This window comes from Durio zibethinus, chromosome 15 (assembly GCF_047325235.1).
Source record: "Durio zibethinus cultivar Kanyao isolate XHJ-2024 chromosome 15, ASM4732523v1, whole genome shotgun sequence".
Lineage (NCBI taxonomy): Eukaryota > Viridiplantae > Streptophyta > Magnoliopsida > Malvales > Malvaceae > Durio > Durio zibethinus.
This window is the reverse complement of record NC_143176.1, coordinates 11,986,414-12,058,502: the sequence shown is the minus strand read 5'-3', so window position 1 is coordinate 12,058,502 and position 72,089 is coordinate 11,986,414. Positions and strand designations below refer to the sequence as shown.

At 31.2% G+C, this 72,089-nt stretch overlaps 2 protein-coding genes and 1 non-coding gene across 3 annotated transcripts; 1 reads left to right on the top strand and 2 right to left on the bottom strand.

Moving 5' to 3' along the window:
• Positions 1 to 29,059: 29,059 nt before the first annotated feature.
• On the bottom strand, positions 29,060 to 29,163 carry LOC149514672 (small nucleolar RNA R71). Its single transcript, XR_016328373.1, has one exon. It is a non-coding gene; the product is annotated as a small nucleolar RNA R71 (small nucleolar RNA).
• Positions 29,164 to 38,455: 9,292 nt separating this feature from the next.
• On the bottom strand, positions 38,456 to 42,045 carry LOC111301787 (putative serine/threonine-protein kinase PBL16). Its single transcript, XM_022897743.2, has 6 exons — positions 41,584 to 42,045; positions 41,154 to 41,479; positions 40,900 to 41,035; positions 40,015 to 40,151; positions 39,291 to 39,414; positions 38,456 to 39,021 (listed from the first exon to the last, which is right to left on the bottom strand). The coding sequence occupies exons 1-6, from the start codon at positions 41,645 to 41,647 to the stop codon at positions 38,639 to 38,641; spliced, it is 1,170 nt and encodes a 389-aa protein (XP_022753478.2). The 5' UTR covers positions 41,648 to 42,045; the 3' UTR covers positions 38,456 to 38,638.
• Positions 42,046 to 64,173: 22,128 nt separating this feature from the next.
• On the top strand, positions 64,174 to 67,354 carry LOC111301786 (beta-amyrin 28-monooxygenase-like). The gene is made up of 3 exons (XM_022897742.2): positions 64,174 to 65,348; positions 66,609 to 66,796; positions 66,905 to 67,354. Exons 1-3 carry the CDS (start codon positions 64,394 to 64,396, stop codon positions 67,202 to 67,204), a joined length of 1,443 nt encoding a protein of 480 aa, XP_022753477.2. The 5' UTR covers positions 64,174 to 64,393; the 3' UTR covers positions 67,205 to 67,354.
• The last annotated feature ends 4,735 nt before the right edge of the window (positions 67,355 to 72,089 follow it).

Below are 72,089 nucleotides of genomic sequence, written 5' to 3'. Positions count from 1 at the left end.
CTAATATAGGCCAAGATCTCAATATCCAACTATCACTAGAAACCTTGGGTTAAGGTTGAATAGACTACATCCAAAGAATAAAAGATTGAAGCTTGAAAGAAAGAAAGATTTGTGATTGCTGAAACTTGTGAAAACATAAAAGCAGTTGATTGCAAAAATAATAAATCAAGAACATAGAAAGAATACTAATATAGGCCAAGATCTCAATATCCAACTATCACTAAGAATCTTGGGTTAAGGTTGAATAGACTAGATCTAAAGAATCAAAGATTGAAACTTGAAAAAAAAAAAGATTTGTGATTGCTGAAACTTGTAGAAACATAAAAGTAACAATGATTGAGTGAATCTTGCATAAACTAAAAGCTTGTATAAAAAAATGGAGATTGTGAAACACTATACTAAAAGAAAGACTGCTTTTAACTTGAAAAATCGAAACTTATAACAAGATTGTGAAAAATGAAATTGAGAATGCTTTAAAGAACTTGTAAACCAAAAATAGGAAAGCTTTAAAATAAAGAATGCTTGTATTGAAATAAAGAAAGAATTTAGAAAATAAAAACTTTTTAATGGCTAATCTGTCACTTTAGCCTAATATAAAGAAAACTAAGAAACTAAAGAAAAGAAAGAAGAAGAATGGTCTGGTGTGGGATGTAGAATATAAGAGATAGCCTCCCTATTTATAATAAAGGGTTTAGCTATGGGGTAAAGATAAAGAATACAAGTTGCATTTTATCTAAACTCTAAACGATAAAAGTTAGGTAAAGCTAAAGAATATAAGTAGCATTTTATCAAAGTTAGTTAAAGATTAAGAATATAAGTAGCATTTTATCTAAACTCTAAAAGATAGAAGTTATTTTGATCCAATAGTGTTTGGCCAAACATGGTTTTTTGCTTCTTGGAATGCCTTGGCCAAATATGCTTCTTGCATTCAATCTTGGACATTCATTTGTGTAGCATGATTGATTTTGCATTCTTTCAAAGAGTTTTGGCTAAACATGGTTTATCAAGACCATGTGTTTGCTTCACATTTATATTCTAAAGAACAATAGATAAAATAAGTGCTTCTTTTAATATAACTCTTCAATGGTGATCAAAGAGTCATTGTGCAATCAAAACTTTCTTGGTTAAATACATCTAAGAGTCTTTCCTTAAATAAAAGTTTTCAAATATCACATGCATGCAGAAGTCTTCTTGGATGTGGGAAAACCGAACATATCTATGAGGTAAGTGCCATTTAAATTCTTATTTCGAGTAGAATTTCAGAAACCATATAGCAAATGGATTCGGCTAAATAGGTTCTTATATGGTCGAATATCATCTTGCTTGGACTTTTGCATGGTTTTGCATGTAAATCATGTTCTAAGTAAAAAAAAACCTAAAGATCAAGAAAACACACATAAAAGGTACCAATTCAAGCAAATTTCAAAATTTTCAACCAAATTGAACTTGTAAATCTCTATATATTTTAGTGCTATCACACCTCCACACTTAAATCTTTGCTTGTCCTTAAGCAAAAGCTCTCAAATCAACAATACTCATAATCAATATTCATGCTTACAAAGTCAAAGTTACATAAAGCCTTATTCAAAAAGTAAGCTTTCCATATCATAAAATATCTATGCATATGAAGTTAATCCATCTCTAATCCATACATATAATTTAAGTACCAAGAATGCAACATATGCCATCATATATCGATTGAAAGATCGAACATACTTAGTATGTTTACTTGCCTCTTCCTTCTCCATTAATGTTAGACTTACATACTTGACTCAAGATCAAAAGGTCCTTTAGGCTTGTAATGTAAAACTTGGGTTAAGATAAGAAAAAGAAAAATTTAGGCTCCTAAACCCTTTTGCTTAATTTCTTGATATCTTGACTAAAGATTGAAAATTTGAGAACTTTTAAGACTTTCCGCTTTGAGGTATTTTTATTTCGACATTTTTTTCATTTTACCATTTTTAGCTTTTATTTTCCTTTTTGTTGAGCTTTTTCTTTTTCTTTTTCATTTTCTTGCACCTTTTTTCCTCCTAAATATGAAGATTTGTTCTCTTGATTTATCCAAAACAATTGCTTGAGCAACATAATGTTCAGTACCAACAATAAGAAGGATAATTTCAAAGAAAATGCTTAGGCTTATTCATGTGGCTAAAGAATAACAAAGAGAAAGATATGTATAAAGGCTTGAAATATAAGGTACGAGGGATGCATTATTAAAGGTGGGCTTGAAAAGGCTCAAACTATCCAAAGAATGCCTAGATCATCTCTTGAACAAATACAGTCTAGAATTTTTCCTCGAGGGTTGAGTAGATAGATTCTAAAGTCATATTCATTCTCTAAATCTCTATGTAACTTAATACATTACATATCTCTTCACATAAATCAATGCATATCATAGATCAAGACTAAGAAAATAAAACATGAAAATCATACTCAACCAAAATTCTTACTTAGGAACTCATCTTATGCTTCACTAAATTTATACTTCTCCTTATATCATACTTAAGTTAATCTTGAACAATTCATGGAAAATTAACTAAGCTTGCATAATAAAGACTATAGCATGCCAATTCGGTTTGAAAACAAAGTGATTGGGGTAAAAATTTTGAAAACAAGTTTAGTTCAAAAGCATTCTTTTGCACTACAATTACACTAAGCAATACTTCAGACAAAACTATTAGGGAAAAGAAATACTCCCCTAAACTTTGCTTTAAGATCAAATCTTGAATTCTTCATGAGGCATCACCTTGTATCACTTTTATCTCTACAAAACACTTTAAACAAAAAAAAAAAATCGAAGCATACTTGTCCTAAACAAAAACAAAGAAAACAATTGTATATAAATAAACAATTAATGTAAAACTTGGGGTAGCCTTCTAAGTAGCATTAGTTTTTGTCAAGCTTGACCATAGCTAAATTCTAAAATTTCTTCAGTTTTTCAAAAGAAAATTTTCCTTGTTGCATTTTTGTTTGAGGTATGACATAGGCTGAACTAGTTCTAAGAGGTACACTAATTCTCCTTGTATGTACAACATATGTTGGACTTGGATAAATGTGAGAACATTATGCTTAGGGCTAGTGGTTTTAGTTTTCAGCTTGCAAGGATGGGTGCATTGTAGGTTGGTTGAATGGAATTGAAAGATTAAACTCGATTCCCTAACATTTGGTTTTTCCTTTTACTTAACTTTAGTTATTACTTGCACATCCTCATTGTCTCTAAGGACACCATATCTTCTAGTTATAAATTATATTATTTTGTCTTTAAATCTCAAAGTAAGATTATAGTTATACACATCAATTAAGGCCTTGGAGGTCAAAAAGAAAGGTTTACCTAAAAGTAAAAGGGCTTCATTATATTCCATATCCAAAACAACAAAATCCATAAGAAATGCATACGTACTAACTTTTACCAAAACATAATCCAACATTCCTTATGGTTTTTTAGTATATCTGTCAGCAAATTTAATGCTAAATGTCAGAGGTGTCAATACGCCACATCTTAATTGCATAAAAACATTCATACGCATAAGATTAATATAGGACCCAAGATCACAAAAAGCTTCATCAATTTTTAAATGACCAATTTTATAAGAAATAGAGAAACTCCTTGGATTTTTTTGCTTGTTTAGAATAAGCTATCAAAGTGTAGGACTAATGTCATCAACAAATATTGCTTTTTTTAACTCCTTAAGTAGCTCTTTTAGTATTACTTTGGCATTGGTTGTGTTACTTCGAAGGTTTACCTTTGGGTAGATATCCTTAAAGTCTTTTTCATCCTTTTTGCTTCTTGAGTTTTTTCTTCTTGTACATCTTCTTCCACCTTGGGTTGTATGCTATCAAAGAATGCTCTTCCAGCTCGTTTTAACATCTTATCTTCTTTTAGCAAATTCTTAATGTATTCTTCAAAGTCCTCATTTTGAATATACTCTTTATGATCTTTTTCAATCTTAAAAATTTCACCCATTCTCCTCATATGTCTTAATGCTTCAAGAGCTTCTAAAGCCATTTGACGAAAGCTATCCAAGATTTCCTTATCGTACTTTAATAACTTCTCATCCTTCAATACCTTATCCTTCCCAATAAAACTACCTTAGGCTGCTTTACAAAATTAGGTTATTTTACCATCACTGGCTTATCCATAATATCATTATCATCATTAAAACAATAGATATCATCTTTACCATAATAATACACCACATTACATGTTTCCTTATTATGCTTTTTAGGGTTTGACATGGTATTACTAGGTAAGGTTCTAAAAGGTTGATTGGCTTGGCTTAGCTAGTTATCCTATTTAGTTTTCAAGGTTTTTAATTGATGCAACTTAACTTTGAATGGTTGCATTATTGGCTTGCATCAACTGGGTCAACATTTCTTCAAAACTAGGTTTCTTTTCTTAAGGTGGGTTATATGGTTGTGAGTGAAAGTTTCTATTTTGGTTGGTAGCTTGATGATTAGGTTGGTTCCAAAAAAAGTTATGGTAGTTTCTCTATCCTGAATTATAGGTATTGCTATAGGGGTTGTAAAGAGGCATGGACTATTAAGCATACTGTACCATTTCTATCCTAAATTGACACTTTTCAGTAGCATAAGGTCCATCACAAATTTTACAAGAGACAAAATGATTTTCTATAGCATGAACAAGGGTAGTTTAGGATGGGGTTCCTAGTGCTTTAATCTTTTTGGTTAAATGGGCTAGTTGTGAATTAATGGAAGTAAAAGCATTAAGTTCATATATACTAGTAGTTTTCTTGTGTACCTTATGTTCCATGCCCCAATGGTAGTTGTTGGCTACCATCTTTTCAATTAGTTCATGTGCTTTCTTAATAGTCTTACTCATAATGGCTCTTTTAGCAGTTGAATCTATTGTAGTCCTCATGGATGGTGTGAAACTATTTTAAAAGATTTGAATTTGCAACCATTAAAGGAGACTATAATGTAGACGTTTGTGTAATAGCTCCTTGAATTGCTCTTAACATTTTGTGTAATAGCTCCTTGAATCTCTCTTATGAGTTATAAAGGTTGTCACCATTAAATTGCATAATAGTTGTTTTGCTCCTTAGCATGATAATCTTGGTAGGTAGAAAAAACTTATTAAGGAACTTTTGTACCGAATCATCCCAAGTTGTGATTGATCTAGACGACAAAGAAGATAACGAACTTTTTGCCTTATCCTTGAAAAAAAAAGAAAAAAGTTTTAGTCTAATAGCATCATCTAAAACACCTATTTAAAAGTATCACATGATTCAAGAAAATTAGATAAATGGAGATTCGGATCATTGCTTGGTAACGCTCCAAACTATATAGAAGTTTGGACCATTTGAATAATATAAGGCTTTATTTTGAAATTGGTTGCCTATATGGCTGACTTTCTTATGAATGGTTGAAAACCATCAGCATTAGGGATAGCATAATCCCTTAACATTCTATGATCTTTATTGTTTGCATTTGCCATTTGGATGTTGTTTGCTTTCTTTTCAAATGTCTAAAAGTTCTTTCGATTTCATTATCAAGTGGAGCTAGGTTAGCATTTCTCAATCTATGCATACAAACAAAGAAAAGATCAAAATAGTTTAAAGCTAATAAAAGTAAATGTTTAGATTACAAGGGAGTAGAAATTTTTTATTGATATTGAATTGAACACTGCTATAATCCCCAACAATGATGCAAAAAACTTGATTGCTTCTTTTTATAATGCTTGCAATGCACAGATCATAATCAAGTATTAAAATGATGAAATAGAATATCGTTCCATAAGGATTATAGAATTGAATTATTGAGTGGATTCAAGTACCAAAGGTGACAATTATTATAAGCCTTATATCTAAACTAATAAAAGATTAAGTTGATTGCAAAAATAATAAATCAAGAACATATAAAGAACACTAATATAGGCCAAGATTTCAATATCCAATTGTCACTAGGAATCTTGGATTAAGGAAAGAAATATTTGTTATTGTGGAATAAACTAGATCTAAAGAATCAAAGATTGAAACTTGAAGGAAAAAAAGATTTGTTATTGTTGAAACTTGTAAAAACATAAAAGAAACAATGATTGAATGAATCTTGCATAAATCGAAAGCTTGTATAAAAGAATAGAGATTGTCGAACACCATACTAAAAGAAAGATTGCTTGAAACTTGAATAATCAAAACTTAGAACAAGATTGTGAAAACCAAAAGTAAGAAAGTTTTAAAGAACTTGTAAACTAAAAACAAGAAAGCTTTAAAATAAAGAATGCTTATATTGAAATAAAGAAAGAATTTAGAAAAAAAAAACTTTATTATTGGCTAATCTATCACCTTAGCCTAATACAAAGAAAACTAAAAAACTAAAAAAAAGAGAAAAGAAGAATGGTGTGGAGTGGGATGTGGAATAGAAAATAGTGCCTCCTTATTTATAATAAAGGGTTCGACTATGGGATAAGGCTAAAGAATATAAGTTGCATTTTATCTAAACTTTACAAGATATAAGTTATCTTGATCCAATAGTGTTTTGTCACTGAACATGGTTTCTTGCTTCTTGGAATGCCTTAGCTGAATGCACTTCTTGCATTCAATCTTGGACATTCATTTGTGTAGCATGATTGATCTTGCATTCTTTCAAAGAGTTTCAGTTAAACATGGTTTATCAAGACCATGTGTTTGCATCACATTTATATTCTTAAGAACAAAAGATCAAAAGAGTCATTCTTTTAATATAACTCTTCAATGGTGATAAAAAAGTCATTGTGTAATCAAAACTCTCTTGGCTGAATGCAACTAGGACTCTTTCGTTGAATAAAAGTCTTTAAATATCACATGTATGTAGAAGTCTTCTTAGATGTGGGAAAATTGAACATATGTAGGAGTTAAGTGCCATTAAATTCCTATTTCAAGTAGAATTTAGGAAACCATGTACCAAATGGATTCGACTAAATAGGTTTTTGCAAGGCTAAATATCATCTTGCATGGACTCTTGCATGGTTTTGCATGTAAACCATGTTCCAAGTAGAATAACCTAAAGATCAAGAAAACACACATAAAAGGTACCAAATTCTAACAAATTTTAAAAGGTTTCAAGCAAATTGAGCTTGTAAATCTCTATATATTTTGGTGCCATCATTTCCCCCATTGCTTGGCTGAGGCTTCCATCTTGATTTCATGGCTAGATGGTTGAAATTTTATGCACCCTAGCTCTTGTTTCTAGTTAGAATTTCATGTTTTTTTATTTGATAAAATTTTCAAAGGATAAAGGTGTCGAATGAGTTAATTTTTAGAAGATTTAGCTTTGTTTTTCATGTGATTGTGTAGAATAGTTTTTGCTTGATGTCCAGTATCATGTGAGGGATAAGCCTTACTTGTTTATGCAATGTAAATATCAGTTTTGAGGCTGTGTCTCGGTGGAGGAAGTAGACGATATACTAAGACATTGTCATTCTTTTGACTATGGTGGACATTTTGGAGGTCAGAGGATAACTACAAAAATGCTTGGGTCAGGATTTTATTGGCCCACTTTGTTTTGAGACACACTTGTTTGTTTAGAGGTGTGATTGATGTCAAAAGTTTAGGAATTTATCTAGGAGACATAAGTTGCCTTTAAACTTGATTTTTACGGTTGAGATTTTTTCTGTATGGGGTTTAGATTTTGTGGGACCTTTTATCTTGTGGTAACCACTATACCTTGATGGTTGTTGATTATGTGTCTAAATGGGTTAAGGTGGCAACTTTACCTATTAAGGATGCTAGGGTAGTACTTAAATTTTTTAGAAGAACATATTTGCTAGATTTGGAAGCCTTAAAGTATCATTAGTTATGAGGGTTCTCATTTTTGCAATAAGGTTTTTAATGCATTGGTAGCTAAGTATGGGGTCACTTATAAGGTTGCAATCGCATACCACTGATAACTTTATATTTTATAGCTATTTACATATCATTTGAGAATTAAAATTTTAAAAATTTTCATGATTTTTGCTCAATAATGAAGTAAATTAGTGATTTTTAGGTTTACATGAAGAAATAGAGTACTTTGAATGACAACAACAAATCTTATGCAACCTATGCAAAAGTGGCAAAATGTGGTCATAAATGCAAGGATATGATCGATGCAAAAGTGGCAAACAATTCCAACCCACCAAGAACCTGAATCAAGAATCCATGGGGATCCAAAAGATATTCTATGATTTGTTGGAATGAATGCAAGAATAAACTGTATGATCTCCTAATGAATTCCAGATTCATGCAAAATCAAGGAGATATGACATTTTAATGATCATTTGCTTATTCACACAAATCACACAAATAATGGATTTTAATAATTGACAAATTGCTTTCTTGGATAGCAAATTATGGGAAATAATGGTTTAAATGCAAAGAATGAATTATTAAAGAATGCTATGAATTATACAAATCAAGAAAATTGGGTTTTAAATGCTGATTTGCTGATGATTGACTGAAATCCCTTATTGGATAGCACATTATGAGTGGGAATGGTATTGAAGGCAATAGCAAGATTAGGATTAATCATATTCATGGATAATCCCTCAATTAGTGGAAATGTAATTAATTACCTACCAAAGTAAAAAATGTCTAAATTCATCCCCCCTTGGCCAAAACATACATTATAAATAGGCCATGAATTTTTCTTGTAATGGATGCCCATCCCATTCTCCCATCCCTTTTTGCATTTTTCTTTCTTTAGTTTATTTTTAGTTTTCTTTAGTTATTTTCTTCTTTTTCCCTTTCGGCTAAAGTGACAACTTAGCCTTTACTTTTGTTAACTTTATTTTAATATTAAGTTTCTTTTACATTCACATAATCTCTCTTTAATTTAGTTTAATGTAAGCAAACTATTTTCTTTTAATTTCTTTTAGGCATTCTATTTCCACTTTTTAAACTTGCAATAATATGTATTTCTTTGAAGCACATTCGGCCATTCCCCTTTTGCATCTTAAAGCATTCGTTTTATAGTTTATTTTTGCAAATCTATTTTCTTTTACTTTTTTCATTTTTGTTTTACTTAAAGCATTTTGTTTTACTTTTTAATATTGCAAACACTATGTTCTTTGCCCAACTTTTATTTTCTTATTAAACCATTTAGTTCTCTTAAGATTCTAGTTATTTTAAATCTATTTTCCTTTGCTTTGATCCAATCAACTTACACCATTGCTAGCAAGATTTTTATTTTATTTAGCTTGGTTTTTTCAGCCTTTACATTGTTAAATCTCAATTGTTCTTTTCCTTATTCCAAACATTCGACCATCTAGATATAGATTTAAAATGCATACTTTCAGTACTTGATCTAGCACCATCACATAGTCCTCATGAGATCGACAACCCTACTCACACTTTATTACTTGATAGTGACCTGTACACTTGCAACCTTATAAAAAAGAGCAATCAACCATCCACAGTGCAATGGTCAATTGGAAGTGTCAAATAAGGAAATCAAGTCCATGCTTGAGAAAACCATTAATCCAAGTTGTAAAGTCTGGTCTAAGAGATTGAATGATGCTTTATGGGCTTATAGGACCACCTTCAAGACTCCAATTGGAATGTCAGCCTATCAGTTAGCATAAGGCATATTGGGCTATAAAGAATTTGAATTTTGATTTAGATGCTACAGGTGAGAAACGCCTTTTATAGCTTTATGAGCTTGACAAGTTTCACTTGCATTCCTATGACAATGCTCGATTGTATAAGAAGAAAATGAAAAAGTGGCATGACAAGTGAATTTTGGATAGAACATTTGAGCATGGTCAACATGTTTTGGTTTTTAATTCTCACTTAAAGCTTTTTCCAGGTAAGCTTAAGTCAAGGTGGTTAGGCTCATTTGTGGTGACAAAAGTTTTTCCCTATGGCACTATAGAGATTATGGATGAAATTAAAAAGGTACCCTTCAAAGTAAATAGGCATCGATTGGAGCAATATTTTGAATGAGAGGTTAGGTGTCATGAGCCAACCTTGTATAGGGCTAAGATCAAGCTTAGGTTGTCATGAGCCACCCATGTATAGGGCCATGACTAGGTAGAGGTGCCAAATGGGGAGGGTAGATCTTTTTTGTTAGGAAAAATGTCCCTATTTCAAACATTGTAACGGTTAGTGGTAGCATAGCTCTAAAATCTCATTAGCTCTTTAGAGGGAATGAGCAATCGACGTATTGTTGGGCTGCCTCACTAGTTAGGGTATGTGCTAGGCCATCATCAAGGGCTACCTTTTTGGCCTTGACGATGGTGGGAAGTCTCGATGTACTATTCTTGATATTAATAAAATATTTCTTTTATTCAAAAGTCCTGAGTGTTGCCTTGATATGCTTTCCTTTATCTCGATATGAATGTGTCTACTTGTGTAGGCTTGAGATTAACTTGTGGCTTATTGTTGCCTGTTTGGATATCGAGCTATCCTTGGCTGACTTAGGTGAAAGCATCCATTCAAGTGCCATATGGTCTATCACTTTATCGAGAGAAAGCTTAGCCCATAACACATGGTATCAGAGCATGGTTGAGAAGTGCTAGAGAATTGATGAAATGGCCACGAGTGATGGATCCAATTATCAACAAAGACTTGAAGAGATTGAGGCCACGGTGGGTGCGCTAAAAGCTCATGTAGTGACCAATGATTGACTGAGAGAGATCGAGCAACCTAGTGGGAGTTGTCTGATACTCTACATAGTTTGAGCGAGGAGGCTAGAGATGCCTTAAATATTCTTCAAAAGGAGTTTGAGGAGCTCAAAGCGCAAGTGAGCATCTTACAGATGGCTGTGGCTAGATCGAGTTCTAGCTCGACAGAAAGGGGGAAAAGGGCCAAAATGCCGGAGCCTCGATGCTATGAGGGGGCTAGAGATGCCAAAGAGCTTGAAAACTTTCTGTTTGACATAGAGCAATACTTTTGAGCTATACACACAGATTCAGAAAAAGATAAGGTAATAATGGCGTCGATGTACCTTACAGGGGATGCTAAGCTATGGTGGTGTTAAAAGTTTATCAATGATGAGTGCCCAATTAAAACTTGGACGGATCTGAAATAAGAATTGAAAAACTAGCTCTTCCCTAAAAATGTAGAGTAAATGGCTCGAAGAAAACTTTGAGAATTAGTGTAAATAAGAATAGTGCAAGAGTTTGTGAAGAGTTTTTGTACCCTAATGTTGGATGTTAGAGATATGTCCAAAAAGGACAAGAGGTTCTATTTCCTTGAGGGCCTTAAGCCTTGGGCCAAGATAAAACTACAAAGATAAAAAGTACAAAATGTGGCCACGACCATGGCTACAGTCGAACGTCTCCATGATTATAATGATGGCTCCTTAAAATAAAAAAATCCTCTATCAGGTGACAGTAACTTCAACTTTGGGAGTGGGGGAAAGATGACCAGAGTGGATCGACCCTTCAATGGGAGATTAGATAGGAGGCCTTTTGGTCGGGACAACACCCAACCTAAGGTAAACAATGTAGTGACTTTCAAGCCTAAGCAAACACTAGCTTGCTTCTTATGCAAAGGGCTACATCGGATGGCTGAATGCCCACACAGAGGAGCCCTTAACGCCTTAAGAGCTTGATCTCAAAAGTCCACTAAAGCACCGGAGACAGTTAAAAAAGCTAAAGATGAGCTAGCTATGATGGGTTCAATAAGGTTCCTCAATGCCTTTTATACCCAACTAAACATGATAAAGAAAGAGAAGGGTAGAGGCTTGATATATGTGGACCTAATACTCAATGAGAAGGCCACAAGGGCCATCATAGACACAGGTGCAACCGACACCTTCATCACACCAAGAAAAGCAAAAAGGTATGGTCTCAAGGTCAGTAAGAACTATAGGCAAATGAAGGCGGTTAATTCACCAGCCTTTATGATCAGTGAAAGCTCAAAGAGTGTGATGACCAAGTTAAGGTCATGGGAAGGAAAGGTAGACTTTACAATTTCCCCCATAGATGACTTTGATGTTGTCTTCGGATTAGACTTCATGATGTTGGCTTAAACGATCCCAATCCCCATCGCTAGTTGTCTGTTGTTCTTAGGGGAACATTCATATGTGGTGCCGGCCATTATCTTGTCAAAGAATGAGAAGAAAATGATTTTTGCTTTATAGTTTAAGAAATGGGTAAAAAGAAGGTAACCCTCATTTGTGGCCATGTCGATTTACAAATAAGGGATGGAGTTAGAACTGATGCCCGATGAGGTGAAAAATGTGTTGGAAGAGTTTAAAGATGTGATGCAAAGGAAATTGCCTAAGGTTTTAACCTTTCGAAGATCAGTGGACCATGAAATTAAGCTCTTGCTAGAAGTCAAACCCCTTGTTAGGGCCTCTTACCATGTGGCCCCATCAGAGTTGGTCGAACTAAGGAAACAGTTAGATGAGCTTTTACAGGTCGGGTTCATTAGAGGCACCTTTTGGAGCACCCGTTCTATTTTAGAGGAAGCATGATGAAAGTTTACGGTTATGTGTAGACTACAAGGCCCTGAACAAAGTCTCCATGAGAAACAAATATCTCATCCCTCGTATTACAGATTTGTATGATAACTAAGTCAGGCCAAGTACATTTTCAAATTGAACTTGAGATGTGGCTATCATCAGGCTAGAATTGCAGAGGGAGATGAGCCAAAAATCACTTGTGTAACACGGTATGATGCATTTGAATTTCTTGTTATGCCTTTTGGACTGACTAATGCTCTTACCACATTTTATAAATTAATGAATCAGGTGTTCCATGACTATCTTGACAAATTTATAGTCATCTATTTAGATGACATAGTGGTATATAGCTTTACTTTGGAAGAACAATAAGAACACTTACGTCTTGAGCTTCGAAGATTACAAGACCACCAGTTGTATGTAAAAAGAGAAAAATGTGCATTTGCCCAAACCTAAATCCACTTTTTAGGTCACATTGTCAAACATGGACACATTCGAATGGACATGGTAAAGGTTAGGGCCATCAAGGAGTGGACAACACCGAAGAATGTTAGTGAACTCTGCTTATTTTTAGGATTAGCAAATTATTACAGAAGATTTGTAGAAGGGTACTCTCGTAAGACTATAGCCTTCATGGAGCTATTGAAAAAGAAGCATAAATGGTGTTAGACAAACGAGTGTTAAGAGGCCTTTGAGGGATTGAAAGAAGTCATTATGAAGAACCTTGTCTTAGCTCTCCCTAACATCAAAAAGCTTTTCAAAGTTCAAACGGATGCATTTGATTTCACTATTTGGGGAGTGCTTTTACAAGAATGTCACCTAATAGCATTTGAAAGTAAAAAGTTAAGCAAAGCTGAGAGAAAATATACGACCCAGGAAAAAGAACTCTTGGTGATAATTCACTGTCAGAAGACTTGGTGACATTATTTGTTGGGTTCACACTTTGTCGTGAAGATGGACAATGCGATAGCTAGCCATTTCCTCACCCAACCAAGGCTCGTAGTGAAGTAAGCTAGATGGCAAGAATTTTTAGCTGAGTTTGACTTTTATTTTAAGCACATCGCTAGAAAGACCAATCAAGTGGCCAATGCATTGAGCAGACAAGTAAAGTTAGTGGCCCTTAAGAGAATTGCCCTAATGGCGGCTAGTAAAGTTACGATAGATGTCTGCAAGTTAATTGAAGATAATTCAAAAAAGGACCCACAGGCTAGTGCCATCCTGAAGTTAGTTGAAGAAGGAAAGTCCAAGTACTTCTGGTAAGAGAGTGGGGTCTTGTGGATAAAGGGCCTTTGATTGTTTGTACCAAAAGAAAGAGATTTGAGACAAATGCTAATGAGGGAATATCATGACACACTGTGGGTGGGACACTTGAGTTGGCAACGCACTTTGGCTCTATTAAAATAAGGATACTATTGGCCTCACATGCGACAAGACATGATAGACTATACAAAAACTTGCCTCATTTGCCAACAAGATAAAGTTGAAAAGAAAAAACTTGCAGGCATGCTTGAAGCACTACTGGAGCTTGCTAGACCATGGGAAAGTATCTATCTTGACTTCACTTTGGGTCTTCCCAAAGTTAGCAATCTTGGGGCTATTTTGGTGGTGATCGACCATTTCTCAAAGTATGCCACATTTATCCCCACCTAAAAGTATTGTACTGTGAAAGACACAACTCGGTAACTGTTTAAACATGTAATCAAATATTGGGGCCTTCCTCAGAACATTATAAGCGACAAGATCCAAGATTCATGCTATCCTTTTAAAAAGAACTTTTCAAGATATTGGAGTCCCAACTCAACATCTCTTCAAGCTATGAGCCTCAAACCGATAGCTAAATTGAATGGTTCAATGGGTTGCTAGAGGAATACTTAAGGCACCTTGTTTAAGCCAATCATAATGACTGGCCTTCGTTATTGGACATCGTTTAGCTTTATTTTAATTCCAACAAGAGCTCTTCCACTAGCAAGAGTCCATTTGAGGTGGCCACTAAACAACTACCAAGGCTACCTCATATGTCCCTGGAGTAATATAGAGGGAAGAATCAATTAGCTTTTAACCTCGGCAAAGAATGGAAACAAAACACAAAGATTGCATAAGTGTACCTGAAGAAGGCATTGGAGCGAATGAACAAATAGGCAGATAAGGGTCGTAAGGTACAATAATTCCAAGTTAGTGATTTTGTTCTTGTACGACTAGTCTTTGAACAAACCAGGTTCTTGAAGAAACGAGATCATAGATTGGTGCAAAAATATGAGGGTCCAACAAAGATCCTTTCCAAGATGGGAAACGCTTCTTACAAAATTAATCTACTAAAGTGGATGAAAATACACATAGTATTTCATGTGAGCAACCTAAAACCTTTCCATACAGATCCTATAGATGCTAGCTGTAAAGAGTCAACCAGGGCTGCCATCACCATGAAGCCACCCTCGAACATCGACTTGAAGAGATCCTAACTAACAGGGAAATTGGTGTATCTCGAAGACTAGTTCATGAATACTTAGTGAAGTGGGAGGGATTAAGACTAAAAGAAACTAGCTGAAAAAGAGACCATGACCTCCAGGCATTCAAGACAAAGATTTAAGAATTTCAAGCCAACAAGTCATTGAAGACATTGATAGAATAGGTAGGGGAGGATGTCATGAGCCAACCTTGTATAGGGTCATGACCAGGTAGAGGTGCCAATGAGGGAGGGTAGATCTTTTGTGCTAAGAAAAATATCTCCATTTCAAACTTTATAATGGTTAATGGTAGCATAACTCTAAAATCTCATTTGCTCCTTAGATGGGGTGAGCAGTCGGCATATTATTGGGCTACCTCATTGGTTAAGGTATGTGCTAAGCTATCCGTCAAGGGCTGCCCCTCTGGCCTCGAAGATGTTGAGAAGTCTCGATGTACTATTCTCGATATTAATAAAATATTTCTTTTATTCGAAAGTCTCGAGTGTTGCCTCGATGTGCTTTTTTTTTTCGATATGAATGTGTCTACTTATGTATGCTTGAGATTAACTTGTGGCTTGTTGTTGTTTTTTTTTGTTCATGCTTGTATATATATGTTGCTTTTTTTTATGATGTTGTCATTTCTTCATTCGGTTATTTTACTTACATTTTTTTTTGTACATATTGATGTTGTTTATTGGTGTAATGGTTTTTGCTATTTTTTAAGTTGAATAAGAGCTTGAAAAAAAGATGCACAAGTTTCAGCCTAAGCATAAATAAGAGATTAGGCCACCATACTTCTAAAGATGATAGGGGAGTTTCCTTATTCCTCTATTTTGTGCTTTATTTCTTTTTGCATACACATTAAAGACAATGTGTTCTTTCAATTTGGGGGTATGGGAAAATTGCTCAAAAAAATTTGTAAAATTTGTAGAATTTTCCTTGAGTTTTGCCTTGAAATTAAGCTTGACTTGTTCTAGCTTGAATAATTAGTATGCTTTCTTTGATTTGTTCTTCATGAAGCCAATGAAAGGTAGAGATTGAATGAATATATAGCTTTAGGAAAAGATTGAATATTGTGTAAAATATGAGATGATGCTTAGGTTTAGTGATTTCTTGAGTATGAGTTTTCATTTGTGAGTTAATACTTTGATCATTGAATTGCATTTTTTTTTATCTAGTGATCAATTTTGTGAGTATGAATATTTTTTCCATTGGTCTTTGAAGTTGTGTTTCATGTTCTAGAATTTGTTTTGGTCATCTCTTAAGGCAAAATCATAAAGGACACATGATTAAAAAAATTATATAAGCTATCTTTGGATTGTTTGAGCCTTTTCAAGCCAACCTTGATATAATTCCTCCATAGTCACCCCATTTGAGCCTAATGAAACCTTTTCTTTGTTCTAAACCCATATTACATGCCCAAGCTTTTGATTTGATATTTCCAATCTTTATGGTCTTTTACCTTATGTGCATTAGGACATTCATGTATCATTTATGAGCTATGCATTATTATGGAGGAATGGTGAAGCTTTGAAAAAGAATAAAAAATAGAAAGATAAAGAAAAATCAAAAAGAGAAAAGAGAAAAAAAATAAAGCTAGCTTGCAAAAAAGAAAAAATAAAAAAGAAAAAGAATGAAAAAAAGCAATAAAGTGGTAAAAAGCAAAGAAAGGAAGAAAAGAAGAGTGGGCAAAAACTAAGTTTGGGGGTATTTTTTACGAAAACCTTTAAACTTCTTTCCATTTAGAGCTCAACAATGAATGATCCTAGACAAAGTAATGCATTGTTAGGGTACTTAAGTTTAAAATGCATTTTATCATACCTTGATCCTTTATAAAGTCCTAAATGATCTTTAGTCATATGTTTATCTATATTAGTGGAGAAAGATGTGATAAGCAAACATATGAAAATGGATCACACTTTATTGATTTTGTTTTAGAAGTTTCATGTTATACATAACATCATTAGATTTTATGCAAAGATTTGAGAGATGTATTGTTTGATTTGGAACCATAGTTAGGAAGGAACTTGACTTAGGTTGATTTCAGTAGATTAGCACATGTTAACGATTTTACTTTAGTTATGTTCATTGTTTAATCCATGATGCATTCATGTTGAATGAAGCATTGAAAGTTAGTGATGATTCTTGCTCAATTTTGTTTTGATTGAGGACATACAAAAGCTTATGTTTGGGGGTTTGATTGCGCTAAAATTTAGCATTTTTTTATGTCATTTTAGTGTAATTTCTCTTGAATATTAGCTTATTCGTTGAGATATTGGGCAAAAATACTCTTAAATGCATAAATATTTAATGTGTAAGTCAAAATATGAAAAATGAGAAAATTTGAAGCTTTTCGAATCAATTTGGAGGAAGTTTGGTGTAAAAAGCTGTGAAAGGCCAAAACTAGTGTGTTTGTGCTATAATGCCACTTATAGGACTTTTTCTCACCCTTCTTTTCTATAAATCCCCTAGCTTATTTAAGCTTAATTAAACTTCATTTCAAGCATTAATTCTCATATTTTTTTTTTGAAGATGTCCCTTTTAGTTCTTTAATGCATTGTTACCTTTATAGTATTTTTGCAAGTGAAAAAAAAGTGACTAATGCAGTAGTCTAGTTTGAAGCCATCTTTGGATCTATGAATTTTTCAAAATTTTTCATGCATAAATTATCCACTAATTGATCTGTATTTCACAACAAATTGAAGGAGGAATTGGTTAAAATTGGCACCAATTATTGGAAGCAAAATAAAACCCAGGCGTTGGATGTACTTGCTAGGTGATTAAAGGATTATGGCACCATTTTGGAGATTTAAAGAAGGATCAAGTGGAGTTGTTTAGTTGGCAATTTGAAGGCTTCTCATTGGACATAATTTTGATCTTTTGGAACTCACTAGATCAGGAGAAGAAAGCTTGAAGCGAAGTGAAGTAAGAAGAAGCAAACAAGGAAGAAAAGGATTCAAGTTAGTTGAGATGGAAGGATTTATAAGGGGTGCCAGTTGAGCTGGATTTTTTCTGCATTTCCATTGGTTGAACCACCTCATATTTGCCTATAAATAAAGGAGAGTGGCTAGCCATTAGGAGACTTTTAGCTAGTTTTTATTTTTTTTCTTTTCCTTGCATTTTACTTTCTTTTCACTCTAAATAGTTTCGTCCTTGTTCATTTAGAGGGCTATTTCGAAAAAAAATTGCCTTTATTTTCCAACAAAATTTACTTTCATTGCCTTTATTTTCAATTTACTTTAAGATTTTTTCAATAAAAGTTCAAAATCTTTAAATTTTCAAGTTCAATTTGATACAATTTCAAGTGTTTCTCAAAATTGCTATATTAATGTCAATTTTGACCTAGTTGCGATTTTTGTATTGGATTTGGATCCAATCTTATTTGTTTCAATTCAAAAATTTTTTTTTGTGGATTTTTTATTCATTGTTGTACAAATATAGAAAGATCACATGCAAATTCAATCAAATAATTCTAGAAAATGCTTCAAAGTTTCAGTTAAATCTAAAAGGTTAGTTGAAGCTAGAGTGAGTGATAGCACTTCAAGTGGCTCCTCTCCTAACTGGGTGTTTGGTTTGCTATTTCTTTACTTCTCACTCTTTAATTGATCAATTTACTTGTTAATTTTCATTTGATTGCATTTAAATTATGTTTGGTTAATTTTTCTTGCAACTCATCTGTTTTTGCTGTTCTTGAACTTAGTTTAAATTTGAGTTCATTGAGCTTGGATTTTGATTGATTAATGCAATTTCTTTGTTGATCTAGGCAGTAAACTTAAAGATCTATGTGTCTTAGTTCAGTTTGAGTTGACTTTATCCAGAGAGTTGTAGATCTAATTTTTCTTTTCAAGAAATGTTAATTTCCAAATTTACTTGCAACTTTTAGTTTTTAAAATTTTTGTTTGGATCTTACAATTTCTTTTCATTACTTGTTCTTTAGTTTGGTTTTTGTCTTAATCCATTCATTGAATTTGCAATTTAAAGTTCAATTTCATTCAAAATGCAGTAGTTTAGATCTACATTCCTTATTATACATTCCGTTTCCAATTTGCATTTAATTTTTAGTTTTACATGCTTTTTCTTAGATTTACAGTTTTTGCTCCTTTAATTCCACATTAATTCTATTTGGATTTTCAATTTACATTCTTTTTTTTTTTAAATTTCGTTTTGTTAAGATCAAGTTCTAAAAATTCTCTAAATGTTTCTCTTGTTGAAAGTTAGAAGTTAGTTGAGGTAGTAAGTTTTCAATTATAATTAGTTATTTTTGTTTGAGTATTTTGTCGATTATTTTACTTGTTAGTTAAACTTTGTATTTTTAGTTCTTAGATTAGATTTACATTTCAATTCATGTTGAGTTCATTACTATTCAATTTAGCTATTGTTTTTGTATATTTGTCTAGTTTACTTCTTTTACATGTTTCAAGTTTACTCTTTACTAGAATGATGTTTTGTTTATGTTTTCTTCACTTGTTCTCATTAGCTTAGTTGTGTATCAACTTTTCGATTGAGCCAACTTTAGAAAGAGTTTGGGGTGATAGGTATTTAGGCTAAGAAGCTATTTAGGTAATCATTGTGGGATCAACATCTAGACTTTAAGTCTTTTTTACTTACTTGAACGACTTGTGCGCTTATAGAAATAGTCCAATTAAGCTCCATCCGAAATGGCACATAGGATGCCAATTGGAGGAGATATTTCCAAATCTTCTAAATTCTTCTAAAAGCTCACTTATGCAACTTTTCTCTACATCTTCTCTACAAATCATGTGGAAAATGTGAATCTTAGATCAAATGCATCTTGAAACTAGCCAATTCTGAGCTTTAAAATGTCTAATTCAACATATGTTTTCCTCTTGAGTTCACACTTGCACACCAAAGTCTCCATTTCCCTCTACATGTTTGGCCACCTACACTTTCTTGCATTTTAAACTATTCAAGCTTCACTTTGCTACTTTAAGTGATGGAATTTTCAGCCAATGAAATGTCTCTAAATTGTAAAGCTACTAAAATTCCCTTTAAAATTCAGCTCAAATTTAGCTCCTATAATGCCTTGAACCCATCACTAGTTGCTACCTCTTCCTTGAACTTCCATGAAACTTCTTTACAAGATTTAAACAAGTTTAATTAGCACAAGGAAAAAAATAGGCAACCAATGTAAAAAATTAAAGCATAACTTAAAGGAAATTTAATTACCTCAAATGCACATAAAATCAATTCAACTTAAGCTAGAAATTTACGAGATTCGCAAAGGCATCCATTAAACTTCATAATTGACCTTTAATGAGAAATTCTTCCAATTTGCACCAAATTGCTTCCAAAATCAACTAAATTCATCCTTTTCCTTAAGAATGATAAAAACACCTACACAAGAGTCATTTACTAATTAAGAGTATTTTTTTTTTCATATTTTCTTAAAAAAAGTAAGAATTCATCATAAAAAACCATGAAAAGCTATGATAATCCTATAAAATTATAGAATTACCAAGCAATTATATGCGGACCAACAATAAATGCCTCATATTCTACTTCATTGTTCGAAACTTTAAACTTAAACTTCAAGGCATATTGAAGTTGTACATTTTCAAAGTTGATAAAGATCAAGTCAGCTCCACTTCTCTCATTTGTGATCAACCTCTCTACGTAAAGTTTCCATGCTTCCCTTTCTTTTAATCTTTGTTCCGAGCTAAGCTAGTCGTTGGGTTCAGCCGATGTACATTCAACAACAAAGTCTACCAAAATTTGTGACTTAAGAGTTGAACTGGGTAATATGTGCAAGTGGAATTCACTAAGTTCTATTTTCCATTTGATTAGCCTTCCTATGAGTTCAATTTTTTGTAGAATTTGCCTTAATGGCTGGTTGGTTAATATATTTATAATGTGGAACTAAAAATATGGCTTCAACTCCCCGGCTGTTGTTACGATGGTGTATGATAATTTTTCTATTTTCTAATAATTAAGCTCAATTCTTATCAAAACTTGGCTAACAAAATATATTACTCTCTACTTACCTTCTTCCTCACTTACTAGTACTCAGCTAATGGCCTTGTCAATTATTGCTATGTAAAGGTATAATGGTTCATTGGGCCTGGGCTTTTTAATTGCCAATTCAACCATGAAAAATTTCTAAAACTTCTAGCTCTAATGGTTGTTCCAAAACCTCTCCTTATGTTGGTAATATGCCTTAATACTAATCAGATTGGTTGTGGGATATATGTAATATTATGCATTTCAATTTTGTCAAGGCATTCTTTATGTATGAGATATTATACACATAATTAATATTACTTCTTATAGATAATGTCCTTTGGAATAAACATGCTTTGCAAGGGAATTACAATAAGACTATAATTATGAGATCATCATTGTGTTAAAGCATTATTCCTAAATTGTTCCTAGTCAATGCTTTATCAAGAAAGGACATTGATAAAAGCTGTTGAGACTAGTACGTGGTTATGCTTTTGCTTATGAAACAAGCAATTAATCTCATTGATTGAAGTTTGGATAAATTTGAGCTAACATTTGGGTGCTTGTTGCAAGAACAAAGTTCATTGAACATGACTCGAGATGAGAATGTTATATGGTAGTTCACATGGTGTCTATATCTACATTCTCATATGATAGTTGTATAAGTGATCCTTTGACCTAAGATTACTTATGATCTTATATGATGAGTGTTATACTTTGACTTTATTTATGGTTCTAACCAAGAATGCTCCAATTGAGTATTGTTAAGTATGACATGATGCATATAAATGTGCACAAAATAATCAAGATAGAATTTATTACCTTGTATGATCAAAAGAGTATCTTAATTAGTCTTTTGATTGAATTATTCAATAAATCTTTGGCCAATATGAAACAAGAGTTTAGAATTGTTCTCAAGCTTATTTGTGAGTTATTATCAAGGACAAGACTTAACATAATTGAATAAAAATTGTGTAGACAATAAACCATACTCAATATTCAAACTGAGATGAAATAATAGTAATTATACATTAAGACCATGCATGGATAGGTTGCCAAGCCATATTGACTTTCTTTATTAATTGGGGGTCATGACAATGTAGTAACATTGATCATGATCTATAAACATGAGATTGGCTAATTAAAGAATTAGTGATGAAGTTAAAAGGTTTGGTTCATTTAAGTTTGAATATAAGGATTACAATGCTTATGTTTATTGCCAACATGCTAAGGAACCGAAGGGTCACACACAATAAGACATATTGTGAAAGATTAAAATTGAGATAAATTATATTGGACTTAATTTATTGGGTTAAATCCAATATAGAGAAACATACAAAAGTCCAATACTAAATGGAACATTTTAGGGCCAGCCAAGTAAGTAATTCTATTAAGAATATGACTTAGTCAAGGGGTTTATTAAGAATAGAATTAAGCATAAAAAACCCTAAAACCCTAGGGTTTTGCCTTACCCCTTGTCTCTATGTAAAGAACATAAGCTGCCCCCTTTCTTGTAATGTTCTAATAGAATAAATGTCTCATGTGTTGAGAACAATTGAGAAAAAACACAAAGAGAGCAATCTCACTAGCTAAAGATTTCAGTTTTGTGTTCTTACCAACCCTTGGAGAAGGTTCTTTTGCCTTATTCGTGTGGATCACCATTAGAGGCTGCATATTTGGACAATCTAGTCTTATTAAAACAAATTTGATGATCTTTTGCTTGGTGCAAAATGAAGTCGGCATGAGGTAATATACTACTAGCCAAAAGTAATTGTTGTGTTTGTGTGATCTTGTTGATTGATCTTGGCCTTAAGGAGTTGAAAAATTTTACAATTTCATTGCTAATACTTTGAATATTGATAGAAAATTCCCTTTAAGTGGTATTAGAGCCTTGTCAATATAGATTATACAACTTGGAATCTTGTTTGGTTGTTCTTGATATCAAAACTATTTTGATTACAATCTGTCTATTATGATGAAAAGGCTAGAAAATTTGAGTAATTTTGGATGACATATACCTATCCAAATTGGAGTCAATTTGAAATCTCTCCACTACTTCATGCAAAACCAGCAACGTTGGAAAAGAAAAATTAATTCTCTTTCTATAGTTATTGTTTGCCACGAAATTTTGACACAAAACAATAGACATCTCGAGGGTCATTATGTTAAATTTTCAGGATTTTTGGAGTTGATTTAGTTATTCATACTTTGATGACAAAATCTACCTAGAAAGCTATTTTAACGACTGCATGTGTCTAAATTGTTTAGATGCATAAAAATCCTAATTTGATTATAGAACTTTGTTTTCTTGATGCAACTGATATTCTTAAAATATTAAGAGCCTTTAAAACTTATTCACTAAAGTTTTAATGAAAACTAACTTCTAATCAAGTTTGGGAATCTAAGGAAACTTGTTCAATAAGATTTCAAGATTTACTTTTTTGATCATAAAGTAAAATGGATTGTTTTAATTAAAACCTAAGTAATTATTACTTGTAGTTTATCATTCATAACCAGAGCTTGCCAAGGAGTTGCAAACTCTAGATTGGATGCTCAAAAGGTACGGCATTGAATGCCTAACTGAAGACCACAAATTCCTCAAGGAGGAAGTCCTAGTGGTGAGCAAACTTTTCTATTTGGAATACGATTTGGGGAAACCCTGATTAGTGCTACTCCATGTATGATTTGGATTCCTAAAAGATTTAGGATTTAAGAAATTAAATTTCATTAAGACTCCAAATCAAATTAGAATTCCTATATGGTTTAGGATTCCTAATTGACCTAGAACTAGAATCTTAGTTGGACTAGGACTTCACAAGATTTGTAGTTTGAGTTGCTTCTTAATTAACTTGTTAATCTTAATTAGATTAGGACTTGTATGAATAGAATAAATTAAGAATCCTAGTTTAATTAATAGTCCTAAATAGTTTAGGATATTAATTGCATAAGGAACTAAAATCCTATTTTTGTTAGAACTAACTATTAATCCTAGTATGACTAGGATTTCCCAATATAAGTAGTTTGATTTGGATTTTAAGTAATTGATAATGCTAAATGGTTTAGGACATGAATTGTCAATTTAAATTAAGTATCCAAATTGAGTTATAAATCCTAAATGGTTTAGGACGAATAATTACAAATTATTTATCCTAAAACATGTAGTAGACATATTTGACCATGTTGTCCTAATTTGTCTAGGTTCTAAATAATAAGTTATTTTAACCAAGTAAAGCCTTGCATCATAATAGTTGAGTTAATATTTGGATACATAATATGATATTAGTTCAAAGGATAGATTTGTAAGATCATAAACTTGAATCAAACATGTTATGTATCACATTTTGGATATTATTGTGTGACTGGAAGATTATGGACTTAAGACCCTTTTACATATACATGCAGGAGGTTAAATTATGCTTTATGGTATTTCTTTTGAAATAAGGCTTGCATGCCTTACCTTATCTCTTGAATTCTAGAGTTTTAATAATCGTTTCTCATCTTACTCCTTTTTAATGTAACTCAAGGTTTCTCTAAATGATGTAATAGTTACATATGTTAGAATTAAGATAGAAATTAAGTTGCAAGTCCAAGAATGGAGATTTATGGCACCATGGAGGCACTAAGGAGATTCGGCAAAGTAGCTTTGGAAGTCTTATCATTGCAATCCCTAGGTTTTTGACCATTTAGCTCTTTATTGGTTCAAAAGAAAATAGTTTAGTGAAAGTCCATAGTCATCCAAAGTAGTATGCATGCTATATTTATATATATGTTTGATGTACAATAAATGTCATGTGTATTTAAATAAACATGATAAGATTACATATATGTGATATATGAAGAATACTTATGCATGCTATATGAGATAAATACCATGTGTGCTATGTTATTTTGTTATTATACATGCTAGAATTTATATATGATAAATGCAATGGATAATTGTGAGATGCATGATCATATTACATATATTGGATTTATGATGAATTCTTATGCATGTTATATGAGACCTATGATGAATTAAAAATCCCTTATGAAAATATTAAGTCTTGATGCCTTCCATTAACTTAAACAACAAATAAACAACAAATCTTTGAACTAGTGGGACATGTTGGGACAATACTTAAGGCACTTATTATTCAGAATAAGATTGTATTATCGTTAATAAGTCTTACTAAACTGACATTATATTATCCAGATGTGAAAAACTTGATCATATAATGTTAGAGGCAATATTGGACAAATCACCTAAGATGTGATTAGACAAGGTGTTATCACGCAATTGATCTAAAAGTCACATGGGATGTGATTGATAAGCAAGTTATCTACCTAATTTACTTATCATGGCTTATTGGGGTAATACTCAAGGTTATGGTAAACTAAATGGGATCCTAGCCCACTAGAAAAATATGATTTTTCCAATTTGACAGTTGAGGGTTATTGATTTGATTAAAATAGTGGGAGCAACCAATTAAAAGATACAAGTCCATATCTAAATTGATTTAATGCAATATGACTTTTACTTGTTTATACTTGATACTTGTATGGTTTTTAGAATATAGAATAATAACTTGTCTCTTTAAGGCATAGATGATGCTAACTTGGCCAAAATTTGTTGGATTGGTACTAAGAAATGAGAATAGTTCTCAAGCAAGAAAGGAACTTGTTTGTTTGAATCTACCTATCCTTGTTAAGGATATTAAAAAACCAAAAATCTATCAAAATCATATTGATGACATTGATAAAGCCACATATATGATTTGGCTATCATTAGTTCTAAGTTTCTAAATCAACACCAAAAACGTACTTTTATTCTTGTTTCATCTTGTAAGATTAAGAATGGCTCTTTAAGAAGAAAGCAATGTATCATAAGTTGCTAAGTTGAAAGGTAGAATAAATGACAAAGACAAGGGCACTTGTCATATGATGACAAGATAGGCTATTGGAAGATAAAATTGAAAGTTTTACTTGGTAAAGCTTAAATGAAAAGAAACTTAGTGAAGTTTGTACTTCAAGCATAATTTATGATTGAGAAAACTTTTCATTTAGTAGTATTAGACAATAAATGAAGTTCTTATTTGTATGAATAATTTGAGGAACTAAAGAAAAGCATAAAATCAAATTCTCAATATAAATGCCAAGAAAAACTAAACTATATAACGCAAACCAATCTTATATGTGGCATTGTAGATTTGGTTATATCAAAGAAACAAGAATCACAAAGTTACATAAACAAGGATATCTTGATCCTTATGATTATGAATCATAGGAAACTTGTTAATCATATTTTCTTTGAAAATTATCAAGTCACCTTTTACTTGAAAAAAAAGATAGAACTAGTATGCTCCTTGGACCTATACATTTGGATGTATTTTATCTAGTAAATCTAAATGCCAAGAGAAAAATGTTCCTACTTTGCTAACAATTGCTAAGGACCATTCAAAGTATGATTATGTGAATTGAGTGAAGTATAAGACTAAATCTTTTGAAAAGTTCAAAGAATTTAGAAGTAAGATTGAAAGTTGAATTGGCAAAGCATCTTAACATCAAGATTTGATCAAGGTGGAGAGTTTAAGCCAAGAACTTTGGATTATCTAAAAGAGAATTGGATTCTCTCAAAATGTACTCCAATGGAAACTCTACGATCGAAAATAACAATTCCAAGTGTAGAAACCTCATTTTGTTGGACATGGTTTGATCTTTGATATATAATATTCCTACTTCCTTTAGGGATCTACCCTAAAGACTACCATTTACCTACTAAATCAAGGTTCTATCCAAATCCATTGACATGATACATATAAGATATGGAATGGTAAGATGCCATACATGTCATAATTAAAAGATTTGAAAATACATGACTACCATATGAAAGCGTTCAGTATTGGATACCAATGTAATTGGTATTAGTGCAAGTGAGAGATTGTCGGTAATATACCTTATTGCTAATCAGATTGGTTATAGGATATATATCATATTATGCATTTCTATTATTATAAAAAGCATTCTTTATCCATGAAATTGGATACGCATAATTAATATTACTTATTTCTTATAGATAAAATCCTTGGAATAAATATGCTTTACGAGGGAGTTATAATGAGATTGTAATTATAAGATCATCAATTCATTAAAATATTATTCCTAAATTGTTTTTAGTCGATGCTTTGTGAAGAAAAGATATTGATAAAAGTTATTAAGACTAGCATATGGTTATTTTTTTACTTATGAAGCAAGCAACTAATCTCATAGTTTGAAGTTTAGATAAACTTGAGCTAACATATGGTTGCTTGTTGCAAGAACAAGTTCACTGAACATGACCTAAGACTCGTATTCAAGCAAGCCATGCATGAAATCATGCAAAGTTCACATTCGGCCCAACCATGCAAGTTCCAGACCACCCACCATTGGTCTAGATTCAAGTATTCACAAGCCTAATTAAATTGTAATCCATACAGCCAAGGAATTTGTAAGATAAACATGCCTCTTTGATAAGCCATGAACAAAATGACTTGCATAAAGACACTACCACATTTGGCTATGCAAGAGGGAAGGAAAATTTGCAAGCATTTAGACTTTCCAAGCTTAATCCATTTAGCCAAGAGGAGTTTGAAGCCAATCATAAGTCTTTTGTTTTGTCTTGAAGAGTTTTAACAAGATAAGGACTTTATCACTTTGAAGATCAAGAGTTTGAATGAAATGCAACTTATCTCCTTTTGAAATCTTATCTTAGCCTTAGGGGGAAGATTGATTAAGATTGCATCACATGAAGATCAAAGGCCAAGATCATCACATTTGGCCAAAGCATTTGAAGAATGAAGAGTATGATTTTTGTATACAACCTTAAGGATTAAGATAGTGCTTTATCTCCTAGTTTTTGAATTTAACTTAATCACTTGCAAAGCCACCCTTTCGGTCGAACCTATGCCTACAAATAGGCAAAAACATTGACTTGTTTCATCATCCCTCTCTTTACTTCTCTTATTTCTTTTAATTTTTAAGTTTCTTTAGTTCTTTATTTCTTTTAGTTAAGGTATTGACTTAGGTGATAGATTTTCCAATTACCAAGTTCTTATTCTTTAAATCTTTTTCAATTATGAAGTGTTTTCATTCAAAGATCTCTTCTCTTGGTTTCTTGTTTACAAAATCTTGTTTCTTGTTTTCTTTAATTTCAACTAAAAGGATTCTTTTCCAAGATTGATCCAAGTTTTTTTTATTTTCTTTGCATGATTTGGTTACATGTTCTTTTTTATTCTTTAATTTCTTTCATACAATCTTTATTTACTTCAAAGCAATTTGGCATTTTTGTTTACAATCTTTAATTTTTTACTTTGCAATCTTTTAAGTTTAGGCTTTAGGATTAGTTGTTGGCATTAATCTTTGCTTCCTAAGTGACAGTTGGTGAAGTTTAGAACCCTGCTATACATCACCTTTAATCTTTACTTGATCCCTATCTATTCAAACCTTGCAATACTAAAACCCTGAATTTTTAATTATTTAGATATAGGAGCTCAGCCTTTCACTTTTGATACTTGTGAACTACCCAACATTACAATCTATAATCCTTGAAGGGATGATACTTGGAATACTTCAAATTATTACTTAATTTGTGTGCTTGCAGGCTTATACATAAAGCAACAATAAAGTTTTTGGCACCATTGTCAGGGATTATAACGGTATTTGTAATATCAATAAAGAATTTCTAAATTCCTATAATCTAAACTTTTATTTATTTATTTATTATTATTATTTTGCTTTACTTTAATCTTTTCTTGTTTGCATGCATAGATCTAAAAGTGTTGACTTAACTTTAGTTGATCAAGAGATAGAGAGAACTTTTAGAAGAAGAAGAAATGAGCAATCAACACTAGCAACACCTACTCCTATGGCCAATGCAAATAATGAAAGGCAAAGAACTTTGAAAGACTATGCAGTCCCCAATGCATATGGTTTTCAGCCATCCATTTAAAAGCCAGCTATTTAATGAAATAACATTGAGATAAAGCCTTCAATTATACAAATGGTTCGAACTTTTGTGCAATTTGGAGGACTACTAAGTGATGATCCAAATTTACATTTTTCTAATTTCTTTGAACTCTATGATACTTTTCATTACAATGGTGTTCTTGTTGAGGCAATTATAATGAGATTATTTCCTTTTTCTTTCTAGGACAAAGTGAAAAGTTGGCTGTTTTTTTTTACCACCTGGCTCAATTACAACATGAGATGATTTAGTTTAGAAATTCTTAGCAAAGTTTTACCCACCAACAAAGACTGTAAAACTAAGGAATGAGATCACCACTTTTATGCAGGCTAATGGTGAAACTTTATATGATGGATGGGAAAGATTTAAAAATTGCTTAAAATGCCCACTTCATGGTTTACTCCAGTGACTCCATGTTTAGATCTTTTACAATGGTCTCACACCACCCATGAGGACCAATTTAGATTTAGTTGCTAGATAGGCTATAATGAGCAAGACTCTTGAAGAGACAATGAGCTAATAAAAGAGATGGCTATAAATAATTACTAGTAAGGCATAGAAAGAAAGGTCAGTAAAAAATCTATCGGTTTATTTAAAGTTGATTCTATTACTTCCATTAATTTTCAATTAGCTGTCTTTGAAAAAAAGATTGAAACCCTAAGAACCCAAACCCAAGCCAACCCTGTTAATGCCATACACAGTTCCTTTGTAGCTTGGGACATATCTGAAAGACCCCATTTCTTAGAAAAACAATATAGGGTAGAACTTGTCCGCTACAGCCAACAAAACAAACCAAGCAACAATCCCTATAGCAATACCTACAATCCTAGCTAGCAAAACCATCCTAACTTTTCTTGGAACCAACCAAACCACCAAGCCATGAACAACCAAACCAACAACTACTGCCCCAACCCACCCCAAGAAAATAAACCTATCTTTGAGGACATATTGACCTAGTTGATGCAAGCTAATAATGCTAACATCTAAAGCCAAGCTACATCCATCAAAAACCTAAAAAATCAAATAGGTCAGATTGCCCAAGCCATAGCAAATCGCCTAGTAGGAACCTTGCCTAGTAACACTAAAACCAATCCACAAGGACAAGGCAAAGAGGAATGCAATACAATATATTTTGTGGGTGATGTTAGGATAGACAATTCTAATGAAGAAGATGATGAACCCATATTAGTCAATCTAACCAGTTTTGTAAGACAACCTAAAGTGGATTGTATTAGAAAGAAGGACATTCTAGAATATGAAGAGCTTTTAAGACTTGGTAGAGAAATCTAAAAGGGTTTTAACCCCATGACGTTAGAAGCCTCTGAAGCTATTGAAACTTATGAGAAAAACCATGAGGATGAAAATGATAAGATAGACTACGACAAAGATACGAAGAATACATTGGGGGGTTTCTTAAAAGAAAACAAATGCTACAAGTAGCAAAAGCATTAGTAGAAAACATTCCACCTAAAGAGATAGCTCAAGGTGAGCTTTCCTAAAATAACCAAAAAAAAGATCCTTAAGAAAAATAAAAAGAAAAAAAAAGAAAAAATTCAAAAAAAAGTTCAGTAAAAGCCAAATTTGACTATCAAAATTTTTGGGCAGTGTTTTAATGTTAACCCACCTACCCCAAGACCTATTCTAAAAGAGCTGTTCAAAGAACTAAAAGAAGCCATATTCTCAAATGATTACAGCTTTGAGTTTCAACAATTTTTACCTAAAAAGTTTAAAGATCCAGGGAGTTTGACTATACCTTGCGATTGGAAAAATTGAAATTTTTTTATGCTCTTTGTGATCTTGGTTTTAGCATAAATTTAATGCCTATGAATGTTTTTGTGCATTTAGGTTGTGAAAAGCTAAAACTTTCTACACTCAACGTTAAGTTTGCTGATCAATCTACTAAGTTTCTACAAGGGATGCTTAAAAATATCTTAGTGAAAGTTGGAAAAGTTTTCCCTATAGATTTTGTTGTTTTATATATGAAAGATAATTAGGCTCCATTACTCTTAGGTAGACCTTTCCTACTCACTTCCAAAGCCCTAATAGATATGTATAAGGCTAGCATTACCCTTAAGTTTAGACACAAGAAAATGCAATTTATATCTGTAAGGTATGGTGTGATAAGACATGAAAAAGGTGTGGTGCAATTAAAAAATTTAAGAAAACACTAAAAGTGTCCAACCTATTAGTAAAACCTTTTGACCCTCTGAAAAACTTAACAAATCCTAGCTTCAATATTGTCAATCTTTTTAGAAACTTAAGCTTAGTTTATGTAATACCTATTAGAAACGTCAGCCTACCTCATCAAACTAAGTCTATTTATGTTATACCACAAAGAAGGTTACAACAAGGAAAGCTTTCTCTAAAGGGATGAAAGGATTCTACATAGAATTAGGGATGGTCAATCTTGACTAAAACTAGCACTGCTTGGGAGGCAACTCAAGTTCTGCTTTAATGGTTATGATTTTTGTGATTTCTTTATTTTTTAAATATAGGTATGTTTTAATGTTTTTGTTTGAGTTTTTTTTAGGGATGAAGAGAAATATGAGGATTCATCATGGATATTTGGCTTTCAATAAATTTTCGGGGAGTATGTCTTTTTTTTTTTAGTTTTTGATATATGATTCCATTTAAGTGTGAGAGAAAAAGAAAACTTTTTAATTTTAACTCATCTTTACTTTTAAAACCAAATTGACTTGCTAAATTGCATTATAATGTTCACTTAGTTTCAAATTATATATATTCTCTTAAATAACTAAAGTATGATATGAAGTTTAAAGATGTAATTAGTAGGAACTTGAAAAGAATTCTTAAGCATATCTTTTTCTTTGGATATGATCTTTATGCATGCATTACTATTCTTTTTATATGAAATGCTATAATTTCTATGAAAGTTTGTGATATATGGATTTGTATGAAATTTAAGATTTCAATAAATGCTCTAAAATTCACCTACTTAACCCTTGAGATGAAATCCTAAACTATATTTGACTTAAGAGATGATCTAGGCAGTTATTTGACTTAAGACTATATTTGACTTATGAAAGTTTATGATATATGGATTATGAAATTTAAGATTTGAATAAGTGCCCTAAAATTCACCTACTTAACCCTTAAGATGAAATCCTAGACTATATTTGACTTAAGAGATGATCTAGGCAGTTTTTTGGACCATTTGAGTATTTTTCAAGCCCATCTTATGATAATACATCCCTAGTGCCATTATTTTGAGCCTATTTACTAATCTTTTTCTTTGTTTATTTAGTCACATTACAAGCCTGATAAGCCTTTTCTTTGATTATTATTATCCTTTTTTTTCATGTCTTTACCCACTGTGCTTATTAATATATAATGGACATATTCTTGTATTTGGAAGGAAGGGAGGTGCAAAGAAAGAAAAAAAAAAAACTGGCAATCAAGAAAGGCAAAGTCTAAGAAAGCAAAAAATGGCTATCATTCAAAAAAAAAAAGTCAAAAACACAAAGCAATAAAAAAGGCATCACAAGTTAAGTTTCCAAAAAAAGCTCCCAATTGTGTAAAGTCCAAAAAGTAAAGAAAAAGTAAACTTAGGGTTTTGAGCCTAAAAATTTCCTTTTTCTTATCTTGACCTAAGCTTTACATTACAAGCTTAAAAGACCTTTTGATCTTGAGTTTAATATGTAGGTCTAACATTAGTGAAGAGAGGTAGGGAAAATGGACATATGAAGTATATTATATCTTTAAATTGAAATGTGATGAAGTATTTTACATTTTATTTACTTGAGTTATATGCATGAATTAAAGATATAATAGATTTGAATGTGTGATTAGCATAAGTCATTGAAAAGCTTGCTTTTAAAAGACATTTTTGTGACTATATTTCTTAATTTTGTATTATGCAATAGCACATGTTAAGAGTTTTGTATAATTTTTTACTTTGAGGATGCTTATAATGTTCTTTAGTTTTGTTGAATTGAGGTTTTCCTTGAGGACAAGCAAAGATTTAAGTACGGGGGTGTGATAGCACTAAAATATATAGATATTTTACTTGTTAAAAGAATGCTAAAATTAAAATTTTTTTTATGATTTTTGGTGCTTTTCATCCTATTTTCATGGCTTTAGGTTTTTTAAGTTCAAGACTCATTTTAATGTAAGCCATGCATGAAATCATGCAAAGCTCATATTCAGCCCAACCATGCAAACTCTATGCCATCCACCATTGGTCCAAATTCAAGCATTCACAAGCCTAATTAAATGCTAATCGATTCGGCCAAGGTGAATTTGCAAGATAAACATGTTTTTTTGGCAAGCCATGAAAATGATCACTTACATAAGGACACTACCACATTTAGCTATGCAAGTGGGAAGGAAAATTTGAAAGCATTTGCACTCTCCAAGCTTAATCCATTAGGCCATGAGGAGTTTGAAGCCAATCATTAGTCTTATGCTTTGTCTTGAAAAGTTTTGACAAGATAAGTACTTTATCACTTTAAAGATCAAGAGTTTTAATGAAATGTAACTTATCTTTTCTTGAAATCTCATTTTAGCCGAACTTAGAGGGAGATTGATCAAGATTGCATCACATGATGATCAAGGGCCAAGATCATCACATTCGACCAAAGCATTTCAAGAATGAAGAATTTGATTTTTGCATGCAACCTTAAGGATTAAGATAGAGCTTCATCTCCTAGTTTTTGAATTCAACTTAATCACTTGTAAAGCCCACCCTTTTGGCCAAACCTATGCCTATAATAGGCAAGGCCATTCACTTGTTTCATCATCATTCTCTTCATTTATCTTCCTTCCTTTAGTTTCTAAGTTTATTTAGTTTTTTATTTCTTTTAGTTAAGATATTGGCTTAGGTAATAGATTTGCCAATTATCAAGTTCTTGTTCTTTAAATCTTTTTCAATCAAGAAGTGTTTTCATTCAAAACTCTCTTTTCTTTTTTTCTTGTTTACAAATTCTTGTTTCTTGTTTTTTTTTTTTTTTAAATTTTAGCTAAAGCATCATTTTCCAAGATTGATCCAAGTTTTCTTATTTTCTTTGCAAGGTTTGATTACATGTTCTTTCTTGTTCTTTAATTTCTTTCATGCAATTTTTATTTACTTCAAAGCAATTTGGCATTCTTGTTTACAATCTTTAATTCTTTACTTTGCAATCTTTTAAGTTTAGGCTTTAGGATTAGTTGTTGGCATTAATCTTTGCTCCCTAAGTGATAGTCGGTGAAATTTAGAACCCTGCCATACATTACCTTTAATCTTTACTTGATCCTATCTATTCAAACCCTATAACCCTAAAACCTTGAATATTTAATTGTTTAGGTATAAGGTCTTAGCCTTTTACCTTTGGTACTTATGAACTACCTAATATTATAATCTATAATCCCTAAGGAAATAATGCTTGAAATGCTCTTCATTATTACTTGATCTGTGCACTCGTAGACTTTATACAAAAAATAGTAATTATGAAGTTGGCATAAAACGAAACTAATTATTGTGTTTGTATGATCTTATTAATTAATCTTAGCTTTAGAGAGTTGAAAATATTTTAAATTCTATAGCTAATACTTTGTTTATTGATACATAATTCCCTTCCCCTTATGCTTTCCCTCCTAATTAGCTCATGCAACTTTATTACAAAAGTGGCAAACAATTTAATGAGCTAAAAAGAACCGCTAAACAAGAAAATTATAAGGAATAAATCTTGAATTTAAATTCATTTAAGCTCAAATATGCTATGGAAGTAATGAAGAAAAATTAAGAAATTTTCCCAAAAGTGACAATTGAGCAAGTTCCACATTAAGTTCAACCAAATGATCATTTTAGCACTAAAATGCATCCAAAATGACTCCAAATTGGCATTTTTTTCTCTTTTTTTTTCATGTTTTTACCTACACATTGAATATTTAAACAAGTAAGAATATTTTTGCCATATTTTCTCAAGGAACAACCAATAATTCACTATAAAATGCCATAAAAAGTTATGATAAATATAAAAAAAATATAGAGTTATCATGTATCACCATATTTGTCCTAAAATGTTCTAGATGATTAAAATGATCAATTGTACCATCATTAGTTTAAATAGTCGATATTTTAAATCCTTTACGAGCTAGAGCTCGATCAATATCCTCAATGGATAGAGAAGTTTCCAAGAACTTGAGTTTGCCATCAAAAGTAAAAGCTTTCTTTTTGATTTGTTATCTATTACCTCCATTTGAGCTTTCAAATTTTTGTTAGTTTGTGGTTCCAAGGTGGGCTATTTGGATTTTAAGGTGGTTTATGTTTTCGTGTTGGTCAAGTAATAGCTTCTTGGTGTCTTTTCTTCTTTCGAAGTCGATGAACTATCTTACTATCATTGTAGGTTAGCAAATTTTAAGTTTAAGAAATTTTTTAGGTAGTTGCTATTAGTTCTTTGGAATTTTGGAAAGGTGTTATGTTATGAATAAGGTCTCTAAACGATTATAGTTGATGGGTTAAAGCTTTAAATTATTTTAGTGTGGGTATAATTAGTGTAGGTTAGTTTTGGTTAGGTTGGATAAGCTGAGTGTCAATATCAGCTGTAGCAGGTTGTTTCTCTCTTTTACTACTCTCTTTCTAGAAGGAATTGTGAGCTCGACTATATGAAATGCCCCATATCTGATGTGCCAAAATGTTGGTGTCAAGTTGATTGAAAAGGGTAAAGACCTAAAATCATAAGCACAAAGTCGAAGGTGTCTCTGGTATTTGTACTTCGATACTCAAGTTAGTGCTAAAGAGAGAAAGAATGGAATTTAGAGAGAAAGAGAGAGTATGAGAATTGATTGCCCATACCCAGGATGAGAAGGTGTATTTAAACCTGAGAAGAGAAACGTCTAGATCTTGGTGACTCGAGCTCTTTGAGTCAAGTTAAAGGTTGGCAAAATTGACCTATCCTAACCTGGCAAGGGAAGAACCAATAAGAGAATGACTAATTAGCGTGTCCATGCATTACAGGTGGGATGTTGAGCTAGCCAAACTGATGTGGACTTCGATAATTCAGGTCAACTCAACCCTAATGACTAAAATGTCTCTGATTTATTGATAAGTCACCTTCTTATGAAATGGAACCATTATAGCCTTTTGACTATAAAATGCCCCTAGTATAAACATTTTGTTATCATCATAAACAACATAAATATAGTCAACATGAAAGAAACTAAAACACCTGAATAAGATGTTTGTCTAATCACTCACTTAGATTTCCAAGCTTATTAATAAATTTAGGTTAACAACTCATATACCTTTTTGCCCTTGTGTGGTTAACAATTCTTCTTACGACAAATCTGGTTCGTGGAATGGAATAAAGGAAAAGTAAAATCTGTGATAGATTCAGATTTTGTTTAAGTGTCTACTTATAATATATATAAAAAAACTACTAACAAATTTACTAATTTTGTTGATGAAATTTTGGGATATCCAAGGAATTTTTTTTCAAATTTTCTTGTTTGACAATTTTTTGAGGTGTCCAGCAAAAATTTCTTTTCAATTTTCTTATTTTACAATTTTTTTGTATAAAAGGTGGATCTGTCCTTGAATAGAATTGGTATTATGTGAGAATATAAAATACAAAGAATAGAATAAAATATATATTATGAGGTTTGGTTCACTAGAATAGAATGTAAGAGAAATTAGTATTAATATATTTTGTTAGTTCAAAAAATTTGGATGGAATAAGTTTAAAAAAACATTTTAGTCTTGTAATTTATTATAAAAAATTATTAATTAATAAAAATGATAAAAGTAATAATAATTTAATATAAAATTTAAATATTAATTAACTAATATTACACTAATAATATTAAATATCAATTTTGAATTAATATTAATTTAATAATATAAAATATTAATTTAATAAATATTAATTAATTAACTTAATAATATTGTAATCTTTCGTATGATTTGAATAATATTTTCATATGAAGTATTAATCTAACAACATTTTAATATTATTTTATTAAAATCTTGATTATTAAATATTAATTCTTTAAATTTAATATTATTTCATATTACTTTAATAATATTTGAATAGTATTTTAATAATATATTGCTAAATATTAATTATTAATATTTTAAAATTATTTAATTAATTTAATAGTATTTTATTTTATTTTATTAAATTAATATTAATTAATTATCTAATTAAATATTATAATTAAATATGTAAAAACAAAATTAGAATTAATTAGATATATAAAGATAAAATTATTTGATAAATATTATTCTTAATTCCTTATAAATAAAGAATTGTAATTTTTAAGGAGAATAAAAATTGTTATTCTTTATTTTTGAAGAACTGGTTATAAAATAATTAATTTTATTTTAAAAAAAAAAACCAAACACTAGAATAGTAGCATCAACCATTTTGACTGTTGCCCATTTATTCCATTGTTCTCATCATAAACAACTTAGATAGAGTAACCGTTAAAGAAGCTAAGAGTCTAGTACAAGTGTCATGGGTCGAGACTTAAGCTCCGAACCCGTGCGGCTCCGAAACCTGGACATTCACCCTTCCGGCGTCCCAGATCAGCCTGACCGTCACAGTTCACACCCTTCTAAATCGCGCGGGTTTGGAGTTTAAGTCTCGACCCGTGACACAAGTGTCTGTCTAATCATTCACTTGGGTTTTCGAGCTTATCAATAAATTGGGGTTGACAACTCTTACCATTCTGCATTAGTGTGGTTAATAATTCTTCTTATTGTATTGCGAGGTCAAAGTGTTACGAATAGGCAATATGCACTTTGGTAACCTATGTAAACTTCTAAACCTTTCTGATGAAAAATAATGGAACACAATAAAGAAAAAAGTACATAATAAAAAATATAATTTTCGTCGTATTTTTATTTTATAAGTTAAAATCATATTTGATATATAAAATTATAGATAAAATAACATCATACAATAACACATTATACCTTATATCTCGTATTTTAAGATTAGTTGTATGAAAGACTAAATAAGGAAATCATATTTAGTTAGAGTCTAAATTTTTTTCTGTCACTTATTTCTATCAATAATAATTTTTTAATTTAATTTATTAACCATCATATCATTTTTTATTACTTGCATTTATGTTTTTTGTAATTTATCTCTAGAAGTTTTGATTTCTCCTAAATTTAGAGATTTAATTCTCCTAACCGATGCACAAATAATTTTACATTTCATATATCCAACCATCTCGAATGGGTCTATCTCATCTTTTCCTCAATTCGAACTATCTCTAATATTTTTCAAATCTCTTCATTTATGATTTTGTCTCTTATAATCTTGTCACATATCTCTCTAAGCATCATCTCCGCTAAGTTTATTTAGTCTCGTATTGTTTTTTAACAACCCAACATTCAATTTCATATTATGTATGATTTATATCTAATTGAAAGGGATAAGATTACAAGGAGGATTATCAGATGATTCAATTTTTCAAAATGAAGATTATTATTTTAATCTATGAGATTAAACTCATATGTCTTACTATACCCGTAAAAATTATATTAATAATTTAAATTATATAAATTTTGAAAAAAAATAATTTTAACTAACAAATAAATTATTTTATTTTAATCTTTGCATATATCAAACATAAAATAAAATAATATTATTTAATCTAATCTTATTTATAATATTATTTTATTTTATCCTCCCATAATTTTGTGCACCAAACGTTACCTAAATGACTACAATAAGAGGTGTGGTTGAGGTATACAAGTACAAACTGGGTATTATGATTGAGAGATGTTTACAAAAATCAAATAGCAAGCAACTGTACTGACCATGTTTGAGACAGAAGAAAAAAAAAACAGGGTTGATGAAGCAGCTATAATATTGCAAAAACTCTCCTGGAGAAGAAAGTTGACCAAATAAAAGAGAGTGGGGGGTCAGTTCTTAACCTTTAACTCTTCGTTTGGTACCTCAGTAATCACAGTTATGACAGCTTTTTCAGTTGGAACTTGGTCAGAATGCTGCAGAGGCTCCAATGAATCTACTATATCTCGCATTAGAGGCCTTGCTTTGGGATTCCGATTCAAGCAATGATAAACTAGCATGGAAGCTTTGTGTACCCCTTTGATGGAATAATCTCCTTCTAATCTTGGATCTATTATGTTGACTAATTTCTTCTTCTCTTTAAGTAGAGGTAGAGCCCATTCGGTGAGGTTCTGTTCACGGGCTGGCCGTGACTTGTCTAAGGATTTCCTTCCTGTCAGAAGTTCAAGAAGAACAACACCAAAGCTGTACACATCACTTCGAGGAGTCAGATGTCCTGCACAAAATCAGATGCTACTGTGATGACGGAGTAAAAACAAAATCAAAACCAAAAATCAATTATTCTATTGGATTTGGATTGCAATTGGCTTCTAGGGGTTAGATAACCTGATCAGCTCATAAGTTACCTCTGAGATGGATTGGTTTTCAATCCCACGCAAATATATAGTAGCTTAGTTTGCTATTAATTCTTTGTATGATAGTAATTCAAAATCCATTGGAGAAGAAAGTTGCAGTCACATGACATCCATCCTTAAGAAAGCTTACCAGTCATGATGTACTCAGGTGCTGCATAGCCATATGTTCCCATTATGCGAGTGGAAACATGAGATTTGTCTCCCACCGGTCCATCTTTCGCAAGACCAAAATCAGAGAGCTTGGCGTTGTAATCCTGTTTATACATCAAAGGAATTATAAATGTAAGTTAAGGCCCTAACGGCAATAACTAGAAGTGATTAGCAAACTTTTTGCTAAAAAAGCAAGCAGAATTTTTTTGCATTTTCTTTTATAAATGTAAGCATAGTATTTTGTGTTTGTTGAACAAAGAGAGAATGCTTATATGCCTGGAGTTGTGTATGGGTATGGGTATGGGTATGTGAGAATATATGTGTCTGTGTGCTCATGTTTGTTTGGATGGAAGACCATTTTATGGACTTTGATGATGACATGTATGTTGCTTGTAATTTCTCTATAATTAATGAATTTTTTTTTTTCGTTCGTGGATGCAAGCAAGTTGAAGTGCTGTTAAATTCTTATCAATTGTGTGTTTCGAACTTCCATATTGTTGAATATTAATTGATTGGGAGATTTTCAATATATTAAGTTGTTAACTATACGTTCTTGAGGTTTCTGTACGAGTGGTTTATCAATTAGCTCCTAGAGTTTAGTAAGATAGAGGTTCCTAGTTACCGTGCATGTATTATTGGTCATTGTTGAAGCAATATAATTTCTTGTTTGCTGGCCCAAAAATAATAAAAAAAAGGGTACTAACCAGGTCCAATAGAATATTAGATGTCTTAAAATCGCGGTAGATGACGGGTTTCTCTGCTTCATGGAGAAAGGCAAGTCCTTTAGCAGCACCAAATGCAATCTTCATTCTAGTTGACCATGGAAGAGGAAGCAATACTCCTGTAACAATGGATTTTCCCATTAGACAGAGATAAAATAAGCAAAACTGCACAAACACTACACCTACCAAGATATATGAATAAGTCCAGTCACATTAGCAACAGCAGGTTCTGGTATTATATCAAAATAACTTTACCTCTCAATTTTGTTGGCCTTACAATGCTATAGAGAAACTAGATGTGATCCTCTTAAAACCAACAGCATTTCACCTGTAATTGTTTTTTAGTACAATCCTACAATTGTCCAATCACAATAAAGAATAATGTAAAGATCTATCATTATAAGTTTGGAGTCCTTCTCAAATTTTGATAGATCCTACCTAATTCTGAATTGCAATTGGACAATGTAATGCAACAATTGTAGGCGATATACTCCACTATAACCATTTAGAACCTCTGAAGCCTTTGTTCTATCACCTTGCTTTATAACAGGAGCTTTATTTTATCTAATACACATTGCTAGAAACCATATGCCTTTCTTTTAATTGCTTTGAACCCTGATTAACATACTAAATTACTACGTTAAAGGCTAATTTCTTTGTTCAATATAAATGCGATTTGGCTAAGAATGATGAACATATTCCATTCGTTGCTGGGAATTGGAGTTACTCGTGTTAGCCTAACCAAGTGGTATTCTTTTGTTGTATGTTTGGTGAAAAGTAACTTCATTGTATTTCCTTTCCAGGATATATTTTCAAGGTTCCTACAATGGCACGGATTGCTTATATTTAGTGATGAACTCTACTTACTTGAAAAAAGATTGTTTTCCACACTGCCACGAGCCATATACTCGTATATTAGAACACGGTGGTCATCTTCGCAGCAGTACCCAATTAATTTGACCAAATTTGGATGAGAAAGCTGCCCCAGGAATATGACCTCTGCCTAGCAGTCCGGGAAGCTTTTCACTGATCTTTCTTTTGTCACAGAAATGAAAAACGAAAACCGAAAGAAAAAAAATAAAAAATAAATAAAAAGGAAAACGAAAAGGATGTAAGAGTACCAGCCATTCCCTGTGTCCTTGATAACTGTTATCACCGTCATGTACCTTTACAGCAACAGGAAAGGGCTGAAGCTCAAGCTGAAGCTGAAGCCCCTCCCTCAAGTCCTCGGAAATGAAGCCTTTATAAACACTTCCGAAACCTCCTCCACCCAACACACGGTCTTGCCTAAAATTTCCTGTGATAATCTTCGACTCTTCAAACGTGAATGCGATCAACGGATTCACAGCAGAATCACGACGTAAGTCTTCTACTTCTTTGGGATTTGAGGGCAACTTACTGTCATCCCTCCTTTGTTTTTCTGAGGGACTCTGGTCTTTGGGAGACTCTGAGAAACGAATATATGTATAAATATGATTCTTTTTTAAGGGGAAAAAAAAAAAAGAAACCCGTTACATAATTTTCATTAATGAAAAAGAAAATCAAACAAACCTGATTTAGCATTAGATGAGACTCTGTAAATGGAAGGCTCCCACTTACACCAGCAATTCCCCATTATAGCAAAATCCAGAAGGAAGCCAAAGAAACCAATACCTCACAAACAACGCCTCATCAAAACCTAATTTATTTGAAGTTCTCTTTGATTCTTTACTAGTAAAAAGAAAAAAAAAATAAAACCCAAATCAGGAAAGACAAAGAAGACTCTGTTATCAAGAAGACCCAGCAATGTTATGCGAATCGCAAAAATGTAGATGAGAGAGAGGAAGAGAAATTCTTAATGGCAATGATGGGATGAATGTTGAGGTGGGGGCTCGTTCTTGGCTATGGCGGAAACGGGCCCACGGGGAGGAGAAGAGTTTTGCTGTTGCGTTTGGTTGGTCCTGGCTCAGAATATTCATTTTCTTTTGTTTTCTTTTGTAGCTTTTGCGCGCATTTTAATGGATCCCACCAATCTTTTTCTATCGATGTTCGCTGAATCAAAATATAGCTTTTTCCCTTGCCCTCGGCGTGCGTCTTCTCTTTGTACTCTCCATAATCCTTTTGCTCATGTTCCCACGCGCTAACGATCGTACTTCAAATTACAAGACCTTCCATGCTCAAAAACAAAATTACAATACGATCCATCACCCGACTCCACTTCAGCCGAATGAACTTTGCAACCACCTTGCCTATCGTATTTTCCTTCTTTCTTTATATAACATATATATATATATATATATATACACACACATATATATTATTAATTATTTATTATTATATATTTTAACTAATTTGTGATTAGTATGATATATGAATTATTTTTATTTATTTATATTTATATAAAAATATAAATTAATATTATTTAATCACTTACATATTTAAAATATATATAATATATATTACAATTAAGACATCTAATAATAATAAATTGATTATAAATATTTTTTGAATTTAAAAATATATAATAAATGATATTTTTGTTTTTGAATTAAAGAAAAGACTAAAAGATTATAAAGAAAGCTACCAAAGTAAATATATCCATTGAAAAATTTTAAATTTAAAAAGAAATATCTCTAAGTAAAATTTCAATCAAATAAGATTAATTTTTAAAGTTTTATATTTTTATTAGAACTTACTGAGATTTTTTATTTAAAAAAAATCCTAGAGAATTAATCATAAATAATTTAGGTAAGATTTTATTTTTAAAAAAATTTGATATTTGAATTTAAGTAATATATAATTAGTATTGTCCATGTGTAAAAAAAAAAAAACAAAAATGTCCATCAAGCGTCCACATGATAAATTTTATCAAATATCTTTTGTATACTATAATACAATATAATAAATATATATGTTGCTACAAGGTGTACACTCATTTCTTAAGCGAGTTGGTCCATTACTTAATTTTCTCCACCAACTAGAACAATTTACATCTCCTTGTCAATCTGAGACATTAATAAATTTTTTTTCTTTTTAATGATTACCAATTCTGCTATGGATGTTGACATGGTAATTAGTAGTTTTTTAATTTGAATAATTTTGAGTTTAAATTATTTTAAATTTGAATCATTTCAAATTTGAATTAGATGTTTTTAAATTGGCTTAATATCCAAATAAACCTTCAAAATTTATTAAAGAATGCAAACAAGCTTTTAACTTTTTAATGCATATTGCATGAAATTAGAGTTATGAATTTTTATTTATTATAATTATATCCATTAAATCTTAATAATGGATGAATTATGTCTAATTAATAAAATTTTAAAAATATCATTCCTCAAATATTTGTGATGGCTTAATATCCAAATAAACCTTCAAATTTTACTTTAAAATGCAAGTAAGCTCTTGATATTTTATTGTATGAAATTAAAATTATGAACTTTTATTTTATTGTAATTATACCCATTAGATCTTAAAATTAAATAAATAATGTCCAATTGATGGAATTTTAAAAATAGTACTCTCTTAAATATTTATCATTTAATTCATCCAAATAAATTTAAGTAAACATTTTCTACAAATTAAATCATTGAATTAAAAAATTTTAAACAAAAAATTGACTATTTTATACCATTAACGTTCTAATTAGGAGTGTAAATGATACATTAGTACTCGCAAGCTACTCGAGTTCGATTCGAAGAAAACTCGAATTCGGTTCGATTATTATTGAATCGAGCTCGAACTCGAGTAGTTCGACTTATCGATCGAGCCGAATTCGAGTATTTTTATATCCGGCTCGAATAGCTCGCGAGCCTAATCGAGTTTTTATATTTAAATATATTTTTATTATTTTAATTAATAAAATATTTCGAATCCGAATTCGAGTTCGAGTTCGAACATGAATAATCGAACTCTTGTCGAGTATAATCGAGCTTATTTTTACATATTAATCGAGCTTAATCGAGTGAGCTTGAGTAGCTCGAATTCGATCACGAATCGAGCTCGAGCTTGAAAAATAAAATTCGATCGAGCTGGAGCTGAGTATCGAGCTCTGAATTGTGAGTCGAGCTCGAGCTCGAGCTTCTCACTACTCGGCTCGATTCGACTCAATTACACCCTTAGTTCTAATTACAATAAAATAGAAGTCCATGTCCCTTATTTCATGCAATAAAAGACTAAGGATTTATTTGTATTTTAGAGTAAAGTTTGAGGGTTTATTTAAGTATTATCCCTATTTTTGATTAAGTTCATCCAAATAAATTTAAGTAAGCATTTTTTTACAAATTAAATTATCTAATTAAAAAATTAAAAAAATTAAATATTTTATACCTTCAAGGTTTTGATTATAATAAAATAAAAATTTATAATCTTAATTTCATGTAATAAAAGATCAAAAACTTATTTTCGTTTTAATAAAGTTTGATTATTTATTTGGATATTATGGGTTCAGGTAGTCTTAAGTTTGAACCATTTTAAATTCAAATCATTTTAACTTTGAATAATTTTGAATTTAGACAGACTAGAGTTGATTTTGGTATTCAAATTTTGTTAGGGGTATTTTATGGTCATAAGGTAGTATGGACTTTTTTCTTCTAGAGAGAGACTCATCAATTAAAGTAAAGGTAATCTTGTCATTTTGATTCAAGCTAATACGTCAGGTCAACTTGAAATCTTGAAACCTATGTCAATTTAGCTACTTTAACTTACCACCGGAAGACATATGGGAATGCTGATTTGTCACTCTTTAATTGGACTATGGACTGCCAAGTCAAGTCAGGCTAGAAATGTTAAACCCAAACTCGCCATTCAAAACTTAAGCCACCAAAGTATAACAATCTCACCCTACATGTATAAATAGCTCCCTTCGCACCAAGTAGAGGCATTCAATTCTTTTATCTCTCTTTTTAAGTTTTCTCTCCTCCTCTCTCTTTTTGAGCATTGACTGAGTGTTGGAGCATAAACATCAAATAAATATCTGACCTTTGGTTCTAATTGATCTCTAAATTTGTGATTTCAGGTTATCACCCTCGTCGAACAACTTGGCACCAACATTTTTGTTGTGTCAAGTAGGGAACCTTTGTCCATTTAGCATAGTTAATCATGGCACCTAGGAAAAGTGTTGTTGAAAAGAGTTAACATTGCTATAGCTAGAATTGATACCTAGCTTAACTAGCCAAACCCTAACAAACCCACATAAATGGCCTTAAGCATTCACCCAACAATTACAATCCTTAAAAGAAATTATTCAAAGCCTAACTCCTTCATAGACCTCAAAAGAACCAAAGCTACAACCTCAAGAAACTCACCAATATAGAAAGACTGACTTACAATGATAATGCTACTTTGTCGATCTCTAAAAAAGATGAAACCATTAAAATTTATTATCCTACAAACACCCAAACACAAACCATCTAAAAATTCAAACAAGTCATCTCGGAACCATAACTTAATAAAGACTTGAAAATTTAAATAGAAGCAATGGAGAAAGAGTTAAAGAACAAAATCTCCACCTTCGATGACACATTTAAGTTCTTGGAAACGTTTAATTTTTTTTAACTATAAAACTTTAAGTTTTTTTTATTTCATTTCAGCTTATTATTAAAAAAAAATTGTTTCTTTCCTTTATACGCTAGATGCCCCCACATTAGCCTTGCCTAGTTCTGGCATCAACTCACCATGCCGCTAGCTACCAATCTTTTTTTCAGTGTCGATCTACTTTCTTTGGCTGCTGTTCCCATCTTTTCCTTTTTTTACTTTTTTTTTTCTTGTAAGCTAAGATTGATTTTATTTTTTTGGTTTTTATCTTCACAAGGACGCTTAGCATTAAGGTTCCTCCCACGATGAGGACTATTATTATTATTTTTTATTTTCGCTAGCTTGGGTTGGATTTTGGTGGTTTTTAGTTATCGTTAATTTTTTTGTTAGTTTTTTTTTGAATGATTTTTTTGGTGGTAAAAGTTTGGTGATGGTGTTGGGGGTAGAGGCTTGGTGTAGTATCAATCTTGGCATGGTAGGGAAATGGGTGCTGAAGCTTGAGGTTTAGGATGTGCTGAACTTTGGAAAAAAGGTTATGATTTTAGGCTAATGTTCTAGCAGGTTTTAAGGGATGACTATTGGGTACAAGTAATTTTTCTTGTGGGGCTAGAGTTAGGGCTATTTAAAGGGAGTTTTGATGAAGTTAAGGGGGGATTGGCAGAGGCTAGGTTGGGTGATTTGGGTTTTTGGTGTGGCACAGGGGATTTAGGTTTATAAAGGGTGCATTGGTGATCAAGACTGGGGTTATGCTGGGTGAAGATGAATTTTTGTATTCGTCAGGATTGGGGTTAGGTGATTAAGGTTGGATCTATGTGTGAAGTCTGGGGACTAAACTGGGGAACAAACAGGTGGTGTGGCCTTGGATCATGTACTAGTTGGTGCTATAATAGGTTTCAAACTAGGTTCGTGTGAGGGTCGATTAAAGGTGGAGATAGGTGTTTGAGGCTGGAGTTAAGGACTGAAGATGGTGACAAAAAAGGGGTTGGTGCTATTTGGATTAATGGGTGCTTAAGGCTAACAGGGTGAAGAATGGTGTAGGGTTTGGGTTTGGAGGAATGGGTCATTTATGCTTCATTCAAGGGCTTCTCCTTCTGGTGTTCGGTCTCTTAGCTTTTAATCTATCAAATTTTTTTGTTGTTTTGCAATAAAAAATAGCTTTCACCACTTATGGCATAAGGTAGGCAGGGTGCTTGTGAGGCTTGGTCTTGGCCTAGTACGTAAAGGCCAAATAGGATTTGTAATGGTTATCGACCAGTTATTCTAATTTTAGTTTCCTTCTATTTTTGTTTGTTTCTTGCTTGTTTGGCTTAATTGTAATAATAATAATAATAATATATTTATTTATTTATTTGAAAATTTTTAATTAATTTAATTAATTCTAAAAAATCAATAAAATTAAAAATAATTAATTCAGAACAAGTTCTAACAAACCCAATCTAATTTAACACTTAAATCAGATCAAATAAAAATGTGTAAATTGGGCTTCAAAAATCAAGCAAATTCAAATCAACCTAGACAAAATTGAGTGTTTATAGTTGCCCCTGTTTACACATTACTAAGAATCAGAAATAGAGCAAAGACATAGAAATAATTTTATCTAGAGTTAACGATTCAAAGTTTTTCAAAATATTTTTTTTATTTTTTATTTTTGTTTTTGTAAGTGGCTTCCCTTAAACAAAGGGTTTGAAGCTTGAAAAAAAAATCTTGTTTAAAAATGGGTCCCCCTAAATAGAGGTTTTGAAACTTTAAAATCTTGTTTGAAAATTGCTCCCCCTAAATAGAGGCTTTGAAACTTAAAAATCTAAAATGTTTTACCCGAAGATCTTGAAAATTATGCTTGGAGGTCTTAAAGATTTCAAAATCTTTGAATGCTCTTCCCAATCAAAGGCATTAAAACTTTAAAAATTTAAAATGTTTTGCCTGGAAGTCTTAGAGATTACAAATCTCGCTAGCTTTGAATGCTCCTTCTAATCAAAGGCATTGAAACTTTGAAAATTTAAAATGCTTTGCTTGGAGGTCTTACAAATCTCAACATCTTTGAATGCTCCTCTCAATCAAAGACACTAAAACTTTGAAAATTTAAAATGTTTTACCCGGAGGTCCTAGAGATTATGTATGGAGGTCTTATAAATCTTGACATCTTTAAATACTCCTCGTAATTAGAGGCATTGAAACTTTAAAAATTTAAAATGTTTTGCCTAGAGGTCTTAAAGATTTCAAAATTTTTTAATACTCCTCCTAATCAGAGGCATGGGAACTTGGATATTTAAAAATAATTTGCCTAAAGGTCTTACAAATCTCGATATTTTTGAGTGCTCCTTTAATCAAAGGTATTAAAACTTTGGAATTTAAAATAACTTGTCCAGAGGTCTCGAAAATTATCTTAGGTGCCAACTAGAATGGGCTTGGGTGCCAATTAGACTGGGTTTAGGTCTTGTATCATATCTTATCTTTTTTTCATTCATCTTTTCAACAACCCTTCTAATTTTCACAAAACTTTTCAAACCTTTTTTATATTTTGGTCTCTTGTCAAACTATTTTCTTTTTTTTCTTTTTTTTTCCATGTAAACTTCTTTCTCTCTCTTTGCCCCTTTTTTTTTCTTTTCTCTTTTTTTATCTTTTTTTTTGTTATTTTCCTTTTTTCTAATATTTACAAAGTTGACAAATGCAATCATGATACAAATGTCTATTTCGATCAAATGATGCAAGCGTGAATGTCTATGCGAATGCTTGATGCAAATATATGTGACTTTTTTACAATGCAAATGCCAATATTCTTTTTATATAAATGCCCCACAAATACTTTTTCTATGATGTAGATGCCATGATGCAAATGCAAATGTCTTTCTTGTGATGTGAATGTGAATGCCTTAGTTATGATATAGATAATGCGAATGCAAATATCTTTATCATGATGCACATGCAAGTGACACTAATGCAGATGTCTTTTTCATAATGTAGATACAGATGTGGATCTCGCTCTTATGATGCATAGGTAATTGATGCAAACATGATTTTTTTTAAAGCATGCAAGTTAAATGTTTTTCTCATTATGCAAATACAATTGCTCTTTTTGCTTTTTCTTCAAAAGATGCCTATTCTAATTTTTAATGTTTAATTTTTACAAAAAATGATTTTAATATTCTATACAAAATGCTTAAATAATATTTGAACTTTTCAAAAGTGATCATAAAATTGCCCCACATAAAGTATCTTTATAATCAAATGAAAAAAGTTGAAAACTCATGATTTTTAAATTTCTTGAAGATTGATGATTACTATCTAGAATGCTTGTAGATAGGGTGATTGACAATTTAGTTTTTTTTTACTAGTGGTCATATTTAAAGGAAGGCTTGACGAGGGTTGCAAGAATTACTCTTGAGCTCACAAAAGAGATCATTTTTCTAAAACAAATTTCTTTTATTGTAAACATAATAATTCAATGTGCATTAAAACTAACAATTATTTTTCGAAAAAGATTTGGGAAGAGAAAAAGGCTGGTTTTTTTTTTCATTTTCACTATTTGGTGAAATAAAAAGTCTTTAATAGGTATTGATCTTTCAAAAGGTTTTATATTATGACTTTTTATTTTGGATAGAACCTTAGAACTCAAATTGTTTTAAAGCTTTAAGAGTGGCTCTAGCTCTAAAGTACCCTTTTTGGGTTTTCACCTTAGAGCTATATTTTCTAACAATAAAGAACTTAGCAAAATCTTGCTAAATAATAGGTATATACAAATTTTCAAGGACATAGCTCTTCAATTTAAGTGTTCAATTTTGATCAAAATAGACTTTTCAAAGCAAGCAATGTAGGCCGAGGTTTAAGATTTTGAAAGAATGGATAAATAGGCTCAAAATATATTATTTAAGGTAATTAGGTTAAGAATATTATGGAGCATTCTTTGGATGAAAAGTCATGTGTTTTTCTTTCTTTGCCCTCTTTTTTTTTTTTCTTCTAGGAAACATTTTATTCAACGTCAGCATTCTTCTTTCATGAATTTTGTCATCTTTTTTCTTAAGATTCTAATTATGGTTTCATTCACTTTTTTCCCTAAGCTATCATCTCTAAGAAGCATGTCTTTCTTTCTTTGTTTTTCATTTTATTTTGCTTTCTTTAGAAACATCAACTTTAGTTTCAACATTTTTTTTCTTGAAGTTTTACTTATGATTTTGACTAAAACTTTATTCACTTTTTACCTCGAATTCTCATCTTCGAGGTACATCTCTTTCTTCTCTTTGCTTTATTTATTTTTAGATTTTAAATGAAGTTGTATTCATTATTTTCCTTCAAATTATCATCTCTGAAGTATATTTTCTTCTTTTATTTGCACTTTTTTCTTTTTCATTTTTTTCCTTTCTTTTTTTTTTTTTGTGGAAACATCTAATTTCAACTTTAGCATTCTTCTTTCTTGAATTCTTAGGATTCTAACTGAAATTTTCTTCATTTTCTACCTCAGGCTCTCATATCTAAAGTACATGTTACATGCTCTCAATATCAAACAGTTTCTTTGAAGTCGATCTCTTAAAGATATCTTTATTTTGCCCCTAAGTGTAAAAGACTCTCCTTGGCCAGGGTTCATTTTGAAACAAAGAATGTAATAGGCTCACATAGGTAGCGAAAGGATAAATTTTTTATATGTAAAGGATAGAGAATGATGGCCATTCATTATTTCAAACATGATCACTTAGTTAGAAGAGCAAATTATTTGAAGAAATAGATACAAGGCTTATTTTTATTTATTTATCTTTATTTTTATGTTATAGCCATTAATCATTTTTGTTTTTGTTTTTGTTTTTGCATGACTGATGCCCCATCTTAGTTTTTACTCTAGGTTTTTATGACAGTGAAAATGAAGTTGTATAGGACATCCCAAATTTGATAACCAGCTCACAAAAAGCTCATTTTGATTCCAAACTATTTTGCATTTTAGTAAAATGAAGGGAAAAAAATATTAATACATGAAACAAATTATCTTAAGCAAGAAGAAATTTTGCTTCTTTTGGTCAATGTGCCTTAAGATGTGAAATAAGAGCTACTTGAGAAAAGGTTCAGACATTTTTTATGTCTATGATCATCAAAAGAATTTGGATGGTTCAATCATATTGGCAAAATTTGACACACATTGAATTATCAATTAAAAATTTGAAAGAGTATTTTACTTAGTTTTCGAAATTAAAAATGAATTTTCAAACTTGGCTTCTTTTGTTTATTGCCCAAGAAAAGATTATGGTTTCAATATATCAAATGATAACAAAGTTCACAAGTGAAAATTCATGTCCCTTAAAGGATTATGACTAGTGAGTAAAATTATGCAAAAAGATTAAAACATATGAGTGGTCAAGGAAAAGTGTAAAGGTATTAGATGGGGTTTTTTTTTTTTTATATATAGTAATCATTAATTACTTCGAGATTGTCACCATAAAAAAAAAGTTGTATATTTCCTTTTGAAAAAGCTTATTTTTTTTAATTTGATCTTGAAAACTACTTAAATGGAACTTTATTGCAAATCATTTTTTTTGTTTTGTTTTGGTTTTTGTTTTTTTTTTTTTTGTGAAGTGTTTTTCATTTTATGATTTTGAAAATTAATTATGTGGGACTATTATTTAAATAAATGCATAGAGATAAAATTTCATAGAAAAATGAAAATCATTCTTTTCTTCCAAAATAAAGTTTAATGAGATTAATTTAAATAACTCATAAGGACACCATACACTGTCATAAAGAAAAGGTTAAAGGTTCAAAAGAAAACCATCCTACCTTGATCTTTCAACACTCGACACCTTTTTCCACATTTCAACTCTTTTATATTTTACAACTGGACAGAGTTGACTTCCATTGTTCCATTAGTTTTAGAGTCAAAATACCACTCTTGATAAGATCCTCAACCTTTTCCTTTAGCTATCTATATTTTTTAGTTGAATGACCAATTACCCTCGTATTATAATCACGCTTGCTATTAGGATCATAACTCATTATCGATGGATTATGTGTTATTTTTAAAGGCATATGAGTGAGGTATTGTCTTTTTATTAGCAAAGGCAAAATGTGAGAAATAGGGATTGAAAGTTTCTCTTAGTTATTTTTTTTTCATTTTTTGTTGGTTGGGTGGTAGGTTCAAATAGGGGTGTTCAGGGAATTGACAAAGAGAACAATGATTTTATTCTCTAACAGGGGTGATTGTACTTGGGCTACCATGTCTCTCAATCTATGTGCATATTCTTTGAAAGTTTTGATTGTCTTTTTCTACATGTTCTGTAGGGATTGTCTATCTGGTGCCACATCTTTAACATGCCTATATTATGATAAAAAGGCCCTAGCCAAATCATTCCAAGAGCAAATCTTACTTTGATCTAACTGGGTATACTACCTTGTTGCAAACCTAATGAGGCTATCTTGAAAATAATAGATCAATAACTTATCATCACGAGTATGGCTTGACATCTTTTGGCAGTACATAGTGATGTGTGTTGAAGGGCATTTCGTTCCATCATACTTATCAAAATTTGAAACTTTTAAATTTTGACAGAATGACAAGATTAGGCACTAGACTAAGTTCATTGGCATCAATACTTCCATATATATCATGGCGTTCAATTACCTTCAGTCTATCTTTCAATTGGTCATATTTATCCTTCATCATTGTATCTTTTAATGGATTAGTGCCCTTTTTATTTGCTCCCATTCTTTTGGATCATCCAAATTAGGTACAGTAATGGAATAGTAAGGAGTAGGCTCGAGATTGATATTTGTCTAAACTGGTGGCAACTTGGCAGAAGTGTCAATATAAGGTTGATGAGTTGTTGGAGGTGCTTGTGACATATAAGGGTTTCAAACATATGGATGTGTTAACTAAAGTGGATGTAATAATGCTTCAACAATTGTTTCCCCTTTGCTCCATGTGTTTCAATGATTTCTTTTCCTTTTGTCCAACCTACTAATATCTATATTAATTCTACTAATTGTCTATCCATATTTTGTTGCATTCTTGTAACTATTTCCCTGATATCTCCTTAGGCCCTTTCCATTCTATCCATATGACTTGTATTTTTATTTTCCATGATTTTGGTATAGGCTAGAGCGTTGTAAGTGCACAGATTTAACTAATCTTGTTTCCTAGGATGTGCTATCCTTGAACCTTTTATTAATTACTAAAAGCCAAAAATGCATGACAAGAATTCTATTATTAAAATTTTTAAAAATATCTTTTTTTCTTTTGAAGGTTTAAAAAAAGTATAGTCACAACATTATTTGTTATCCTTAGCTAGCATGAAAGACAATGAATTCAAACAAAATGATGTATGATAGGCAAGTCAAATTTTATTATTGAGAATGAGCTCAAATTTCTTCCTATATTCAAGTTGAGTTATTTAAAGATATTTTTTTACCTTAAAAATTCGATGAAAGCATATTTACAACCATCCTTCTTTTTCACAAGTTCATTATTTAAAAAATGAAACATAAATAAATATGCCCATTCATAGAAAATTCAAAAGTTTTCATTCATTCGTAAAAATTTCAATTTTACACATCTTGAACCATCCTAAGACTAAGGCCAAAAAGTGCTAGACTAGCTTTTACTCCCTCCAGCCTCGCCTAAGAAATCCAAAAGAAGTTTATTATGACTACTAGAAAGGATAACCCTTTGCTATAAGGCTTCTACTTTTTTATTCATTATCTTGGCTAACTTGACTATTACCTATAGCACTGTTTGCTATCTCGACAAGGATTGATAAAGGATTCATGTAAATAATTAGCTTCATTTTGAGGTCAAAACCTAATTATTTGACTTTCGTTAACCCCTATACCCTATGCTTCAAATACGTGCAATCTTTCACAAAATGGCCCACGACACCAAGATGGTATTCACATCGGGCATTGGGGTCATACCATTTAGGAAAAAGATGGTTTGATGGGTTCAACAAAGACAGGGGCAATGAGGTAGTTTTTTAGGAGCAATGGATATAACTCTATATAGGACATGGCTATTAGGTCAATAGCAGTTTTTCCTTTAGTGTTGTGAAAGTTTTTCTGTTCTATGGTTGGTTTGCTTTACTGGTGGTATAGTTGGTCTTAGAGTAAATTGGGAAATTTGGGTCAAAAATGGGTTAAGAAAGTGGTGATGGGATAGCATGTTGAACAAGTGGTTGAGAAATGTGAGGTGGTAGACATGAATTCAAGTGTGAAATTCTTGGAGGTTGTAAAAAGTTTGGGGGCCTAATCCTGGGTGCTTGGAAATGAGGTTGAAAGTGGTCTTAAGAAGGACTTAAGTGCAGGTTTGGACTCGATATAATTGGTGAGGATTGTTTAAAGCTAGGTGACTATATCTTGGAAATCAAAATTTTGAGTTTAGTCATTTGTATGGCCACTTCACCCATTCCTCTTTTGAGCTTGCCCAAACATTGGTCACGTTTGAATCATCCAATGCCTTAGTATGCTTAGGAAAAGTGTTGGAACTAACAAGAGGTAATTGATCTTAATTTACTAGAATTAAAAGTGATAACAATCCTTGAGGAGCAACAAACTTAAGCCCACCACTACCTTTAACCATTTTTGTCAATTGAGCCATTTGTTGTTTCATATGGCTCTTGATTCAACTTTAACACACTAATCCTTACTTTTAATTAATCTCCCATTTTCACCATTTTGATTCCCACCAAGACAATCATTTTATTCTAAGACTTAGACAAAAAAATTTATATTATTACCCTTAATGAATGAACATCACAAAACAATTTCCAACTTATAGGACACACAGAGCATGCTTATGAATATATGAATATGATGACTAAAGAATATTATGCAATGCAAATATGCCTGAGAGAATGGATTTTCATATGTACGGGGCCTCAAATGATAAAATTTCTATTATCCATGAATGTATATGCAAGGAATATAATGTTAACTTGCAGGGATGGTAGGATATGAAATGCAATACGTGCTTTATAAACTATACCATTCATGAATCCATGTGCATGAAATGCAACAACATGCTTTATGAGTAACGAGAAATATATCTGCGACTAATGCCACCTACTTGTATGACATGCACAAACCTATCGTGTGCATAAGATATATTTACATAGAATGCAATGCATGTATCGTGGTGAGTTAATAAAGTTTTAACTACCTTAAGATATGTAATTAGATGGAATGCATGCACTAGTTATTAAGATGTGTATAGGATGCATGTATCATTTATCAATGCATGCATGAAATAGAATGCATGTAGTATCTATTATGTGGATGAAATAGAATGCATGTATTATCTTATTATAATATACATCAAATGGGATGCATGTAATACCTATTAAAATGCCTAAAATAATCTATGGGGATGCATGGGATAGAGTGTATATACTATCCAATTATTTCTTTTTTTTTTTAACATGATGAAAATGTATGTAAAAACTCAAATGACAATGTGAAAGTTGAAACAACATTCAAATTTAAAATTTTATCTTTTCTCTTTTTTAAAAAAAAAAAGGAAAAAATTCAAGAGAATAATTTTTATCACATAGAACAACTGGATTCGAAGATTTTTCTTTTTTTTCATTCATTTTTATTTGGCCAATAAATAAAGAATTTAAGAAAAACTTTTATTTTTAAAATTTTTCATTTTTTTGGATAATGCTAAAAAACATTTCTTCATTTTATTTTAAAATATTTTCTAAAAATGCAAATTTTGGGATAGCCATTAAATCAATGAACTATATGTCAAAAGAAAACTTTCTTTTTCTTCTTCTTTTTCTTTTTCAAGAAAATTTTTTTTCTTTTATTATCTTTTATTTCAAAATTTTAATGCATACTTAGGTTATTTCTAGAAAAAGGTTGGCAATGCTTTATCAAAGGTTGGTCCCTTAAGTTTCGTTATATGCTTAATGAAGATTTGTTTGTCTAAAGGTTTTTAAATTGTTTCTTATTGGCGACCATACAAGACTAGTAAGGTATCACAATCCTCACCCATTATAGGTTACGAACGAAAAGGTTTTAATTCAAGTAAGAGTATTTCGCTTGCCATTATAGAGGTTATCAACTCACGAGAGCATAAGTACTCTACTCCCTCCTAAAAAGGATAGAGCCTGAGTATACAACTCATGCATGATATGAAATGTGTCATCATATGTGTGAGAGAAATTGACATCGCATTTTCTATTCTACCTATCCCACAATTTATTAAGAATAACATATACATAAATAATGAACAAATGACATAATAAAATGCATGTAAATTTTATTACTATTGTTATTTAAAACAAAATCAAAATCAAGAAAATTAATGTTAAATACCAATTAAGACCATTAAATCAAAATTAAGGATAACACATAATTAATATTTTGGCCTAACTATATAAAAAAATGACTTCCTCAATGGAGTCACCAAGTTGTTGTAACGGTTTTAGGGATCGTTAAACAAATTTGAAATTAAAAGATAGAGTTGCCATCAATCTTTTTTGGCTAGATGTGATTGGCCACCTATTAAAATGTACCTTCTTAACAAAATTCTAAAAATAATTAAACTTTATTAGAAAGATAATTTTTGGGTTAGCGAAAATAGTTTGGGTTTAGGAGTAGATTATGCTTGGGAAAGGATTAGTACCCCCATAGTGCTTGTTTAAAACGATACCAATTAATTATGTCTTATCTTTTAATATTGACTAAAATGGTCTTAATTTTTGTATTTAAAATTTAATTTTCTTAATTTTTTTCAAAAACATATTTTATTTTTTAGTTTGCTGGAAAAATAAATAAGAACCTTACATATTGAAAATTTTCTAAAAATATTCCAATGCTCTGGTAATATTAAAATGAACCATCTTACTTAAGGAATTTTTAAGAATCGCTACTTGAAATTCTCAAAAATCCTATCTTTAGTAGTTCATATTTATTTCTAATACTTATATTTAAAAATGTAAAGTATAATACATATAATTTAAAATCAAATAATATTTTCTAAAAATTCATTTCTACGTCATTTATAAAAAAAAAAAAGAGAAATCTTTATCGAAAATTATTCTAAATGCTCCAATACATTGTTAGCATTTTAGATAAATTTTCTCCCCTAGAGATTTCTAAAGAATCACTACTCAGATCCTTTTTAGATCTCATCCTCAAAAATTTTTTGTTTGTTTTTATAATAATTATTAATACTTAAAGTCATAATATAATTATTTATAAATAAATTTATTGCCGAAAGAAATGCATATTTTTTATATTATTAAAAAACTACTCATATTAAAGAAAATAATGATGAAAATTTTTTGTATTGAAAAGAAATTTATAAATATTTCAATATTTTGGTAATTTTCAGAGGACTTTTCTCACCAAGAGAATTTTTTGAGAATCACTACTTGGACTTCCCGGAATCCTATCATTGCGTAATTTCATTTGATTTTAATTTCATTACACTTATGTGGTGAAATAAATATAATTATGCTCGGTTATGAAGGATATCTCATTATGAAAGATATTTCTCATTTGAACATTCAAAAGTAAAAAAAAAAAAAAATTTTCCCAATCATAGTCAAATTCTTATACGCGACAAATATCATGCAAATGCCTTCTAAATTATGCAAATGCCACAATCCAAATTCTCACTAAATGTTACAAATGCTAATGTCCTACTATAATTTAAATGTTCTCTACATGATACAAATGCATGCCCTAACAATGATGTAAATGCAATTGTCACAATGTATGTAATACAAATGTCACTAAATCAATATCATGAAATTCTAATCATGGTAACAAGGTTTTCAAGACTCCACTGTTCCTTCTTACCTTCTTAGTACTAACAATATCAAAACAAATTTTATCAACTGATCCATGTCATTTTCCTCATCTGGTCACAACTCATAGATCATATCAACCAATCTATCACTGTATTCATCACTGGGTCACCTTGTTAGCCCTTTTTAAATCATTGTCTTAGGCTTATTTCACTTGTTTCATCTTGGATTTCTTTCAAAAGAATGGAAAAATATTTTACGAACATTGTCATTCATTTATTTACCATCATTCTAATTCATGATAAATATGATACATTTCCTTGATTCATTCAAGGGATGTACACTAGGTAAATAATAAGAAATATGGATTTTTTATTATTGAAAGAAAAAAAGGTATGGTTAAGAACAACTTAAAGATAACTAAAAGCAAAATGTTGTGATTGTGTAAATGGGATATCAAGATCTAGAATAACAACTGTTTAGACAATTTTGAAGTCAAACTTAGAATCCTATTTCAAAAACACATTCCATTAATATCCTTGATCTTTGAGTTAGTCGTCATCCTCATTTCTTAGGATCCTCACATGAAGTTGTTTTTTCAAGTTTCTATCTTTACTTAAACTGCCCTTTTGGGTTTTTAGTTTAAGTCATCCTTTTTTTTCTTTTTTTTTTGCTTTTTGTTTATTTTGTTTTGACTTTCCATTTTTTTTTTGCTCACTTATTTCCCATATTTTCTTCTAATCTCTCTTTCCCTTTTGATCCATCAATGATACTTTGATCAAAACTCCTAGCAATCCAATGGCAAATCTGCCTTAATTCTATTTATGATTTCCCAATTTGAGTATTCACATTCAATCAAAATAGACTTTTAAGGGATATAACATAGGCTAGGGTGAATGGTTATGAAAGAAATAGACAAAATAGGCCCAAATTGTGTTTAAAGGGTTATCAAACCAAGAACCATTTCTTTTCATATAAAACACCTTGACATTTTGCCCTATTAATTTCTCTGTCATTTTTTTTCTTTTTTTTTCTTTCATCATTTTTCAAGAAAAATTTGAGCACAAAAGGATTTTGCCTTTGAAATAACAAAGGATAAACAAGCTTATCAAAGTTTGCCCTATTGTAAGGTGATCTTTAGCTAGGGTCTTTTGAAAGAAAATTTTAACAAGCTCAAATTGGGTAGAAAGGGATAATTTTACTATTTTTGTGAAAGATAGAAGAAAAATGGCCATTTATCATTTCCAACATGAATACTTTTAATGGAGAACATTAATTAACTAAGAACAAACTTCTGAATGAACCATTGCAAAGATCATATGTTGCATCACTTTAGAAATTCTTTACTAGATTTATCTTCTTTTATTCAGCAGTCCTAATAAATCAAGAATCTCAATTCATCAATCATATCATCATGAATGATATTGTCAAAATAAAATCCTAAATTATTGTCATGATTTGAGCATTCATTAATCAAAATCAAAGAATAGATATAATGAAAAGATGTGAGAAGGTAAAAATATATAATGGTAACTCATACAAAAGATGAAATGTCATTAAAATGCATCAAATCTATCATTTTTATTAAAATGATAAAAAAATAAGATGAAATCTAAATACATAAAAGAGATCTATATTCTTAAGAAATCTTAAAATGATAAGCAATTCTAATCATCCTTTCCAAAATTATGCTCCTGAGTGATTAGGCAAAGGGCCTTTATGGATATTCAACTCCCTTAATTCATTGAAGCTCATCGAGCCTGCTGGAATCAAACTTTGCACCTTATGCTTGAAAGTATGGTAAGTTTTTATAGAGAGACCCATATTCCTAATATGGTAGTCACATATGACATTAACATTGTAGCATTTGGGATAGGATGGCTTTAATAGTTTCAAAAAATTAGGGATACTAGGTCATTCTTAATTAATTTTAGAAGTAGCTTAGTATAGGTTATAAGGATAGGATCAATATGAGCTCTCTTGATTATCCTTGGATCTTTTCAAACCACTCGCTTGATTGTTAGGCCTTGAAACTGGTGTAGTAATAAGATTAGGCCAATATACAGGTGCTTAAAAGGCTAGTTGATAAGGGCTTGGGTAGATATTGCTTATATTTGGGTAATCAAGCTGGTAAAAAACTAGTGCAATATTATTGATTGCAGGGTAATAAATAAGATGAACATGTTATGGATATGAAGCATAACCCTTGAATTGTTGCCCCTTCAAAATTCACTACTTGGGCTTCAACTTCTTTCTTCCTAGGCATCCTACCTTTCTTAGCATTATTACCTCTTATTCTTTAAGCTTACCACTCTTGATAGCATTTTCAATAATCTCCCATGAGATCACCATATCAGTAAAGTTTTTTTATGCATTTCCTATCATCTTCTCATAATAAGGTACCTTAAAGATGCTTACAAATAATATTTTTTTTTTTAGTCAAATAAGGTTGAAATTAAGCAGTCATATCCCTTCACTTTTGGGTATATCTTTGAAATACTCTATTGCCTTTTCTTCATGCCTTGTAAAAGAAGGCGACATAAGCCATGCATGTAATATGATGATATTGATTGATGAATGAACATGTCAAATCCTTTTATGATTAGATGGGGGTTCTATCTAATCAAACATACCACATTATAGTAGAACCAATTAAATTGTCTTAAAATACATGCATGAGTAGTTTCTCATTACTGGCATAGGCTACCATCTTTTGACAATACATGTTGACATGAGTTATTAGACACTTATACCATTATACTTTTCAAACTATGAAACTTTAAATTTCGAAGGAATCATAACATCTGGGACCAAATAAAAGTTGATGGCATCCATAGAGCCATAAAAATCTATCCCTTCACTAGCTCGTAACCTCTCATCGAGCATGTTCATCTTGTAATTAGCTTTTGAATCTTCCAAAGCCTCAACCAGTTTCAGTTTCTCTTTTGGGATGTCCAAATTAGGAACTTGGATGGGTTCAACTATCTTTTTAGCAAGGGTAAGGTTGTTGTAGCTTTGGACATTCCCTTTACTGGGTGTAGGTAGCATTTCTAAGTAAGTATAGCTTGTCAAAAATGCAAATTGTTGTGATGGAAAACTTAGAGTGGATAGTGCTTGATACAAACCATAACCTGAAAGATATAAAAGACTAGTAATGTCATGTGAAATGTCTTCTTCTTTTGCCTTTCCTTTATTCAACTTGCCAAATGCCTTAAGGATTTTGCTAGGTCTCCTTTAATTTCCTCTTAGGCCTTTTTTAATTTCTCAACATGGCTTGCATTATTTGTTCCATTCTTCTAGCTTAAGTCCATGTATTGTACTTGTGATGAGTTAGTTAAGCAATCCTTGAACCTTAAATTTTCATAATTAGGGTATAGATTTAAAGTGATGTTTATATGACCATTAAATTATGCATGAGATTGAATTAAAAAATGCATGAATGCGACAAGAAAGATTTAATGATGTAAATGCATGCATATATAACAAAAGAAAAAGGGCTGGTACAAAAAAATGATATATACAAAGAATAATATATATAAAAAACAACATAAAGGATTAATACGCAAATATAAAGAAAATATATAAATTTACAAGCAAAATAAATGTTTCATCATATGTCCTATTTGAGCTTTTTTAACACAATGAAAGGCATGACTCTAACCTAGGTTTGGACCTTTAGGGTTTATTTAGATGCTAGGTTCAAAATTTTGATAATCTAAGGGTTCCTAAATTGTTCCTTACATCATTGTCTATTATAGACTAATAAGGCACCTCAATCTTCTCCCATTATAAGCTATAAGCAAAAAATTTTCAATTTGAGTAGAAGTTTTTCACTAGCCCATGCAGAATATATGAAATCTCACAAAGGCATAGGTACTTTACTCCCTCATAAAAAATAAAATTTAGTTGTACAGCTCATGTTATGTATGTGAAAATGAATGATAGATATATAAAATGAATAAATAAATAAAACAAATAAAATACAAACAAGAAAAAAATCTTAAATTTATTAGGTTAGGCTTGGATAACAAGAAATTATTTACTAGCCTAACTCTCTTACATCACTAGTGGAGTCTCCAAACTGTCATAACGTATAAATCTGTGGACTTACTACTAGACATAGACTTAAAAAGTTGTCATTAATCCTTTTTGTTTAGGTATGATTGGCCACCTAATCGAATCTATCCCATTTAAAGATGAGTGCCAAGATTAACTTAGGCATCTTTAAATAGTAGATTCTAATCCATGAAACCAGATTTTAAGTTCAAGAGTGCAATTATGCATGAGGAAGTTTATAGCATCCTTACCGCACCTATCCAAATGATAGTACCACTTTGATTTCAAATTATGCAAGCCTTAAAATATTCTTGTAATTTTACCAAATCATTTAATTATTGACAATTAATACTAAATTTGGTCCAATAGTTTGGTAGCAATTTAAGATAATTTTCTAATCTCATAAGAATTCATAGAGATTAGTATCTCAATTTGAAGAGGCTTTATCATCGGGTTCATCAATATATTTTATTCAAGAAAATAATTAGTAAAACTTTCTAATAGTTTGATAAGATTTACTTTTGATGTAGATATCTCAATAGTTTGGTGAGATTTCTTTGTAAATTTATTTTTAGAAAATGCACTAAATCTTTCAATAGTTTGATAAGATTTAATTTAAGATGCAAATCATCCAATAGTTTGGTAGGATCATAACAAACTATTTTATTAATAATAATTTTTTTATAAAAATTAATTTATGAAACTCTCCAATAGTTTGGTAGAATTTAAAAAAATTTTACATTCATAAAAAATCCTTCAATAGTTTGGTAGGATTCATGAATTTATTTTAGAAATATTTTTTTGGTTTTTCTTAATAAATAAATAAAATGAAATGAAATTCATAAAGGCATTTTAAAAAAATAAATTGTTCAGTTTAAAATAAGTAAAATAATAATTAAAGATAAAATAACAACAACAACGACAACAACAACAATAATAATAATAATAAGTAAAAGAAAAGAAAATCTAAAAATAAAATAAAAAATTAAAATTAAAATGAAAATGAAAATGAAAATGAAAAAAAAAGAAAAAAGAAAAAAAACTTGTGATTGGGTCGAGCTTGAAGTATGGACCTTCACGTAGGTCGTCGGGTTCACAAAAACTTGAAACTTTAATTAGAAAGTTCATCCTAAACCTAGAAAACCCAAAAAAGTTTCCAAATTCTTGACAACCCAATAAAAATCCCATAATAAAAAACCAACAGAAACCCCAGCAAAAATCCCATATACTCAATAGAATATGAAGTCAAATTCAAAAATTAAAACCCAAAAGCAAATCAAATCAAACTCAAAATGAAATAAAATCATAGAATCCAAAAAAAAAATCTTAGAATCTTCTTGAATGATTCATCCCTAAAATTAAAAAAATAAAAAATTAAGATCACTGAAAATTTGTTTTTTTTTCCCTTCTCCCTCTTTTGTGTGTGGTTGATTAGATTTAATATAGGGCATTCTGCTAGGAATTTTAAGGCTTTGCATTGAATGAAAAAGATTACATATTAGATTATGCTCTGAATTGATTTTTTTTAATTCTCTTTAAAATCGATTTAATTACTTTCTAGAATTATCTCAATTTTCCTTGATTTTTAGAATCCTTTTAAATTTTTCAAATTAAATCTGAATTTGATTCCCTGATTTGATTTCTTTTCACCCTTCTTTAATATTTGAAGAGATCATATTTTAGTCTTAATTGTCAAGATCATCCTTGATTAGTGCTTAAACTAATCCACATGATTTATGATTTATGATAAAAATTTAGAACTAGATAAATAAAAGATTAAAATATATATAAAAAAGATAAATATATAAGTAAATAAGACAAACAAGATAAAAAAAATATAGAAAGTTAGACAATTGGGCTTAGATCAAATTTGGGTCCAATTGGTTTAAGCTTCGAACTAATAGAGTATCTTCACCGCTAATCCATAAAATTTAATATTTTCAATGTTTAGTAAAAAAAAAAAAAATTTTAAATGAAAGACTTATTCTCTTGCATCCCTCAAAGTAAGAAAGAAATTTTCCAAATCAAATGTGCAAGAAATAAGATGGAAGGCACTTACTTTGAAGAATGATAATGGGGTGTTAATTTTCAGATTACATGACATAAAACAAATAATGAACAAATTGACCAAGACTTAGCAGGAAAAAAGACAGTTGAAAGAGTGTGCATTTAAACGAGTAGAGAGTTCAGATTTTGAAATATACCGGTGATTTCCTTTATGCTGTCATTTTTGACTTATGTGAGGACAACCACTTCTTAAACCAGCCTTGTTCACATTTCCTTGTTTTAAACGAGTATACAGTTCGCATGACTTGTTCACGTTTCTTTGTTTTATCTATATATTATGTGGAAGAAATACAAATAAAAAGATTATTTTAGTAGATAGTATTGTACGCTATAATATAATGTACTATTTATATTCAATTATAGTACAGAAGTATTTATAATATTATTAAATTGTATTTTATTACATATTATTGTTTATTTGTCAGTATTTAATTATTAAAGTTTAATTTTTAGTATCATTACTTATTAAACCTGCCTTATGATAAAAGAAAACAAAACAATTTTTTTTTTTTAAATAAAGAAGAATGGGCAACGATGCCGAATGGATCCTAAAAGAAGATATTTTGTTGAAAAGTTGATTTGGTAAATTCAAAATATAGTTGGCTGATTGAGAATAAATATTTATATAATATAATTTAAAAATAAATTCTTGATCAAGTGCACTCTAAACCAAAATAAGTTGAAAATGAGAAGCAGCCTTTATTTGACTTTGACATTGTCAATCCGTGATGCTTTCTCACTATATATATATATATATATAATTTGTAAAATTTGATTTGAATATTAATATTTGAAATATGATCATACACTCGTAACTGTACCAAACATTGAGACTCGCTTAAAAAGTACTATTTTTAATCAAATTTATTTTATTTTATTTTCTAAGTGAAACCTTAGAAAAATATATAGCAAGGTGGTAAAGGGGAATCGTTATAAAAACCCCTTATTCTTTGCAAACAAATTCACATCCAACTCCCAAAGATTCCACAAAGCACACTATGGAGCATTTCTACATTACCTTTCTACTTCTCTTTGTCTCCTTTGTAAGTCTCTCCCTCTTCGTCCTTTTCTACAGGCACAAGTCCAACTACTCCGCCCCTAACCTCCCTCCAGGCAAGCCTGGCCTTCCCATCATAGGCGAGAGCCTAGAGTTCCTGTCTACCGGATGGAAAGGCCATCCGGAAAAGTTCATATTCGACCGTATCGCCAAGTACTCTTCTCAGGTCTTCAAGACCAACATCCTTGGCGAGCCGGCAGCCGTCTTCTGCGGCGCTGCCGGCAACAAGTTCTTGTTTTCCAACGAAAACAAGTTAGTCACAGCATGGTGGCCAAGCTCGGTTGACAAAGTCTTCCCATCCTCTTTGCAAACTTCAGCCAAAGAAGAATCAAAGAAAATGAGGAAACTCCTTCCTCAGTTCATGAAACCTGAGGCCTTGCAAAGGTATATCGGAATCATGGATACTATTGCCAATAGACACTTTGCTTTGGGATGGGAAAACAAAGATGAAGTTGTTGTTTTCCCGCTGGCAAAGAGATATACTTTTTGGTTAGCTTGTCGTCTATTTTTGAGTATTGAGGATCCCAACCATGTTGCAAAGTTCGAGGCTCCTTTCCATCTCTTGGCTTCTGGTATCATTTCTCTTCCCATTGATCTGCCTGGAACCCCATTTAATCGTGCTATAAAGGCATCAAATTTCATTAGGAAAGAGCTTTTAAAGATCATCAAGCAAAGAAAGGTTGATCTAGCGGAGGAAAAGGCGTCGCCAACTCAAGATATATTGTCGCATATGTTGTTGACAAGTGATGAGAATGGACAGTTTATGAACGAGATGGATATTGCTGATAAGATTCTGGGATTGTTGATCGGAGGACATGATACCGCCAGTGCTGCCTGCACTTTTATTGTCAAGTATCTGGCAGAACTCCCTGACATATATGAGCAAGTGTACAATGGTATCTTTTCTCTAACTTTTCACCTTTTTTTTTAATCTTTGTTTGGTAGCAAAAATAAAAAATTTAATCTAAATAATTAAACTTCACAATCACTTTTTAGTCTAATTAATCATTAAATTAAAAATTTTTCATCCATACACTTTTTTATCTTTCCTGCCAAGATAGCAAAGCCTCAAGATTTTCTAGCTTAAAGATTTTGGTGCCACTAATCATATTAAACCTCAATTGATTGTTAATTTGCATTATTGGAAGCAAAAAAGCTAAATAAAAAGCATTTTTACGTGCCAAGTAAACCATATATTTTTAGTAATTTGTATTAGTTTTTATCTTTCATAAGTGTATTAAAATTTCTATTTTATTAATTTTTATCTTTAATAAGTCTATTAATTTTCAAGTTTAATTTTTCTCTTTAATACATGTACTAAAATTTGTACTTTATTTTAGTCATTTATAACTTCTTGTAATTGAAGTAAATACTTCTATAATGGTTTTGTTTCGTATTTTTGTAACTTTTTAGGTAGTGAAAGTAAGTAATAACAAACAAGTAGTAAATATAGTAACAAAAAAACGAAGTGGAGTTCAAATAAAATTAATTGTGTTTCTCCATTTGTATGTAAGAGATACCAATTGATGATGATGCTAGACTTTTTTTTTTTTTTTTTTAATTTAAGAAAATGATGATAGAGTTTTTAAATGGCATAGAACCGATTTAAATAATTGACGTGTATGGATTTTGATAATTGTTTGTTAAAACTTCAATATAAAGGTTTGAATAGATAGGCTTTTTCAGTCAACGTTAAATCTTTCCAGAATTGATTTTTGTTTAACTTCCATTGGATATTGATATCTTTGATGAATAAACCAAATCCTTTTTATTATTATTTTTTTTTTGGGAAAGTAAACTAAATCTTAATTATCTGGGAATTTTCCATTCAGGTGCATGTTAAATAATACATATATTTTGAAGAAAGCCAGCATTCACCAACTCCGTAAATTGAATAATATCTAAATTCTCCGACTCAACCATCATTTCTGCACCAATCCTAATGGCTTCAAGTCCAAATTTTGGACAAAGTCTATTTATACTTCCACAGTCAATATAAATTTCATCATCAAATATATATTATATTCATATATCTTTCTTGTTTGTTAGAATATCACAAATGTCATCATCAAATAGTACTTTCATTGAGCCTCCAAGAATTGTTCAACCAAGCTGAATCAAATTGGAAATGACTCAATTCATTTTTTGATGTACAGAACAAATTGAGATAGCAAATTCAAAAGCCCCAGATGAATTATTGAATTGGGATGACATTCAAAAGATGAAGTATTCATGGAATGTTGCCTGTGAAGTGTTAAGACTTGCCCCACCACTACAAGGTGCTTTTAGGGAAGCCATCAATGACTTCATTTTCAATGGTTTCTCCATTCCAAAGGGCTGGAAGGTCAGTCGTCATTCACCTACTAATAACCTTTTTGACCCAAAATAAAAAATAAAAAATTGTTTTGATTTACTTTTTTTTTTTTTTCCTGTTTTTCTCTTGTTTGTGCAGTTATATTGGAGTGCAAACTCAACTCATAGAAACCCTGAGTGCTTCCCGGAACCAGAGAAATTTGACCCTTCAAGGTTTGATGGAAACGGGCCAGCTCCATACACATTTGTTCCATTTGGCGGAGGTCCTAGGATGTGCCCTGGCAAGGAATATGCTCGATTGGAAATACTTGTTTTCATGCATAATCTGGTGAAAAGGTTCAAATGGAAGAAATTGCTCCCTGATGAGAAGATTATCGTTGACCCCATGCCTATGCCCGCGAAGGGTCTTCCAGTTCTCCTTTATCCTAACAAAGCTTAAGGTGGCTTAATCTCCCAAATTAGGACACTCGTTATCTATCTAGCAACACAAAGCAACTTTACCAGCCACCCCTTTAGCACTTTAATTTATGGGTCTGTCATGTTTATGAAATATGAATCAAGACATTTTACTCGTCTGTTTATTCTGTCAGCTTTTCTCTGTTGTTTTTTTTTTTTTTTTAAATCAAATAAATTTTATTAAGCAACCTGATGATTACAAAACTATAACTCTCTGCCAAAAGGAACAGAAACGCCTTACAAAAAAACACATCGAATGTATGAACCCCAAATTCTCTCAATTCTAAAAACTAAGACTGAAAAAAGATGGAGAAAACAGCACAGAAAAACATCCCACCAAATATCAATTGTCCAAGTCCTCAAAGTAACCTCGAACATATATCCAACAAGCCTCCAGGTCTTCAACCAAATTGCTACAGCATCCACCAAATTTCTGTCAGCTGGCGTCGACCCGCTTTCTTTAAGTCATTCGATCACTCGAGAGTACTTTTTTCTATCGCAATCTCTCTGGTTTTGAGTCCACACGGATCTACTGATTTTTATGTACTCTCTCTAGTAGGGAAGGATTAGTCCGAGCCGAGTAGGCAGAAAGCTAAAAGGGGTTTTGGCACGCTAAAGGCTTTGTTTTGCCGGCATCCTGACTTTTTGACTCTCGTCTGAACGGTGGCTCCTTGTCAATCCATGCGGCGACAGTTTTGTTGATGCTCTTCTCCACGTTCACCCTTATCGCAGGATGGGTGTAGTTCAGAGCGCAAGATTTGAAGAAAGCAAGCCTGAGTCACATGCCCTACTCTCTATTTGTTGTTAGATGGCTTGTGATGTGCCAGGTCTATTTCGCTCTCAAGTAAGCCCCGGACTGAAATCCTGTCCCGAATCTCACGGGGAATGATTCGTTATCATAACGAGCAGGCAGCGGTCAATCTATAGCTCATCTCACATGATAATTTTGTTGTAGTGCAAGGGAAATTATATCAATATTCCATTTAAAAGGGTGCATGCCACTCCTAATTTGCTAGTAAACCGACTAACAAATTGAAGATATAAGTTGTAATTTCTCCCAATTGGCAGTTGACAGAAACTTTTGAGCTCAAACACAGTTTGAAATGAAAATAGAATTGTTCAGCTTTTCAAAGAGCTCAAATTCACAGTTCTCTTTGAAAATTGGGCGAGTTTTCTTTATTTAAAACGATTAGGATTCCAATTTTCAATAGACTTTTCTTGACTTTATATAGTTCAATGTGTCCCCAAGTCACTTGATCCCTTGGAGGATATAACTCAGTGAGGCTGGGGATCCAAAACCCTAGGGGGTGATTGGTCGCCAACGTTTGTTGCTTTTTGCCCATGTGTTCCATGTCTCATATTGATTTACATTTATAGTCAATCCTAACATAAAGACTACATATCAAAGAATACACCACAAGAAATTTTCATCCAAGAATGAAAAATTTAAAGGAGTCGTCACCCAATTTTGTTAATGAGGTTTAGGAACTTAGAGAGGTGACTAGACCCTTGCAATTTGCAAAGAACCAAATTATCCATTATACCATGACAAAGATGGATCCAGAGGTAGTATGAAATGGTGAGGCGTTAGGCACCTATTTCGCCTAAGTTGCAAAACTTGACCTCTATTTATCTAACATATACTATTTCTATTCCTATGTTGTTGATATGGCGACACATTGCTTTTTTTTTTAACATTGAAATTTTTTTTTAATTATGCATTAGGCATTCATAATATATAGTATTCATAAATTCAATTAATTATGAATAAACGTATTTAGTATTTTGTATCATTTAAAATTTGAGTCTAAATTTATATCTACTTTATTTAAATATTAATGAAAATAATCATTCATGAATCTATAATATCACTGAACCTAATTATTCATGAGCTTAGATATTCATGATTCTGTGATAATTATAAACTCAACTAATTGTGGATAAAATTACTTCATATTTCATATCATTTAAAATTTTGAGTCTAGATTCATATTTATTATTAACTAACTATGAATCAAATTCAAATTGAATGAATCTAACTATTCACAAACTTAATTGTTAGCTCAAAGACTTGAATTAAATTAAGAGGGGCTGAGTTGGTTGATTATGAAATTTTCCAAATTTAATATCCAATGAATATAAAATTCACAAATCAATATTTTTAAGCAAATAAACACAACAAATATGAGCACAATAATAATTTTGAAAGTAAAGAAATTGAGATAAATAATAAAACACCACAATTTATAGAGATTCGACTATTTCTTTAGGTACCTACGTCCTCTCCATTAGCCTTACTTGTCAAGAAGTCCAATCCAATATGTGTTGAATCTTACAAACTAGCTCTTCAAAGCTCTATATAATCAACAGCACTATCTCTTAAGGGTTATCCTTCCCTTTAAGCTCACAACCTCACAATACAAGTTTTAAAGTGTTTTACAAACTCAAATAACCTCTCTAAAGTTAGATGTTTGCTAATTTGAAGTACAAATCAAAATTATGAAGGATATCAAGAGAGAAATAAATACAAGAGAAATTTTTTGCATTTTTTACACAACAAATGCTTTTTAATGCTTGGAAAAGATAGTAAATGAAAGTAATAATTTTTTTTTCTCTTGATGACTTGTAATATGGTAGGAGACCTCTTTGTATGTGTAAAGAGTGGAAAATAGCTGTTGGTTACATTAAATGTTTGAAGCCTCTGCAAAATTTGACATAAAATAGTCATTTGAGGCTTTTTGGGCAAAATCGAATTGATCCCTTCTAGAAGGGATCGATTGGGTCATGTATTGAAAGCCAAAATTTTAAGCATTAAAAGCACACTCGATTGATCAGGTAGGGATCGATTAGGTAAGGGACCTGATTGATCCTCTAAACCCATGTGATCAGTCTCATACATGAGTTGATCGATCATTTTTGGTAGATGTAAAAAAGATTGGCTACTGGGTAAAAAATAGATCGATCCCTTCACTAGGGGCATTGATCAGGTCATGTAGAAACCCCAACCAATCGATCCATATTGGGAAAGGGATCAGTTGATTCTTGAAAAATTTTCACGAGACAAGCTACTGGCTAAAAAACATATCGATCTCTTGAACCAGGGGATCGATCTTATCCCCTTAGAGGATGATCCTTTCCATTCAATTTGGCTAATTCTCTTTTTTAAATCATGGAAGTCAATTGTTTTAGTTTAAAACCATTTTTGGCTAGATAAAATGCTAGAAAAATGTTCAAAAATAAGTTTAAATCAATTTAGTTCAAGTTTAGTAAATTTTTGTTTTGTCATTTCAAAATACATTGATCAATTTAATGCTAACAATCTCTCTCTCTTTGATATGACAAAACCAAAAGAAAAAATTTACTTTAAAAACATTTTTCCTTTGAAAAATAACTCCCTTTGAATATAAGCATGAAAATTTTCTACTAGCCATTAACAAGCATATGTCCATCCATTATTGTTGCACAATAAGCACAATATCAAGAGCATTAATGAATAAAGGCAATATCAAATATTCATTGAAGCATATGCCTTATAAAATTTCACACCTTATATCAAGTATTCAAACCAAGTAATTTCTCCCTTTATTAGAATTTGTAACAAAATAATTTCAATTCAAGGAAATAAACAATATAAACAAATTTTCATACCTTATCCCCCTTTTAGCAAACCTTCTCTCCTTTTTCAGCAAAGTTTTCATTTCATTACCTTTTTTTTTTTTGTCATAGCAAAAAGAATATTGTAGTCAAAGAATATGACAATCAATTTAAAGCAATAATGTATCAATTCAAGCTTAATATTTCATAGCAAACTTACTCAATATCAATACTACATTCAAGAACACAATACAATTATAACCAGTAGCAATATAAAACACAAGATACCAAATGTAATATGGAAATGAAATGTTCATGATATTGATAGAAATGTTAAATGCCAAATGCTTAAACCATAATGCAATTTGTCTTTAAGAAAAATTAAAAACTTATGAAAGATAGACATGATGGAAAAACAATTACAACATGGCATCAATGATGGGTTATTGTGGAAGAGGATAAAGTGGGAAATGAAAGAAATGTTGCTCTATTCTATCTTGTGCAGTCCTTACTTGCTGGATTTGCTCTTTCATATCATCAAGCCTAGTATTTAAGTTCCCAACCATAGAATGCAAGCTATTCATCTGAGCCATGAAAACTTGTAGTGCACCTTGTGTATTAAATTGTAGACTATAGGGGCCTTTTTCAGGAATGTCTTAAACATCATGCTTTTTTTCTTCTTGCTTTACCTCAATCTCATTCTTTCTAACCCACAAACCAATAGAATTCTATGTATAACCCATGCTACACAATGTATAAATTTCAAAAATACTGAATAGATTATTAAATACAATTTCTCTATCTCTCCTTGTGTTGATACCTAATTTTTTCAAAAGATTGCTTATTGCAAACCCATAGACCAAAGTATAATCCTATTTTACACCACCCTCATCATGTCATTGATTAAATGCACAAGATTAGGCCTCTCTTCATGCTTAATCTTATACATCCACCAATTATCTTGCTTTATAATTGTAGAGTATTAAGTATCAAATGGTGCCCAAACATGTGCAACTATGAGATGCAATAATCTATCATGCATAGGTAATTTTATGGTTTATGTTGGAACAACTCTCAAATTCTTATTCCCAAAGATGTTTTGAGCTAAATCAAGCATATCACATCTAGTATTTATGTCTCCACATATAGTAAAAATGCCTCAGCTAACAACTATTTATTCACCACAATTTCTCTTCCTATCACAAAAGTTCTAAACCTACCAAGATAATACCTATTACTATTCTCTTCAATCTCAATATATGTTGCATTACTAT

Excerpts from the sequence above, each read along its gene's own strand:
- LOC111301786 (XM_022897742.2), top strand. The coding sequence starts at position 64,394 with ATGGAGCATTTCTACATTACCTTTCTACTTCTCTTTGTCTCCTTTGTA. Across the intron at positions 65,349-66,608 it reads ATATGAGCAAGTGTACAATG|AACAAATTGAGATAGCAAAT; the intron begins GTATCTTTTCTC and ends TTTGATGTACAG. Across the intron at positions 66,797-66,904 it reads CCATTCCAAAGGGCTGGAAG|TTATATTGGAGTGCAAACTC; the intron begins GTCAGTCGTCAT and ends TTGTTTGTGCAG.
- LOC111301787 (XM_022897743.2), bottom strand. The coding sequence starts at position 41,647 with ATGGGGAATTGCTGGTGTAAGTGGGAGCCTTCCATTTACAGAGTCTCA. Across the intron at positions 41,036-41,153 it reads AAGGACACAGGGAATGGCTG|GCAGAGGTCATATTCCTGGG; the intron begins GTACTCTTACAT and ends CCGGACTGCTAG. Across the intron at positions 39,022-39,290 it reads ACCTGAGTACATCATGACTG|GACATCTGACTCCTCGAAGT; the intron begins GTAAGCTTTCTT and ends GATTTTGTGCAG.